This window comes from Rhinichthys klamathensis, unplaced genomic scaffold (assembly GCF_029890125.1).
Source record: "Rhinichthys klamathensis goyatoka isolate OS25496 unplaced genomic scaffold, OSU_Roscu_1.1 h1tg000011l_1, whole genome shotgun sequence".
NCBI lineage: Eukaryota > Metazoa > Chordata > Actinopteri > Cypriniformes > Leuciscidae > Rhinichthys > Rhinichthys klamathensis.
The window spans coordinates 16615727-16687815 of record NW_026606564.1 but is presented as its reverse complement, the minus strand read 5'-3'; the positions used below and the strand labels follow the sequence as shown (position 1 = coordinate 16687815).

General features: G+C 45.8%; 1 protein-coding gene across 1 annotated transcript; it reads left to right on the top strand.

Moving 5' to 3' along the window:
* Positions 1-49244: 49244 nt before the first annotated feature.
* Positions 49245-63147, top strand: LOC130096084 (uncharacterized). Its single transcript, XM_056262728.1, has 7 exons — positions 49245-50349; positions 50429-54450; positions 55807-55906; positions 57599-58714; positions 58754-59772; positions 60622-61620; positions 62977-63147. The coding sequence occupies exons 1-7, from the start codon at positions 49245-49247 to the stop codon at positions 63145-63147; spliced, it is 8532 nt and encodes a 2843-aa protein (XP_056118703.1).
* Positions 63148-72089: the final 8942 nt, after the last annotated feature.

Genomic DNA, 72089 nt, shown 5'->3' with positions numbered 1-72089 from the left:
GTTGACAGTAACAGTAGCGGCTGGGAAGATCGCTGAATCCATGTTTATCTTCTGAGTCCAATATTCTGTGGTTCATACATCCTATGAAGAAAAGAGAAACGAGTTGATTAATCGCTGTGAAGATAGAGTGAGTTTGCAGTGTCTAAAAGAGTGAATTAAACACGTGTGGAGATTTACAAGAGTGATTTATGCACGAGTGTGGTGAGATCAAACAACTGTCTTCTCTGAGTTTCTGAAGGATGAAATTGACCTATAACTTTGAAGATTCTTTCGAATTGATCTGTCCCCTCAGCTGTGTCCAGGTCCCTGAGATCATGTGCAGGGTGCAGGGGAGAAAAAGCTTAAAGGTGCTCTAAGCGATGTCACGCGTTTTTTAGGCCAAAACATTTTTTGTCACATACAGCAAACATCTCCTCACTATCCACTGGCTGCCTGTCCCCTGAACACACTGTAAAGAAACGCGATCTCTGTAGACAGCCCAGGCTCCACAAACAGCAACAAAAGCAAACTGCGGCGACCCGCTCCACGAAACATAACAAACTGTTCCAGCCAATGACCGACAAGAAGGGTTTGGGGGCAGGGTTTGGGGGGTTAGTGTGCGGATGAGGAGGAGGGAGGGTCTAGCTAGCCTCCGTTTTGTTTGACAATAGTTCGAACGTCAACAAGAAGTGATGTCACCCAGGATCGCTTAGAGAACCTTTAATACACCTTTAAAGCCACTGTCTGTCCCACGAGCGGATTCAACGAGTCTGACGACGAGAAAAGCCACTGTCTGTCCCACGAGCTGATTCAACGAGTCTGACGACGAGAAAAGCCACTGTCTGTCCCATGAGCCGATTCAACGAGTCTGACGACGAGAAAAGCCACTGTCTGTCCCACGAGCTGATTCAACGAGTCTGACGACGAGAAAAGCCACTGTCTGTCCCACGAGCTGATTCAACGAGTCTGACGACGAGAAAAGCCACTGTCTGTCCCACGAGCCGATTCAACGAGTCTGACGACGAGAAAAGCCACTGTCTGTCCCACGAGCTGATTCAACGAGTCTGACGACGAGAAAAGCCACTGTCTGTCCCACGAGCTGATTCAACGAGTCTGATGACGAGAAAAGCCACTGTCCGTCCCACAAGCTGATTCAACGAGTCTGACGACGAGAAAAGCCACTGTCCGTCCCACGAGCTGATTCAACGAGTCTGACGACGAGAAAAGCCACTGTCTGTCCCACGAGCTGATTCAACGAGTCTGACGACGAGAATAAGCCACTGTCTGTCCCACGAGCTGATTCAACGAGTCTGACGACGAGAAAAGCCACTGTCTGTCCCACGAGCTGATTCAACGAGTCTGACGACGAGAAAAGCTACTGTCTGTCCCACGAGCCGATTCAACGAGTCTGACGACGAGAAAAGCCACTGTCTGTCCCACGAGCTGATTCAACGAGTCTGACGACGAGAAAAGCCACTGTCTGTCCCACGAGCCGATTCAACGAGTCTGACGACGAAAAAAGCCACTGTCTGTCCCACGAGCTGATTCAACGAGTCTGACGACGAAAAAAGCCACTGTCTGTCCCACGAGCTGATTCAACGAGTCTGACGACGAGAAAAGCCACTGTCCGTCCCACGAGCTGATTCAACGAGTCTGACGACGAGAAAAGCCACTGTCTGTCCCACGAGCTGATTCAACGAGTCTGACGACGAGAATAAGCCACTGTCTGTCCCACGAGCTGATTCAACGAGTCTGACGACGAGAAAAGCCACTGTCTGTCCCACGAGCTGATTCAACGAGTCTGACGACGAGAAAAGCTACTGTCTGTCCCACGAGCCGATTCAACGAGTCTGACGACGAGAAAAGCCACTGTCTGTCCCACGAGCTGATTCAACGAGTCTGACGACGAGAAAAGCCACTGTCTGTCCCACGAGCCGATTCAACGAGTCTGACGACGAAAAAAGCCACTGTCTGTCCCACGAGCTGATTCAACGAGTCTGACGACGAAAAAAGCCACTGTCTGTCCCACGAGCCGATTCAACGAGTCTGACGACGAGAAAAGCCACTGTCTGTCCCACGAGCTGATTCACAAGTCTGACGACGACAAAAGCTACTGTCTGTCCCACGAGCCGATTCAACGAGTCTGACGACGAGAAAAGCCACTGTCTGTCCCACGAGCTGATTCAACGAGTCTAACGACGAGAAAAGCCACTGTCTGTCCCACGAGCTGATTCAACGAGTCTGACGACGAGAAAAGCCACTGTCTGTCCCACAAGCCGATTCAACGAGTCTGACGACGAGAAAAGCCACTGTCTGTCCCACGAGCTGATTCAACGAGTCTGACGACGAGAAAAGCCACTGTCTGTCCCACGAGCCGATTCAACGAGTCTGACGACGAAAAAAGCCACTGTCTGTCCCACGAGCTGATTCAACGAGTCTGACGACGAGAAAAGCCACTGTCTGTCCCACGAGCCGATTCAACGAGTCTGACGACGAGAAAAGCCACTGTCTGTCCCACGAGCTGATTCAACGAGTCTGACGACGAAAAAAGCCACTGTCTGTCCCACGAGCCGATTCAACGAGTCTGACGACGAGAAAAGCCACTGTCTGTCCCACGAGCCGATTCAACGAGTCTGACGACGAGAAAAGCCACTGTCTGTCCCACGAGCTGATTCAACGAGTCTGACGACGAGAAAAGCCACTGTCTGTCCCACGAGCCGATTCAACGAGTCTGACGACGAGAAAAGCCACTGTCTGTCCCACGAGCCGATTCAACGAGTCTGACGACGAGAAAAGCCACTGTCTGTCCCACGAGCTGATTCAACGAGTCTGACGACGAGAAAAGCCACTGTCTGTCCCACGAGCTGATTCAACGAGTCTGACGACGAGAAAAGCCACTGTCTGTCCCACGAGCTGATTCAACGAGTCTGACGACGAGAAAAGCCACTGTCTGTCCCACGAGCTGATTCAACGAGTCTGACGACGAGAAAAGCCACTGTCTGTCTCACGAGCTGATTCAACGAGTCTGACGACGAGAAAAGCCACTGTCTGTCTCACGAGCTGATTCAACGAGTCTGACGACGAGAAAAGCCACTGTCTGTCCCACGAGCTGATTCAACGAGTCTGACGACGAGAAAAGCCACTGTCTGTCCCACGAGCTGATTCAACGAGTCTGACGACGAGAAAAGCCACTGTCTGTCCCACGAGCTGATTCAACGAGTCTGACGACGAGAAAAGTCACTGTCTGTCCCACGAGCTGATTCAACGAGTCTGACGACGAGAAAAACCACTGTCTGTCTCACGAGCTGATTCAACGAGTCTGACGACGAGAAAAGCCACTGTCTGTCCCACGAGCCGATTCAACGAGTCTGACGACGAGAAAAGCCCATGCCTGTTCCTGCTTTTATTCTTTTATAAATTTAATAAATACTTACCTTTTTAACTTACCTTGGTTGTCTGCCTCTGGTGTCTGCTCCTCCGGAGTGTGGTAAATAACCCTTGGCCTTAACATCGGTGACAGATATCCAACATGTGTAATACCGTATGATAATTATTCACAGTAACCCATATAGATTTTTGGGTGAATTTCAGGTGATCTCAGCATGATAGTACAAGAGAGAAATTCAAATGTTAATTTCCTTCTCCTACAGTTCTTCCAGTTTCTCCAGTCTTACAGAAGATACGATTTTAATAATACTTTAAAGATTTGATTTAAAGAGTCTTTAAAAAAAAAAAAAAAAGATCTAATTTAAACTTTCAAGATTATGCTTTTAAATAAGTTAAGTAGGACTAAAACTCACTTTGCTGGAAAGCAGACTAACTTTACATACTGTATGCTGTGACACTGTGAGGCTCATCTGTCTGTAACTCTCTGTGAGGGTCTGAAGCTTCATTTCACACTGTAGTTTATCACTGAAGGGCTGCTTTGTTTATTACAACTTAAACTATTTGCTTTTGGATTGTTTTTACCATTGCATAAAAAACTAGTTCTTCAGCGCTCTGGAAATTTAAGGTGTTTTCATATTTATATTTATTTATTCATTTTAGCCAACTTATTTACTAACTAAAACTGTGTGTGTGTGTGGATAAGGTATTTTTGACCTAAGCAAAATGTGTCCCATTAGCAAAACACCTTATAAAGTCACCCGCCCAGACAGACGTGGGAGTGGGATATGGAGACACGGAAGCACCGCAACCAGAACTGTCGGTAATCAACATCTCTGATTATTCCCTCACTTCTCCTCAGTTTGATGCTTTAAGCCATGGATTGTACTTTGTCCCGACTAACAGAGTTAATGCATTCAAATTCAAAGTTGACTCTTACAAATTCTTCAGAAAACTACATTTGAAGCATTTTTTTAAATAATAGATTTGACCTGGCAGACACGGCGTATGACTCTCTCAATAAATTGAATAAAAAATCAGCCTTTTTGCCAGCTGGTGCTCCAAACCCCACAGTGGCCACATTTAGGAAATTGGTTGAGAGTGATATTGAAGCTGCTGTTAAATTAAATAAGGTCATAAAACATAACATCAGTTTATCAGAATGAAAGGGCCTTAATGAATTGAAGGCAGATCCAAATATTATAATCAAGCCAGCAGATAAAGGAGGTGCCATAGTTGTACAAAACACAGGACTACATAGCTGAGGCCTTTAAGCAGCTTGAAGATGACTCTTTCCATAAACAGTTGCCGCATAACCCTTTGGATGTTTTTGTAGAAGAGAGGGACTCTATCCTGAATGAAGCATTAGAAAACCAATGGCTGACTGAAAAACAGATTGAATTTTTAAGAGTAGAACATCCGATAACTCCAGCCTTCTACTTACTGCCCAAAATACATAAGAGGTTAGTGAATCCACCAGGCAGACATATTGTGGCGAATAAAAATTCACTTTCAGAACCTTTCAAACTCAATTTGAAAGGCAGATACTACTGATGTCCTAAACTTATTGACTGACATCTGTATGCCTGAATGCTCTTTTCTGGTGACATTTAATGTTTAAGCTTTGTATACCAACATCCCACATGAGGGGGGGTTGGAAGCTATAGACTTTTACTTGGACTCTAAAAAACATGAATTGCCTGTTGAACTGCTGATGAAAGTTCATTCTCATGTTTAACAAAAAATACTTTCTACAAACACAAGCCACAAGCAAGGGGCAAACAAAACATTTTGCTCGCGTTGGGCTTTTCGATGATGATAATTATGTATTTGTTGATGATAATTATGTATATATTGTAAGAAACGAAAAGCAGGTCCCAGGCACTCAGTCAAGTTTTCAATGAGGAGAAGGATAAAGTTAAAAAAAGCCTTTATTTAGTATGGCTTAAATCATTTTAAAAGTACACGAGCCAACATGTTTTGACCAACAAGTGGTCTTCTTCAGGGCAAAGTAACACAATTATAAATTATAAATTAAGTCCCACATATAATCAGTAAGAAGTCAATTAACCCAAAAGGCAATCAGGTCTAAAAATTGTATGTGTTGTATATATTGTGTTGATATATTTGAGGATGTATTCAATTTTCTCAACTGGGTAGTTATGGGAATGTGTTGGATATTGGCATTTAAAATATTAAGTTGCACCATAGCCATTACATATATTTAAAACAGTAATATCCTATACTAAACCTAAACTAATATTGACAAACTATATATCATTTGAAAGCTTACAATCTGTAGTTTTCATATTTGGTGATGAATCCGTAATCTATCAATTTGCAGGTAGATAGAGTGTGTTAAGACCTTTATTTTGAAGTAGTGATGAACATGAAAATCATGAAATAATGGTAGAAACCTCAGTTTGTTTTCATGCCAATAGTTCAAAAGATAACATCCATTACATTTTTTTTTTGGAAAAAAAAAGGTCTGAAAATGTTTTAAATATAAAGGAAAAATTATAGATTCACCATTTTTGATGTGGCAGCGAGCTATAACACACATGCGTGTTATTTTTATGTGATTATTGAGATTGAATTCATATCAAAATCTGCCAAACTTCCCTTACTACTTCTGAATAGGATGCCTACTTCATAAATTGTATGAAAATTGTGGAAATAATGGTTCAGATCGCTCAAAACACATATGGAAATAGAGGCGCCCTTATATGGGCAGTAATGGAGTCTGGTTGTGACCTAGTGGAAGCGTTTGGTACTGCAGACAAACAAAATCTTACTGAAAGCTCATTCAAGATATCAGCCTAAAATTTGAAACACAACTTGTTCAGTTTTAGTTTTGATTTTCTTGCAGTTTTAAGCCCCGTTCACACTACAAGCGACTTTGTCGCTGCAGGTCGCCAGTGGCTGCGCTGGAGGGCGTTCCCACTACTGGTTGCCTAGTAATTTTTGTGAGTGACATTCACGGATGTTACTCTATATTAGACAACAAATATGTTTTCTTGCCGCTACAAACAAATATTTTGGAAGGAGAAGTCTAAATATAAATGGAATCAGTACATAAAATGCATAATATTAAAGATGAACGAGAAACAGTGAGTGCTTTTGCCATCGTGGCTATTTAACTGCAGCAAATGGGCAAATACCGGTCTATCTGGGTTCCTGAAACCATTCAGGCACGGAGTCAGTACGGTGAATACCACTGTATGTACACGGAGATATATCATAAATTATTGGACAGTTTCTGACTGCTAAAATGACCTTCTCGTTCAACTTGCCTCGGTCAGACTCAGCACTGAAGAGTGACGCGCTCCACTGACTTCACTCTATATTGGTTGTCGCTCCCGAATGTCACTCTTCATTTGCATAAAGTTAAACAGATTTCAACTTTGTCGCGTCGCCAGACACGCCCCACCTGTCGCCCATGGTCGCTGTCGCTGGAAATCGCCCGCTCCCCATTGAAATGAATGGTATCGTGTCGCTTTGTCGCTTGTAGTGTGAACGGTGCTTTAGAGTCAACCAGGTTTTGAAAAAATATATTTTATATAAAATATGAATAATTCAATTTTTACATTTTACATTTTCATAAACACAAACTTCTATAACTTTTTTTGTCTGTTTCACTTTCTTAATTTATTTAACTTCTACAAAAATCGGCCAAATGTCTTCTTTAAAACAAGACCAATCTTAGATCTATATTCCAAAGCATTCTTGAATTACAACCATTTACAGTTTTTTTTATTCGCTTTGGTACTATTTTCAGAAGTAAGGTGTACATTTTCAAAACTCTTAGTACAAAAATCCAAACTGATCACACTTGTAACGCAGCTAGTCATTCTTTCAAAAACTGATATAATGCTTTTAGTCAGTTGCACATGTTTTCAGTCCACATAATCATTGTTTCAAACACAAGATTATTGTAATATGTAATGAGAACGTCTCGGGTTATGACTATAACCCTTGTTCCCTGAGAAGGGAACGAGACACTGCGTCGTTGAAAACGACTCTTTGGGGACGCTCCCTAAGCGTGCGCCTCTGAAGTATGAATGAAACTAATCCAATCCTGATTGGTGTTGCGTCGTGACGTAACATGTGACGGCATAACCGGATGTATAAAAACGGCGCTGATGCAAACACATACCAGCCTCGCGATGAAGCAAGACGCTCTAAGGCCTCTAGGGGCGTGGCAGGACGACGCAGTGTCTCGTTCCCTTCTCAGGGAACAAGGGTTATAGTCATAACCCGAGACGTTCCCTTTCGAGGGAACTCGCACTGCGTCGTTGAAAACGACTCTTTGGGGAACGAATGCCCACTATGCCACGCACCGGAACAAGGCCCGCCCTAAAGTGAAACTGAAACAGGCACAAAACTAGGACGAGAGCACTCGCGCACCAGGCGTACTAGGGAGGTGCAGACCATAAAACCTGATAAAGGTGTGCGGGGTAGCCCAACCGGCTGCCTCACAGATCTCCTGAAGAGGCACGCCCAGTTGGAGAGCCCTAGAGGAAGCCATGCCTCTAGTCGAGTGAGCCCTAACGGCCAAAGGTGAAGGCATATTGCGCACCTTGTAGGCCTCGGTAATAGCCTGAACAATCCAATTACTAATAGTTTGTTTGGACGCAGGGAGCCCCTTTTTAGGTGACCCAAAACACACCAATAGTTGGTCCGACCTCCTCCAGGAAGAGGACCTCTCAAGGTAAATGCTCAACGCTCTGACAGGACAGAGCAAATGGAGCCTCTCTTCCTCTGCCGACACATGAGGTGGAGGGTGAAAAGCCTGAAGGACTGTAGACCGTGCCACATTAGAAGGCACCTTAGGCACATAGCCCGGTCTTGGGTTCAAAATGACCTTAACTCCGCCAGGTGCAAACTCCAAGCAAGCTGGCGTTACTGCCAGGGCTTGGAGATCTCCCACCCTCTTAAGGGAAGTAATGGCTAAGAGGAATGCCATCTTGAAAGTCAGATCCTTGGGTGACGCCGACTGAAGAGGTTCGAAGGGGGCAAGGGATAACCCCTCGAGAACCACTGCCAGGTCCCAGGAGGGAACCCTGGACCTGGTTGTCGGTCTCATCCTCCATGTACCACGGAGAAAACGTACAACCAGTTGGTGCCTCCCCAAAGGCCCATCGCCCAGTGGTGCATGGAAAGCCGCAATGGCAGCTACGTACACTTTAAGCGTGGATGGGGAGAGACCCGCAGAGAAGCGATTTTGGAGAAACTCCAGAACTGAAGCCACCGGGCAGTTAACTGGATCTAGCTCATGTTCTCTACACCAAGTGGCAAAAACATTCCACTTGAGGCCATACAATCTCCTAGTAGACGGAGCCCTAGAGTTAAGTATGGTATCAACCACCCCCTCTGATAACCCAGCATTTAAGTACTGGACCCCCTCAGGGGCCAGACCCACAGCTTCCACAACTCTGGGCGAGGGTGGAAAACTGTGCCCTCCGCCTGAGACAACAGATCCCTCCTCAGAGGAATCTGCCACGGCGAGTCTATCAGGAGTGATACGATGTCTGAAAACCATACTCGGGCCGGCCACAACGGGGCTACCAGAAGAAGACTGATGCCCTCCTGACGGACCCTCTCTAGGACTCCCGGAAGCAGAGCAACGGGGGGAAAAGCATACAGGCGAAGCCTCGGCCAAGCCTGTACCATGGCATCCAACCCCAGCGGGGCTGGATGGGTGAGGGAAAACCAAAGGGGACAGTGGGACGTCTCTTGAGACGCGAATAGATCCACTTCCATAGGTCCGAACCTCTGCCATATTAGCTTCACCACCTCTGGGTGAAGTTTCCACTCCCCGGGCCTCAGCCCCTGCCTCGACAGGATGTCTGCTCCCCGATTCTGAACCCCCGGGACATATATTGCTCTGATAGACAATATTTTCCCCTGGGACCAAAGAATAATCTGATGCGCCAATCTGGATAGAGGGCGCGATCTGAGTCCCCCTTGTCGGTTCAGATAAGCTACCACTGATGTATTGTCCGATCGTACTAGGACATGGTAACCCTTGATGTCTGGAAGGAAGCTCCTCAGAGCCCTGAACACAGCCAACATCTCCAGGCAATTTATATGCCAAGAATGATGATGGTCCTGCCACAGACCCCTGGCAAAGCGGCCGTCCATGACCGCGCCCCAGCCCGTGAGGGAGGCGTCTGTCGAAACGGTTTTCCGGCGACACGACGCTCCTAACACTGGCCCTTGGGACAGGAACCAAGGTTTCTTCCATATTAATAGAGAACGAAGGCATCTGCGCGTTACTCTGATTATACGAAATGGATTCCCCTTGGGGGAAAACCCCTTGGCTTTCAACCACCACTGGAGGGGCCTCATATGTAGAAGGCCCAAAGGTATAATGTTGGATGCCGCTGCCATGAGGCCCAGCATCCTTTGAAACCTCTTCACAGTGATGGGCTGGCCTAGCTTTATCCCAGAAACCATTGTCAGGATGGACTCGATTCGTGCGGGAGACATGTGTGCCCGCATCGTAACCGAATTCCATACCACGCCCAAAAACGTTGTTTTCTGAGCTGGTTCCAACACGCTTTTTTTCGTGTTGAGTCTCAACCCCAATTCCTGAATGTGGCCAAGGACGACATCTCGATGCCGAACCGCCATTTCCCGAGACTGGGCCAATATGAGCCAGTCGTCGATATAATTCAGTATACGGATGCCCTGAAGTCTTAATGGAGCCAGAGCTGCATCCATACACTTCGTGAACGTGCGGGGAGAGAGTGCTAGGCCGAACGGAAGAACCCGATACTGATATGCTTCGCCCCCGAAAGCAAACCTTAGGAACCTCCTGTGACACGGAAGGATGGAGACATGAAAATAGGCGTCTTTTAGGTCTATCGTGACAAACCAGTCCTCGGACCTGATTTGATTCACAATGATGGGAATCGTAAGCATTTTGAACCTGAATCTCCTCAGAGACCGATTCAACTGCCTTAGATCCAAAATCGGCCTTAGCCCGCCATCCTTCTTTGGAACTATAAAGTATCGGCTGTAAAACCCGGACTCTCTGTCTGGTGGGGGAACAATTTCTATAGCCCCTTTGACCAGGAGAGCCTGTACTTCTTGTTCCATGACCCGAGCCTGTTCTGGAACCACTGTAGTCGGCACCACCCCTGCAAACCTGGGAGGTCGGTGACCAAACTGCAGTCTGTATCCTTTTTCTATTATATTCAGGACCCATAGAGAAATATTTGGAAGAAGGCGCCACCCCTCTACAAAATTTACTAAGGGAACCAGCCTCTCGAGACTGGCCTCGGGTGTTTCTCGAGCACTGTTCTCGACCCTCTGACACAGCGAACTGGCAGGAAGCGGACAAGAACGATTTTGTGACCATAGTCGGTGCTCTCTTGCAAGCTTTTGGGGCGAACGCCACGGTGTGCGTTCGCTGGAAATCGATGCGACCCGAAGCGTCCAAGACGGCGGGACAACATCTCTTTCCAGAGGGCTCCGTTGTGAAAACAACCTCGGTTGCTCCCTCACGGGGGGGACAGCCCTCAGAGGTCCTACCAGATTGGCTAGGACCTCTTTCCTGAAGCCCTCTTTGCCTGAATGACGGCCCTCAAGTCGCCCTTCTGGCCAGAGGATTTAGAGTGAGAACGTTTCCTCTGTTGCCAAGCTCCCGAGGGAGGGGCTCGAGAGGAAACGCTCTCCTTTTGCTCCAGGCGATGGGAGGAGCTAGCTGACGGCTGAGGCTGGCCACTTGGACCAGCCCTCCTAGACCCAGATCTAGATCGGCGAGGAAGATACTGCTGAAAAGCTGCTGACTGTTTTTTCGCCTCCTGAAACCTGTCGACAACGGTGTTTACTGCGTCGCCGAACAGGCCAGAAGGCGATAACGGGGCATCCAACAAAAATGATCTGTCCTTATCCTTAATACCGGACAGATTAAGCCATAGATGCCTCTCTGTGGCCACCAAAGCTGCCATGGAGCGGCCAATAGCACGGGCCGTCTCCCTAGTGGCTCGGAGAGATAAATCAGTTGCTCTTCTAAGTTCCGCAATATCTTCGGGTGTTGGGCCCTCACCCTCATCTAGGTCTTTTAGGATATCGGCCTGGTACGCCTGCAAGATTGCCATAGAGTGCAGGGACGCACCAGCCCGACCAGCCGCCATATAAGCCCTGCCCACCATCGCAGAAGTGTCCCTGCATGGTTTGCTGGGCAGCGCCGGGGCTTTAAGCGAAGATGCCGCTTCGGGAGAAAGATAGCTCGCTAAAGCTTCCTCCACCCGCGGCATCTTGCCATACCCCGACTCTCTCGCACCCACCACATTACTATAATCACATAACGTAGGTGATGAAATACGAGATGAGTGGGGCTTCTCCCAGGATCTCGAGATCTCTTTATGAAGATCCGGGAAAAAAGGCAAGCCCCGGCGCTGAGGCTGTGAGCGATGCTGCAGGAATCTCTCGTCTAACTTGCTCTGACGAGAATCATCCTGCTTATCTTGTGGCCAACTAATATTGAGTTTGGCCACAGCACGCGTCACAACCTCCACTAACTCCTCATACGCGGGAACATGAGTCGGCGAGTGTGACTCATGTTCCCCGCTCCCGATGCTGATCACATCCACTTCCTCGGAAGCGGATAGTTCAAGCACCGGGCACTCGTCATGGGCAGAAGAAGCCGCAGCGCGGGCTTCTGCATCATGAGCGAGTGTTATAGAATCCACAGATGATGAACGAGAAAGTGCCTCAGCAGTCTCGTTCTCATCTGCGAGATCCTTTTGCGATCCCCACGATCTAAGCCTCCGCGCCGCCTCAACGGACGCGGGACCTGAACCGCAAGGATCGCGAGCTTGGCCATCTTTATCAAAAACAGCCAAGCGGGAGCGCAGCACTCTCAATGGGAGTGCTTCACAATGTGTACAGGGATCACAGGCAGCTCCCTCGAGAGCTGCCTGTGCGTGCTGCACTCCCAAACAATTCACACATAGTGGATGCGTGTCCCCACCCGTGATAAATCTAGGACAGGGGTGCACACATCTAGTGAATTGCTCACTCGCCATACTTTCACTTTCAAACAGACAATACAACACCAAATAAGACAGACAGTTTGGAACAGATAGCGCTTGCTGAAGAGCGAAAGCTGATATGTGTTTGCATCAGCGCCGTTTTTATACATCCGGTTATGCCGTCACATGTTACGTCACGACGCAACACCAATCAGGATTGGATTAGTTTCATTCATACTTCAGAGGCGCACGCTTAGGGAGCGTCCCCAAAGAGTCGTTTTCAACGACGCAGTGCGAGTTCCCTCGAAAGGGAACATTTGGTTTAATCACCGAAACACAACAGTATGATCTTCTTTCAGTTTAGTACTTTTAACAATCAGTTCATCCAACAGCAAACAATGCAAGATACATGTTTCAAATTGGCCTTAGAAGTGCTAAAATTAATATGCTACACTACTATAAAAGACAGATTACACAGTTTTCACATTAGGCAATACACTTACAATACCCAACATTTACATAATCTGTCATTTCCAAAATATCCATCCTATGTGTATATCAAGTGAAGGATCAATGAAGACATCCTCTACAATCATTTGAGCAAATTAGTTTTTATTTTTCAGATATAATTGTAACACAGGTATACTTTACTATAATGAAATGTAACGAAATGAGAACAAAACATAACATTTAGTGCACACATTACGTAATTTGGATCAAGCCTGTCTTGAGCATTTGGCCATAGATTCTCGTCCACATCACAATGAATGTCATCATTGTTCATGCACCTTGGGAAAAACCTTTTGGCGTGACGAATCCATGCTTGACATTGGTCTACACTGATGTCATCACATGCTTCATCCATGGCCTGAAGGAGGGTGGCACGCTCAAGGGGTCGGCGATCATAGACCTTCCACCTCCATGCTGAAAAAAATTCCTCAATAGGGTTGAGGAAAGGAGAGTATGGAGGCAGGTAGAGGGTCATGAATCGGGGATGGGCCTGAAACCATGCTTGAACTACCTCTGCATGGTGGAACCTGACATTGTCCCACACAATTACATAGGTGACCCTTTCACCTTGACAGGCCGGCTCAATTTCATTGAGAAACTCAATAAGATGTGCAGCATTATAGGAGCCAAGTAATGGCCTACGTCCTACGACACCATCTTCAGAGATAGCTGCGCACATGGAGATGTTTCCTCCACGTTGTCCAGGCACTTGGACTGTGGCCCGTTGGCCGATGATGTTCCGTCCACGGCGACGAGTTTTGGCCAGGTTAAAGCCCGCTTCATCAACAAAAATGTACTTGTGATGGTTCACATCAGCGTCAAGCACCATAACCCTCTAAAAAATATATTTTGGTTAGTTCTTTTTACAGTGTTGTTCCATATACATATGACATAAGTGATGTGTCACCGGGTGACTAAGCCGGAACTAAAATTCGGTGCATAGTCCCCCGGGGGGAGCACTTCCGGTGTAATATCAGGCCGGTTCCGGTTTGCCGTCATGGGCGATCTAACGGGAAAACGCGGAGAAATTGTTTACAGCTGAATGAAATGGGAGTTGATTACGGTGGCGAGCGAGAGTGTATGTTTGCAGAGGATATAAATGGAGCAGTTGAAGGAAGGGTAAAGCGGTGAGGTACGGGGAGTGAAGGACTGGCCAAAAGTGAGCAGACGGGCGAGGGAGAAGATTGTCCCCGTGAGTGTGAAGACCAACATTTATGAAGAGTTAAGTACCCAATTTCAGCTTGCTGTACAAACATTGTGATTGAGTTGATGAAGGCATTGTGAAGATCGTCTTTTATGAAGAGTTGAGTGCCCAAATCCAGCTTGTCGTACAAACCTCGTAGTCGAGTTTGATGAATGCATTATGAAGATCGCCCTTTACGAAGAGTTAAGTACCCAATTCCAGCTTTCTGTACTAACATTGTGATTGAGTTTATGGAGGCCTTGTGACCTATTAGAAGATCTGTCCATGTTCGCTGTTCTATTTTCATGAGGTTGAAGCTGGTGATGGGAAGGCACGTTTGTGTTCCTTCCTCTCGGACGCCCTTTTAAACCTGTTTTAATATTTAATAAAGACAAATTACTTACTGTACCTTGTGTCCAGCCTCGTGGTGTTCTTGGTGTAGCTCCTCAGAGTGGTAGTTGGTACGGGTCGTGGTTTCTCCCCACCCCCGGCCTGTGACAGATGCATCAAATAGTAACAGTAATACAATATATAGTGCTGTACCTGAACATACTCAGCCCTTAGTTGTTTCACCCGGTCATTGTTTCTCTCAAAAGGCACCAGGTAAATTTGTTTCATTGATACCTGGTGCCTCTTCAAAAGGCGGCCTACTGTTGGTAGGCTGATGGATGCCACATTGGCAAAGGTGTCATTGTTCTCCTCAATTGCCTGCTTTATTTCTGACAGCCGTATATCATTCCTGGCCCTCACCATTTCCACCACTGCCAACTCTTGCTGATCGGTCAGCACACGGCCGCGGCCACCACTATGGGGTTTTCTGTCAATTCTAAGCATAGAACAGAGTATACTGTCAATAAATCATACTGTACCAATACTGTAACATGTCTGATGAATTTACATGCATTACAATTTACTGTAAATGTAATACTGTAGTATACGTCCTCCACACTTACCGGTTTTCTTGGCGAAAAGTTCGGATGATAGAATTGACAGTTGATCTTTTTAGATTTGGATCAACTAATCTGGCAGCCTCTGCCATAGTAAGGCCTCGGTTCACAACATGATCAACGATGATGGCCCGGACTTCATTAGAGACAACAGTTCTGCCCCCCTCTCTCTGATGACCAACCCTTTGACGGGCTCCATGCCCACCTCTCTCACCTCTCTGACCTCTCTGCCCACCTCTCTGACCTCTCTGCCCACCTCTCTCACCTCTCTGCCCACCTCTCTGCCCACCTCTCTCACCTCTCTGACCACCTCTCTGACCTCTCTGCCCACCTCTCTGCCCACCTCTCTGCCCACCTCTCTGACCTCTCTGCCCACCTCTCTGACCTCTCTGCCCACCTCTCTCACCTCTCTGCCCACCTCTCTGACCTCTTTGCCCACCTCTCTCACCTCTCTGACCTCTCTGCCCACCTCTCTGACCTCTCTGCCCACCTCTCTGACCTCTCTGCCCACCTCTCTGACCTCTCTGCCCACCTCTCTGACCTCTCTGCCCACCTCTCTGCCCACCTCTCTGACCTCTCTCAGTTTCAGTTCAGTTTCAGTTTATTGTCCCCTAAGGGAAACTTGTCTTGCAGCCAGGTAAACATACAGGTAACACAACAGGTAAACACCACATATACACATACAATTAAACAACACAAACTACTAATTAAAAACGTATACACTACTACTCATCTAGGTCAAAGAATTGTGCAAATTTAGCAACCTAATTGCACTTGGTATAAAAGAGTTCTTTGTCCTATTGGACTTAAAACAAGGGACTCTAAATCTCCGACCTGAGGGGAGGACCTCAAAAGAACAATGAAGGGGGTGATTTACACAGTCCAATATGGCATCTGCTTTCCTCATAACCTGCCTCTCATAAATATTTGTCAAGGAAACCTGTGGACAGCCTATTAACTTACCAGCCACCTTCACAATATGGCTGAGGTTATTTTTCTCCTTCAGGCTGATGCCCCCATACCAGGCAATAAAAGCAAAAGTAAGGACAGATTCAATAAAAGATTTATAAAATAAAGACATGATAACCTTATCAACATTAAAAGAGTTAAGCTTCCTTAGGAAGTACAATCGTTGTTGTCCCTTTTTGCAGATCATCTCTGTTTATGTCAAATTTGAGTTTACTGTCTATCACAGTACCCAGATATTTATACTGCTCTACCACCTCTATGCTGATTCCTTTTATATAGGTGGGTAGAGGAGAACCAAGTTGTTTTCTCCTAAAATCTATGAGCATATCCTTGGTTTTAGAGGTGTTAAGCTGGAGAAAAGACCTGTCGCACCAACTGACAAACTCTTCAACCACTGGCCCATGCTGAGATTCATGTTTCTGCAGTAAACTGACAATAACTGTATCATCAGCATATTTCAGGATGTGTCTATTGCTATAATGGCTCCTACAATCGTTAGTGTAGAGAATGTATAGTAGAGGTGAAAGTACACAACCCTGCGGAGAGCCAGTGGAAGAGACACGCCTTTCAGAGAGACAACCATTCACCTTAACTCGCTGTGTTCTATTTGTTAAAAAATCCATAATCCAGCTCACAAGATTACTCTCAATATTAAATTCTGATAATAATTTACTGACTAAAACATGTGGCTGGATAGTATTAAAAGCAGAAGAAAAATCCAAAAACAAGAGCCTGGCATGTGTACCAGGACCCTCTAAATGACTATAAAGGAGATTTAAAAGTGTAATCTGGGCATCCTCTACCCCTCTGCTAGCCCTATATGCAAATTGCCCGGGGTCCAGGGCCCCACCCACCCTGAACAGCAGAAGCCGCTTTACAATCCTTTCAAATGACTTCATGACCAGTGAAGTCAATGCCACTGGTCTGAAGTCATTTAATGTGCCTGCAGAGTTGCCCTTTGCCACTGGAACAATGATAGACTCCTTCCAAGCCATTGGGACCCTTCCCTGTTTCCAGGACATCTCAAAAATGTCAGCAAACACCCCACAGAGTTGCTCTGAACAACACTTCAATAATCTCCCAGTAATTCCATCTGGTCCTGGACTCTTATTTACCTTAATTCTCTTAAATACAGACCTAACCTCCTCCTTTGTAATTGAGAAAGGTATAGATTCTACCTGAGCCTGTTCCTCAGTTATTTTCTGTAGTTTGTCCGAGAAGTCATGAATATCAAAACGTGAAAAAAAGGTGTTCAGCGCTTCAGCTAACTCGCTATCATTTGTATACATTGGCAATTGGACTGGTTTATTATGTGTTTTTTGCAAGCCTATCATTGTTTTCACACCATCCCATGCTACCTTCAAGTTGTTACTGCCCAGTCTTTCCTCTATCTTATTTTTATATTGCAATTTAGCCTTCTTGGTTTCTGCTCTGACCACCTTAGTTGCCTCCCTAATTTCACGCTCATCCCCCTTATGAAAAGCCCTATGTTTTTTCATTAACAGTTGTTTCAGTGAGCTAGTGACCCATGGCTTATTATTTGCATACACTTTGACATGCTTTTTGGGAATAATAGAATCCACACAGAAAGAAATATAACAACATACAGCATCAACAAGCTCATCAATATCCGAAACAGAGTTAATGAAGACAGACCAATCGGTGCAATCAAAACAACCTTGTAATTTCAGAACAGACTCATCCTCCCAGATCTCAATCTCTCTAGTTTTAACTTCCCCCCTTTTAAGCATAGGTCTGTACACCGGGGTGAGATTGATAGTACAGTGATCTGAGGATCCTATGGGAGCCAGAGGGGAGGCCTTATAAGCCTCCTTAATTGAACCATAGCACTTGTCCAAAGTCTTATTTTTCCTAGTTGGACATGTGACGTATTGATAAAAGTTGAGGGTTTTACTCAGTTTGCAGTTATTAAAATCCCCCATAAGCAGACACGGGGCATCCGGGGAAAGAGATTGAAGTCTTTGAGTCACTTTGCGAATGATATCGGCAGCAGTTTGTGTGTTTGCTTTGGGGTGAATATATATTACAGTCACAAATATCTGGGGAAATTCTCTCGGGAGATAGAACGGGCGAACGGAGATGGAAAGCAGTTCGATGTCAGGAGTGCATATCTTTTCCCTGACAGTGATGTTGCTGCACCACCGCTGGTTTATGTATACACACACACCACCACCCTGAGATTTCCCTGTGACTTCTGCGTCTCTATCCAACCTAATTGGCGCCCCAAAGCCGCTGATCGATAAATCCGTGTCGGTGTCTTTAGACGACAGCCACGTCTCACTGAAGGCCATAATACAGGCGTTCCTGTATTCCTGTAAATAGTTCGAGTTTGCTTGCAGCTCATCAATCTTGTTTCTGAGCGACTGAGCATTTGCGAGTATTATTGAAGGGAGCGGAATACGGCGTATTTTTTGTCGTTTTAACCGAAGTCGGACGCCACCTCTCCTTCCTCGCTTCCTCTCTTTGCGAGAGTATTTGCGATCATTTCCAGGAGACCTACGCCTAGAGATCTCAGCTAGAATGTCTTCAGATACAAGCGGGTCCAAATATATATTTCCCATACACGGATTGTCCCATCGCATCAAACATTCTCGAGAATATGTCCTTACCGGCTCACGTTGCTGGCTGCGTTCGCCTTGGACATAGTAAATCCAAAAAGTCCATAAGATGACAGCGTAGTATATCTCCATGGCGACTGCTTGAATGAACAATAGTATCTAGTCCATTTTCATCAAACAGCGAATCAAAACAGGGAAACTTAAAGCACTTCTGACAAACAAAACGCAGTCAAACAAACACACCTGCTGCTTGTCGCTACAGCTAGAGTAGCGCCATCGCTAGAGTAGCTATAGCTATATACCATAACTAGCTATATCTCTGCCCACCTCTCTGACCTCTCTGCCCACCTCTCTGACCTCTCTGCCCACCTCTCTCACCTCTCTGCCCACCTCTCTGACCTCTTTGCCCACCTCTCACCTCTCTGACCTCTTTCACCTCTCTGACCTCTCTGCCCACCTCTCTCACCTCTCTGCCCACCTCTCTCACCTCTCTGACCTCTTTGCCCACCTCTCTGACCTCTCTCACCTCTCTGACCTCTCTCACCTCTCTGACCTCTCTGACCACCTCTCTGACGGATTCCTTGTCCACGAGCTCTTCCAATTCCTTGCGGTCTATCCTGCTCCATGTTGAAAGAAATTGCCAGTGTTTACACCCCCACTTTTATATAGTGACCAATTGTGGTTACCACGGTGTGAAATCAATTAGCAATAACGAGTATTCATCATGTGTGGTTACACGTAATTTATATGTTTGTACAAACACACATTTTATTTCTGTAGTTCTCAAAATCCATATACTGTATATTGCTGAAATGAAAATCTATAGGTGTACCAAATGATTAATTGATTAACCATTAAGATCAGTTGGATTATATAATAGACAAATGTATTAAACTGAACAAAAAGAGATGCAAATTAAAAGTTTGATAATAAGAGCTTTATGACAGGCAGTTACTGTGAATGAAACAGTTATGTAGATGAAACACTTATTTTGTGTTGTGAAAAGGATACTTTGTGATTTTGTGAATTGTACTAACACAATTGAAAACATGATAAAATGTTTAAAAAAAGTGCACTTTTGATGATCTGTTGTGATATTAACACTAAGAGTTTTGAAAATGTACACCTTACTAGTGAAAATAGTACCAAAGCGAATAAAAAAAACTGTAAGTTCGGATTGTGCATTTTCATGTTTATTCAAAAAAGGGGGCATGACACTTAAGAGGATAAGAACAACTGATCATGTGACTCAAGGTAATTAAGATACACCTGAGAGCTCAGACCATAACTGAACCTGAGGACGCTATATGCGAAACGCATTGTTCGCTCTGAATAAAGTCAACAGTGTGCGGTAGAGTGTTCTTCTTATTATTGTCATTCAAGTTCGTTCCTGCTATCTACCTACACCTAACCAGCCTGTGCATGGACCTTGGGTTGAATTGTATGGAAGTGTTTTGCATTCACTTGAGGAAAAAAATCTACTCTGTTTTTCTGAATTAACGAGTTAATTATCTCAGAATTACGAGATCATTTTTCATGGAAAAAAAGTTTTTGCTCTGTTTTTCTGAATTAACGAGTTAATATCTCAGAGTTAAGAGTAACTCGTTAATTCAGAAAAACAGAGAAAAAACTTTTTTCCATGAAAAATTATTTCATAATTCTGAGATAATTAACTCGTTAATTCAGAAAAAAACAGAGCAAAAACTTTTTTTCATGAAAAAATATCTCGTAATTCTGAGATAATTAACTCGTTAATTCAGAAAAACAGAGAAAAAACTTTTTTCCATGAAAAATTATCTCGTAATTCTGAGATAATTAACTCGTTAATTCAGAAAAACAGAGTCGATTTTTTTCCTCAAGTGAATGAAATACGCTTCCGTAGAATTGGAACCTTATAAATTACATTTATTTATATTTATGAAAATGTAAAAATGCAGAAAGTTTTATGTCTATGAAAACCCCCATAAACATGCTGGTCTCTACGCCACTGCTGCGACTGTCACACCATTCTGGCTAAAAACTCACACCTTTGTCTCTAAGAAACACTCAAGAGAATTGATATATCTACTTATTGTATTTTGTAAATCATTTCAAACATGGTTTGGTCATTTCTGTGTAAGGAGATATTTTCCTGCTCTCTGAAAAATGTAAGGTGCTTTTTATATATTCATTTAGCTAAAAAATATAATAATTGGTTCAGAAAATTTTAGTAAGATGTTTATTTTTATATTATATATTTGATTTATAATCATTTCATTTGAAATATATTTTATATGATAATTTACTCAACCGTTTGAAATATTGTGTTTCATATATCACCTTATGTTGATTTAGTTTGAATATGTAGAATATATATTCACATTGGTTTTACTGCACAATAGTCTGATAATTTTTCTAACTTATGGAGAAAAACAAAACTTAACTTTGACTCATTAGTAAATGGCAAAAATGTAGACCATCAAAAATGTAAAGATTTTTGCTTGTTGATCAATTTATGGCTATTACGCTCTCTGTCATGTAAAATACACTACAACAACACAGCGAGGAAGGGGGTCTTGGGGCTCCATATCATGATGTTCACAATCTTCATTTTACAATTAAGCGGCCGCACTGCACACAACTCTTCTGCTCAGAAACATGTAAGGATCTGTGGACTTTAGCTAGAGACAAAAAAAGACAGCCTCATAGTGGTAAGTACACTTCAACACATGTTTAAAAGATTAAAACTAACTTTAAAATACGTATGCTTAATAAAACGTAATCTTATTTCATATAATATGAACTATGATTCACTATTTTATATGCAGTATGTATCACTGTAAGGCAGTGTATTGTGTTGTCCACAAGATGTCCTTATAACACTGTTGTATTAGGACAGATTTAAGTGCTGTTAGCGCTGTTTGAGCCTCTTGATGTACCGTAGTGTTGATACGTGAGTACTAGTGCGTCAGCTTTCCTTCAGTTCATGTTATCAACTCTATAACTCCTCTGTGTCTGAGTCCACTTTCTACCACCACCCTCGAACATACACAACACAACGCAGAGTAGCCGCGGCGGAGAGAGAGAGAAAGAGGGGTACATCAGCAATACTATCACTTCTTAAAAACTCATGTGCCCCGTTTCATTCTCACACAGACATTATGGGTTGTCATAATGGCCATAAATCATAGTCATATATCAAGTGACACAAGCTACCATATATAAACTACTACTTAGAACAATAACCAATACATAGTTAGACACTTTTACATATGAAAAAAAGGGAAAAAGACAAAAAGATATAAATAAATATGAATACAAATTAAACATTCACATATTTATATCAAACTCTTAAAATGACCCTTATAATGATAATTCATAATAAGTTATTCAAGTAATATTGAAATATCAAATAATAACAATATTAAAAAAGTAAATAAACTAAATAACAAATAACTAGAATTAAAAGGGAGGGAGGGTTATATAACCAAAGTAATTAATATAGGCTAATATTTATTCCTTTATTTTATGGAATATTCTTTGATTTTAGAGTTGCCAGTATCTTTTCAAAATGTATACTTTTGCTCTTAATTTCACGTTATCCTCTCCATACTTTACTTCAGAAACTAAATCTAAACAATCATTTAAAACTGGGGATTCTTGCTTTCTCCAAAAAAAATGTATTGCTTTAAAAGCTGTAATGCTCAGCATTCTAAATAAGTATAAGTCATCTTTATTAAGTAGCATAGATCCTATACCCAAAACTATATTTATCTATCTACAGGTGAAACTCGAAAAATTAGAATATCGTGCAAAAGTTCATTTATTTCAGTAATTCAACTTAAAGGTGAAACTAATATATTATATAGACTCATTACATGCAAAGTGAGATATTTCAAGCCTTTATTTGTTATAATTTTAATGATTATGGCTCACAGCTTATTAAAACCACAAATTTAAAATTAGAATATTGTGAAAAGTTTCCGCGCCCGCTGAACCCCCTCCAAGTCGGCCGGATGGCTGGTTTCTGCCGGGGCATCAACAGGCCCCTCGTCACAAGCCAGCGCCATTTTTTCCTGAAGTACACGAGGAGCTCACCAAGGCCTGGCGCACTCCGTATTCTACACGAGGCCCCGCAGTTTCCGCGACGCTCTCCTCCGTGGACGGAGCAGTGGAAAAGGGCTATGAGTCGTTGCCGCCCCTCGAAGAGGCGTTGGCCGCTCATCTCTGCCCGAACACAGCCGCTAGCTGGCGAGCTAGGGCTGTTCATCCCAACAAGCTGTGCCGTAGCACTTCAGCCCTCGCTGGACCCACGTATTCTGCCTCCGATCAGGCTGCATCGGCACTGCACACGATGTCCGCGCTGCAGGTCTACCAGGCCAAACTCCTCCGGTCTATGGACGAGGCTGGCCCGGACCCTGAGGCCTTTCGGGACCTGCGAAGCGCCACGGACTTGGCCTTGAGAGCTACCAAGGCCACAGCACAGGCTATCGGGAGGAATATGGCGAGTTTGGTCGTGCTTGAGCGCCACCTCTGGCTTACCCTCACTGACATCAAGGACGCGGAGAGAACAAGGTTCCTCGTTCAGTAACCAGTATCCAGCACCGGCCTCTTCGGCCCGGCGGTGAAGGGGTTCTCGGAGAGATACACCGAGGCACAGAAAGCGTCCCAGGCCATGCGTCACTTCTTGCCTAAACGCTCTAGCTCGGCGTCGAGTGCTCACAAGCCAGCCCCGTCGACGCCTCGGCCAGCAAAGCCCGCGAAACAGGCCTCTCAGCCCCGCCCTGCGGCTGATGCCCAGCGCCAGCCGAGAGCAACCAAGCGCTTCCCGCTTCCCCGACGCCAAGGCCCGAGACCAAGCGTCGCGCCCCACTCAGCGTCGCCAAAGTCGTCCTAGCACGCAGAGGAAAGAGAGAGGGCACGGGTCCCGCGCTCGCCGGACCACCCTCGAAGAAGCCGAGAAAACTTCCCACAGCCCCCTGTTCAGTTCAGGCGGCTGGGGATTTTATTACTGCAAAAAGGCCCGCAACAGTAAGCGCGCTCTTGCAAACAAACGCCGTTTTCACGGCGACCCAAATAAAGCACAAAAAGAGCATGTTTCACATACACAACACATGGGTTCACGGTCCCCCTCCATCAGGTGGCCCCTCCCCCGTTGTAATACTGACTTCCCCACACGCAAATGCTTGTACAGTCAGTCCAATACTCAATGTGTGCACAAATCACAATATAAGGGTATCAGGTCCCCCTTCACTAGGCGGCCCCTCCCCTGTTGTAACACTGACTTCCCCACACGCAAATGCTTGTATAGTCAGTCCAATACTCAATATGTACAAAAATCACAATATAAGGGTGCCAGGCCCCCCTTCATTAGGCGACCAGCCCCAATCTGTGTGTCAAGCCCTAGCCACACGGGTGCTAGCCTGGCAAGCTATCCCCGGTGTGTCGAGTTGAGTCATAAACACTATAAAACGAGGTTACTCGCTCCAATTCGCTCGCAGACCCCCAAAGTTTCAGGCGGTTCTCGAGACTTCGGTGAGAAGCAACGTGGGTCACGTGCTTCGCACCGAAGTACAGAATCTTTTAGCAAAAGGGGCGATAGAATTAGTCCCCCCCGCGCTGAAACATATGGGTTTATACAGCCGCTATTTTCTGATTCCGAAAAAAGACGGCGGTCTCAGACCCATTCTAGATTTGAGACATTTGAACAAAGCTCTCATGAGGCGGCCGTTCAAAATGTTAACTATCAAACATATCCTCGCGCAAGTGCGCCAGGGGGATTGGTTTGTCACAATAGATCTGAAAGATGCTTACTTTCACATTCAAAAAAATCCTCGCCACAGGCCATTCTTGAGATTCGCCTTCGAGGGCCAGGCTTATCAATACACCGTTCTGCCGTTCGGTCTATCTCTGGCACCCCGCACATTCACGAAGTGTGTGGATGCAGCGCTTTCTCCTCTGAGACATCAAGGAGTGCGCGTATTAAATTATCTCGACGACTGGCTGGTGCTGGCACAGTCGAGAACCGAGCTATTAGCTCACAGGGATTTGATTCTCGGCCATCTAAAATGCCTGGGTTTCACAATCAATGTTTCAAAAAGCAAACTAACCCCCAGCCAGAGCGTGATCTTTCTGGGCACAGTTTTAGACTCGAGAGCTATGACAGCGCGACTCACACCAGAGCGCACGCTCTCGGTGCGAGCGCTTGAAGGCACTTTCAGAGCGCGCGAGCGCGTGCCACTGAAGAGATTTCAGAAACTGCTTGGTTTCATGGCAGCTGCATCGCTAGTACTCCACTTGGGATTACTGCGCATGCGCCCGCTGCAGCATTGGCTGTAACGCTGCGTGCCAACTCACGCATGGCAGTCAGGCAGCTTGCGTATTATGGTGAATCACGGTTGTTTAAGAACCCTGATTCCCTGGCGGGCTCAGAACTGGTACCACAAGGGGGTGACAATGGGAACATTTTCCAGGAGGAAAGTGGTTCTTACAGACGCGTCCAACCTGGGTTGGGGAGCGCTGCACGAGGGCATGCCTGCATCCGGCCTCTGGTCGAGCACGGAGCAGAGCTTACATATCAACTGTCTGGAGATGAAAGCAGTTGGGTTGGCCCTGAAGGCATTTCTGTCAAACCTCAGAGGCCACCATGTGTTAGTCCGCACAGACAATATGTCAGTGGTGGCCTACATAAATCGCCAGGGGGGCATCAGGTCTGGAAACCTGCATGCGATGGCGAGAGACCTCCTCTTATGGGCACAAACCAACCTGAGCTCTCTGAGGGCAGCGCATATCCCAGGCGTCCAGAATGTGGGCGCGGATATGCTCTCACGGGGCAACACTCCCCTCGGCGAGTGGTCCTTGAACCCACAGACGGTCAGTCTGATATGGAAGGTGTTTGGAGAGGCCGAAATAGACCTTTTCGCCTCGAAAATCAACACCCACTGCAAATTGTTCTTCTCGAAGAACAGGGATGCGCTGGCCCGTGTCTGGCCCAACCGCCCCCTTTATGCCTTTCCCCCCGTTTCAATGATTCCACAAGTCATCAAACGGGTCAGAGAGAGCGGATGCCCAGTTCTTCTAGTGGCCCCTCTCTGGAAAACCAGACCCTGGTTCCCGGAACTGGTTCAGTTATCGGACACAGTCCCATGGCCTGTCCCACTGAGGAAAGACCTCCTCACACAGGCGAACGGGACATTATGGCATCCGAGACCCGATTTATGGGCCCTCCATGTTTGGCGCCTCAACGGGTACCAAAGGTCCTTCCTGAGAAGGTCCTAAGCACCATATCTGAAGCCAGGGCCCCTTCGACTCGGCGCCTTTATGCTTCAAATTGGGCGGGTTTTTCCAGCTGGTGCTCGAAAAACCAGGCTGACCCAGAGTCATGTGAGATATCTGTGGTTCTCTCATTCTTACAGGAGCTGCTGGATGCGGGTTGCTCCCCGTCCACGCTCAAAGTGTATGTGGCAGCCATAGCAGCACATCATGTTCTGGTGGCTGGCCAGTCACTGGGAAGAAACGACCTGGTCGTGAGATTCCTTAAAGGTGCTAGGAGAATGAACCCCTCCAGACCTCCGTCTGTGCCATCTTGGGACCTCTCCACGGTCCTGGGGGCGCTGAAAGGTCCGCCTTTTGAACCGCTCCAATCGGTTGATCTAAAACCTCTCTCGCTGAAGACCGCTCTCCTTATGGCATTGGCATCTATCAAGCGAGTGGGAGATCTGCAGGCGCTCTCTGTGAGCCCTGCATGTTTGGAGTTGGGTCCAGATGGCTCCAGAGTCATCCTCAAGCCCAGACATGGTTACGTTCCTAAAGTGCTCTCAACACCATTCAGAGCACAGGTGGTGACGTTATCAGCCCTCCCTCCTTCTGCAGAGGATGGAGAGGTGAATCTTCTCTGCCCTGTCAGAGCGCTGAGAATCTATCTGGAGCGTTCTGCGTCTTTTAGACAATCAGAACAGCTTTTTGTCTGCTTTGGTGGTAGATCCAAGGGGGATCCAGTCACTAAGCAAAGACTGTCTAGATGGATAGTGGATGCTATTTCTATGGCTTATACCGCAGCGGGTCAAGTTGCCCTATAGGTATCAGGGCCCATTCGACTAGAGGTATGGCCTCGTCATGGGCTTGGTCATCTGGCATTCCCATCAGGGATATTTGTGATGCGGCCGGCTGGTCCTCGCCTTCCACATTTATGAATTTCTATAATATGGAAGTGCCTTCCCTGCAGGCGAAGGTGCTTTCGGTATGATTAAGACCCGTCGGTGGCTGGTCTTGTCATATATTACTGTGCACAATCACACTCACATAGAGATATAAACCCGCTTTGGCCGGTTATATTCCATACATATATAAACCCGCTTAGGCTGGTTATGTTATATATATAAACCCACTAGACTGGTGGTATGTTCATATACTAATAACCCCGACAGGGTCTGGGTTCATTGGTGTAGTAGGTTAAGTTATTACTAACTGAGGTGTACTATTTAGACCTGACGGTGTCTGGTCTATTTATACATAATTATGTGGTTATGGCTTGTTCTGTATGCTCAGGGGTCCTGAGTTGCAGTAGCAGCCAGTTATCCAGTGCGGCGTTTTGCATGGCGTCCCCACTGCATATAGCTACGCAATACGAAGTGACCGTTCGAAAGGGAACTACTCGGTTACTCACGTAACCTCAGTTCCCTGAGTTAGGGAACGAGTATTGCGTAGCCAGCCGCACTATAGTAACATGGCAAGTTGTCGCTTCAGTCGTTAAACCTGCTATAATGGCGAATTCGGGGACTAATATAGTCTGAGGACACGCCCCCTAGGCGGGCTCTGACGTGTATGACGCAGAGTGATCTCATTGGTTGCACGTCAGAGGCGCCCGCGCCATTGGATATGCAGTTGCCGCAGCACAGCCTATGAGCGAGCCAGACGCTCATGTTCGGCTGTGCAGCTGCAAATGCGCTTTACATAAAGGCTTCAGTAAATCGAGGAAAAGGAGTTTCCCCACTGCGTATAGCTACGCAATACTCGTTCCCTAACTCAGGGAACTGATGTTACGTGAGTGATCGAGTAGTTATCCAGACTAAATAAACCTGGATCGAATTAGTTGGATTGCGTGAACTTTAATTACCTTTTATGAAACCGCTTTAGCCTAAACTTATTTGTTAGGTTAATTCAAGTCAGGTTTTGGAGTTTATTCCCCGCTTTTCTTAGCGTCTTTTAAGCAGCCCTCTTGGGTGCTTCTCAATTCTTATTTGTGCATCCTCGTTGTTCTTTCCTCGCGTCTCAGCTCCACCCCCTGTAGGATACGAGGGGAGGCTGCAAGGAAAAAGCTTATTTGTATATTGGAATATTCTTGATCACTCAAGCTTCACTTCACTGCGTCATCAGCAGCGCTCAAAGGATCTGCAATTATGTTGTTAAAGTTTGGTTATTTAAGATATTAATCAATAATAAAGATCAAGCAAGATGCCCTATTGATATATGTGTGATATATGATTTATTTAAACTGCAAAGGTAAAGCATAAATTAAAATTATTGTGACAGATGTGAATGGGAAGGAGAATTTATGCGTGGGTCAGATATCTCGACAAGCAAACTTCCTAATAGGAAACACCTGTGCATCCTCGATCCTCTGGAAGCTTCCTCGTTCCTCCTCAAATAGGCTTTATGCCGAGCGTCACGTGACGAAGCCGGAAAACAGATCACATCGCTTCCGATTCAGGTCTTTTGTATGTGCTTTGAATTTTTTTGCGGTTTTACTCAAGATAACTTAAAAGGAGCAAGCAAAAATGAGCATAACCAATGTCCCTCGCATGTGCAGATTGATATTTAAAAGTTTTTAAATTTTTCTTCTTCATACTAACGTTTAGATATTTAAATAGCATAAAACACCAATAACAAAGTGAACTTAGTAGGTTAGCTGATTACCTTAAAAATCCATTGATATCGTTATTAGTTCTTACGGCCGTTAACACTTTCTCTGACAAGCGGATGCAATGAGACCCGTTTTCCGGTTTGGTCCCGTGACGCTCGGCATAAAGCCTATTAGAGAATTGACCGTTCGCAAAAGCCACGCCCCCTAGTTATTGTTACTACGCCCGTCAAACAAATGGTCAAACACGACCAGCGCGACAGATTGCCATGACGGGAAGAGGTATACCCGTTCGTGTCAGTGACCTTTTTTGGAGCAATACCTCAGCGATATCCTCCAGATCGAGGCAAAAGGGGTTACAGTATGCAATGGAGGTATATGTTAAAAATATAAAAATACGCAATGAGGGAGACACGACTACTATCGAGGCTAATGCTTACCGGTCTCAAGCGAAATCTAAAACCCCATGACCTGTACCTCAAATGCAACCAGCACAGCCTTGAAGAAGATTTTATAAGCTGGTTCAGTGGCTAATGTTTGGAGTTAGAAATATATAACTCACGCTGCATATTTAGTAATTTTGCCTCAGATACAGGATTATACATTCGCTTTAACAAGCAGGTTGTTCATTACCACGGCAACCTCTTGCGTGTCATACTGAATTCGATTTTCGTGTTTAAAAAGTAACTATACATAAGAGACAGAAAGATGCAGATAACCATACATTATTTAAGGTTATTTCTATTCGTAACGATATTGACATATGAACTGATGTTGTAAAGTAAGCTTCATGATTTCCCCATTGCGAACGTGCACTCCTCTAAACTGTAACCTTAGTCTACGGGTGCTGCACTGCTGCTCATTTTCCCCAAGAATATCATGTTAACAACAACCCTTTAGAAAACGTAATTCCTTTGTGGATCCTCTTGATCTGCTTTCTCCATGTTTCTTTGACTAATCTCAGTGTCTCAGTCTCACGCACGCTGCACGCGAGTTAACCATGTTCGACACATTTAACTGGGAGTGGGGCCGTCCACACTGTTTTATCCATTGTAGATGGCTCACGTTGTGTTTTCGGCTTTGGAAACGTAAAGAACACAACTCCTCCAGACAATCTCTCGGGGTACCTAGTGTCCGATTTACAAACGCCGTGGGCACACCGCTTCACCATCTTGCTTGGAGTCAATGTTTGATGGACCTGCTCACATAGTAACGGTTGCTATAATGTGTGATTGGACAATGGCCGTTTTGTGGGAGGGGCCTGCGAACGGTCAATTGAGATGTACTTAAAGTAGGCTGAGCTCGATCGATCAGAGATAAGCGACCGGTGCAGAGCGCATCATCAATGTCATCTTTATAAAGTATGTACAGAAATCTTTTAACATTTAACATTTTGTTAAATGTTCTTTGCTTCTTATGTTATATTTATTATACTTAAAAGAAATGTGTATATTTGTTTATTTAATTTTTTTTCTTTGTTTCACAAATGACTTTTGGAAGTGCAATTTGATCACCATATGCAGTTTTAATAAAGTTGAGTTAACATAACCTTCTGTCATTTTTCTCTTCAAAGTGTACACTTGCAGGTGTTGATTATAATTAATTTACTGTTAGGCCCATTAAATACTAATAAGGATAAACAATATTTAAAAAGTATTAGGGGTGTAACGATACACGTATTCGTATTGAACCGTTCGGTACGAGGCTTTCGGTTCGGTTTTCGGTACGCATTTTTGAACCGAACGGTTCGTTGGACCATTTTTCCTGCCGACCAAAATTTCGTTATTTCAAATGAAGGCGCGTCACGCGTGGCAAGCGCGCTCATAATGTGCGTGACCACAACATTGCCCAACATCAAATGGCAAATGTAATGTAAGCGGAACGAAACCACTCGTTATTGTGTGGTTGAAGGACCGTTTATCAGTTTGGACAAATACAGCGCAAGCCGATCTTAATCATCAGCACTGTTACTACACAGCCAAATCCAGTAAAGAAAGCATTTGAATTCGCCACTGAAGTAATAACATCGCTGCAAGATCTAGTGAGAAACATTCGCATTTCTCCGTTATTAACGGATCAAACAGCGCTGACGTGGAAACCAGGAAGAAACATTGTGCCATGAATGAACTATCCAGTGTCCACAGATCAGCAACATTCACCATGGGTTTACTGTAGTAACACTACTAACTGTAACCATGGAAGTTTGGCAGGAATAGTAGGCTATAATGCTTTCAAGTAACATCACGTCGGTTTTATTTTGACATTATGAATACAATTGCTGCCCTCAAATGTTAATCTGAACTAAAATAAACCTTTGTTTATAACTACTACAATATTACATTTAATTTTGTCCAAGGAGCTGTTTTGTTTTATAAGCTCCTAAGAAAAGTCAAGTATAGCTCCATCATTGCTCAAAGTTAAAAAATATCATACTTTATGATGTTAGTTTTAATACAAATATAATTAAAAAGATTAAATCAAGGAAATTTCTCTGGCATTTCTTTCTTTTTGCTGTATCGGAAACGTACCGAATCGTACCGAACCGAACCGTGACACAAGTGTATCGTATCGAACCGAACCGTGAATTTTGTGAACCGTTACACCCCTAAAAAGTATATATCTAACATATGACTAATTAGAAAAAATTAACCTCAAAACATGCTGAATGGTGGATATATCGAGCACAGCGTTAGTTCAGACAGGCCACGTAGGCATAGTCAAATCGCTCCAACCACTACCATTCTCCTATTAGACCGGAAGGATATATACGTGGCACTTCCGCCTGGGATATATGCTTAAACTGCTCGCAAGCACCTGCTTTACAGCTAACCTCAGCATGAAATTTAAAGATATTTCTATCACTTTTTACCTGCTGGTTCCTGGCGATGGACACTTCAGACACCCTAGGACAAATATCTGATGATTCTCCGGACGAGAGTCAGGATCGTCTCATCGAGGACCTCAATCCAGCTCAGTTAGTGAGGTGCAGTTCTAGGATAGCAGCAAGGAATCCCTCCTCTTTTAGCGATTGGCCCAAAGATAGGATCCTGTCCACCCTGTACTCCCTCAACATACAAGCTCCTCCGAATCTGAGTCACTATCAGCTCTGGAACTTTTTACAAGAAGTCCACGACCAGCAGCCCATTTCTACCAACGAAGCGTCGTCTCTCCCCCGAGCCACCAGCCGTAAAGCCACAGAGAAAAGAAGGAATACTTCCACTGACCAGACGAATCTAACTCCAAAAAAGGCAAAATCATCTCACCCCTCCCAGGCGGCAGCAGAGCAAGGAGATGACAGGATCTTCTCAGCGCTGCTCGCAATCCAAGGATCCCTCTCCAGCATGGACAACAGGATCCAAGCGCTGGAATCACAACGCTCAGCTTCCGCACATCGGGCGATCTTCGACAGGCAGACTTCCAGCTCGGCTCCAGATTGCGCCTTCACTCCCGACCCGGCTGCTAATCTTCCTAGGAGAACTCTCGGATCAGCGTTACCAGCAGCTTCCACAGGTGCACCTTTCTTTTCCCCAGCAGCTGCTATCTCTCCTCACCTACGCGCTCAAATTCTGTCAGGTAACGACATCAATCTAGTGAAAATTTTGTTATGTGCAGAAACTAACGAACGAAGGATTGTGGGGAGGTATCAGTTGTTCTAAAAGATAGTGACCTAAGACTCACCAAGAGCTTAACCATGGCTGAGTTTAACGTCGCTTTCAGCGTGTTCAGAGATATCATCTGTGAAGCGTATCCAGAAAGAAGAAAGGAACTAGATCTTGCCATGTCCTACGGAGGAACACTTTTTTACGAATACCACAAATCGTTTTCATCTAAAGCAGCAATGTACATACAATGCTTTAACCAGCAACTGGACTGGTCCGTAGTCGATCTTGCTCTCATTAGCAGGCACTTTACAGGCCACCGAGCGCTGTCATGCTCACTTTGCGGCTCGTTTTCCCACACCGCATCTCTCTGCCCTAAGACTGCTTCAACTCACGACACCAGCGCCTCCCCTTTGTTCTAATTTCAATGAGAATGTCTGTACTCGTAATAATTGTAAATTCTTTCATGCTTGCAGCTATTGCGGGAACAGTCACCTGAAGTTTTCATGTCCACGCCGTGCAAAATTCCAAAAAAAAGAAATAAACACCCCGGTGAACACTAAAGAGCTAGGGGAAGCTCTGTCAAAGCATCCAAACCGTTGTCTCGTATCTTACCTTATTTTAGGGCTCATGCACGGTTTTCTAGCTGGTCTTTCCTATCTGCCCACATTTTCCTTCACCTGTCAAAACCTTCAGTCGGCTATCAAAGACCCACAGGCCGTAGACGAACTGCTGGGGAAAGAAATCGAAAAGGGATATATGATTGGACCTTTCGATCAACCTCCTTTCAAACTTTTCCGTATTAACCCTTTAGGAATTGCAGTCAGGAAATACTCAGGGAAAAAACGTCTAATCATCGATTTATCCGCTCCCCACTCCACCGAAGGGGTTCCAAGCATCAACAGTTTAATTCCCTCAGAACCTTTTTCCCTGTGTTATTCCACCGTGGACAACGCAATTAAACTCATTAAATTAGCCGGCAGAGGAGCGTGGCTCAGTAAAGCGGATATCACCGACGCATTCAAAATAATGCCCTTACACCCGTCCCAATGGCATCTTTTCGGCGTTAGTTGGCGAAAGAAATGTTATTTTTCAGTCAGACTCACATTCGGGTGTAAAAGCAACTTGGGGTAAATGTACAACTTGTAACGACTGGAAATAAGGTGTGGCCCCTTTAAGAGCTGTGCGCTCCCTGTTGAACTGTCGGCAGTATTGTATTGTATGTGCCTTGGGCCTCGAACACCCCTTTTACTGTCTATGCGAACACCCCATGTATGCGGGTAATTTCTGTTTGATGCTAATTTTTATCTTATTTTGTTTATTAAGTAACGATGTGGACGGTAGAACGTGTGACAGACAGTTAGGCTACTACACGAGTTTAATTTGGGAATAAAGTACGAGTTGTGAGATGCCAATCGTCTCCGTGTGTCTGTCTGGCCTCTGCATGCAATAACTTCAGTTGTGAGCTATCCCTAATCTTCCTGAAGCAACGCGTTACAAACTGTACTTCAGTTTCATTGCGGGGATACCACCTTCACCTGCCATCATGTCTATCGGCTCGCTTTCGGGTTAAACTTTCCGCGACTGCGCAACTGGGTTATAGGTTGCCAGGTTGAGGTGACAAACGGGTTGAAATTGTAAATGGTCTGTGGATTGTGTGAATATAATGCTTTTAATACAATCTGGCAACTGGTCAACATTAGACAAACATATTGGTCCGATTATTCATAAAGGAGTTTGGGCCATGCAAATTACGGGAGTTTCCCGGGAAAAATAACAAACCGGGAGGGGTCCGGGAGATAGGGCTAAAAAATGGGAGAAACCCGGGAAAAACGGGAGTGTTGACAGGTATGCCGGACGCTAACCCATCGCTCAGCATAAATCTCCTGGTTAAAGCATTTAATAAATTCGGTATCCCCCTAGCAGAAGAGAAAACAAAAGGTCCTTCTCTCCTTGATTTCCTGGGGATTACGTTAGATTCTATCAAAATGCAAGCATCTCTTCCGCTAGATAAACTAGTAAGGATTAGAGGTTTTATTAAATCGTATTCTCTATTAACTACCCTAACAAAAAGGGATATTCTTTCTCTGCTGGGGCATCTCAATTTCGCGATGAGGATCATTCCCCAAGGTCGTTCTTTTATTTCCAGACTCTTGGATCTTTCAAAAACGGTCGAGAAAATGCACAACATAGTCACGCTAGACGAGGGCTGCAGGTCAGATTTAATATTCTGGTCACATCTATGCGATAACTGGAGCGGCATTTCCTTCTTCTACGAAGAAAATATAGAGACCTCAGTCAAACTAAATTTATTCACCGACTCAGCTCCTTCCGTAGGGTTCAGAGGGATATTTAATAATCAATGGTTCGCAGAAAGATGGCCAAAAGAACTTCAGGAACTAGCTCCCTCAATCCAATCGACAGCACTCATGGAATTATGTCCTATAGTGATGGCTAGCTTGTTATGGGCAGATAAATGGACCAGGAAAAATATTCTCGTTTTTTGCGACAACGAAGCTACGGTAAACATTATTACAGTATTTCTGAATTGCTAAAACACTAAAATCCATTTGCAAAACCAAAGTTGCAAGTGTACAAACCACTTTATTGATTGAATCACACAGTTTGCAGAACTTTAAACACTTCTCATGTGGTTAGACACAACTAGCAAATCGGAATCACTCTTTGTGCGAAACTGTAAACACATTGTCATTCACAAAGCACATGTAGCATTGTGGTGCACTTCAACTCAGAATGGCACAACACAGGCCCAGAAGTGAAACACAAGCAACACACTGTTGTCATCGGTAACACACAAGCACTCAAAATTGAACACATCTGTTTCAAATCAGTAATGCACCTAATCAGTAATCAGGATATAAAGCCACGTCAAATCCAAATGGCATGTGTGATTTTCACAATGGAGGGCAGGAGAGAAGGAGGAAGTGGAAGTGGAAGAGGACGAGGACGAGGACGAGGAGGAGACGGAGGAGACAGAGGAGGAGGAGGAGAAAGAGACGGAGGAGACAGAGGAGGAGGAAGAGGAGGAGGAAGAAGAGACGGAGGAGGAGGAGACGGAGGAGGAGGAGGAAGAGACAGAAGAGGAGGAGGAGGAGACAGAGGAGGAGGAGGAGGAAGAGACAGAAGAGGAGGAGGAGGAGGAGGAGAAAGAGACGGAGGAAGAAGAGACGGAGGAGGAAGAGGAAGAGGAGGAGGAAGAAGAGACGGAGGAGGAGGAGGAAGAGACAGAGGAGGAAGAGGAGGAAGAACAAGAGCCATCATTTCCAATGAAATTAGAGCAACAATCATACACCATGTTCTGGTTCATTGGATGAGTATGAGGGAAGCAGGACTACGTGTTTAATCAAATATAAGCAGGTTCTCTGTGGCCTCCATTGTCAGGACATTCAGAGAAGAGAACAGGTAAGTGTACTATCATTTATGGTCCTTCAAACTTACAGTACAGTATGTACAGTTGTGGAACGTCTCAGTAAATTACTGTAACATATCTAATAATTGGCCATTTTCTTGTAGTATTACAGTAAAACTAATAGTAGTATTAAAAATAATAGTATTTTATGTATTGTACATATTTGGTGACATTTCAATGCATTAGGCCTGTCTGTACAATTCTAACAAGAGGTTTTATTTGCTAGAATTGAAAGACTGCCACATGCCGGTGGAAGGAGAGGTATGTTCTCACAACAGCAGGAGACCATTATTGTCAATATGGTCCTTCAAAATAATCTCATTCGTCTGCGTGAAATACAACAGCGAGTTGAGGAAGACAACATGAACTTTGAAGGAATCAACAGTGTGAGTCTCTCCACAATTGACCGTGTCCTGAAACGCAACCTGATAAGTCTCAAACAAGCCTACAGAGTACCATTTGAGAGAAATTCTGAAAGGGTAAAAGAGCTACGATATCAATATGTGCAAGTAAGTAATCATGTCCAGAGATTATACAGGACTATTGAGTTACTGTACATCTTCACTGTGTTGAATGTAATGCAGCACCTGTATACAGAGGCATGAAGCCTGGAATGCTAGGTCATTTACATTACCGTATTTTCCGCACTAAAAGGCGCACTTAAAAAACCTTTAATTTTCTCAAAACACGACAGTGCGCCTTATAATCCGGAGCGCCTTATATATGGATGGTGAACACACGTTCACCAAGACGGGGAGACAGCGCCGGGCGACTTACGCCACTATCGTGGATGCCTGGGCTGATATATCAGTCTTAACTGTGATCCGAGCTTTCACGAAGGCAGGAATAATCTCTTTATTCAGCCGGTTCACATACCCGTATTTACTTCCTGTTTTCGGCCGAAGTCCACAGTAGTCGATTGTCGAGTTCGCACGCGCGCGATCAAACCTCCTCCGTGTGTTCAACATATAGTATACCACTGTTGAATCAGATCGAATGCATTAATATTATGAACAGCAGCTACGCTAATTATTTCCCATCTGCTTTTCTGCTGTTATCTCGGGACGCTAGTCCCGAGGTAAATAGCGTTCGTCAGCTCCAGTTTGTATCCAGCCTCTCACGGAGACTTCAGATGCCCCAACGCCCGCGATGAGACGACTCGACGCCTGTGAAGAGACGACTCAACGCCGGCGATATGTTATGCCCTAAATTAATACATGATGATTAACTAACTATATTCTTCTATGTACATTTCTGAAATGCACTTTCTGTAAAGCTGCTTTGAAACAATATGTATTGTGAAAAGCGCTATACAAATAAATTTGAATTGAATTGAATTGAACATCTGATTCGGATGAATTATCCATTTGAGCTGATATTCTCACATAGAGAACACCACACAGCACCGTCATCGGCTGACAGCTGACAGTCTGAGTCTCCACTGTTGCTTAGTTACCAATGATCGCGCGCGCGCACTCGACAATCGCCTACTGTCGACTTCGACCGAAAACAGGAAGAAAACACGGGTATGTGAGCTGGCTGAATGAACATAATTTGTATTCATATCTTTCACATTTACTGCAGTCAGATTCACCCTGTTCACTCACATGGCTGTGCACTTGTAATGACACATTAAGGTTGTTAAGAGGCTAAAAGCAGGTTTAAAACTTGTCCCGTTTAAGTCAACAGGGTGCAAATTTTAAAAAGAGGATAACACGGTGTAGGCAACACCGATTTTTGTTGTTGTTATCTGTACTGACAGCACTCCAAATTTACAAAAAAATGTAGTTCTCCTTTAACGTTTGAACAACGTTACCATGGGAGTGAACGGAGTTGTCAGAACGCTTAATAAAGTTTGACTTTATCTGACTGTTTTGTTGACATGCCCTTTAGCACATCTAGTGGATGCATAACGCAAACCCAGTCAAACGTTTGACTGCAGTATTTTATGCGCCTTATAATCCGGTGCGCCCTATATATGAAAAATGTTCTAAAATAGGTCAATCATTGAAGGTGCGCCTTATAATACGGTGCGCCTTATAGTGCGGAAAATACGGTACTTCAAAAAATTATTTTTGTTCATTTCTATAGAGAATGTTTCAACTGGATTCTATGGAGAGGCCTCATGAGTGCATCTTCTTGGATGAAGCTGGCTTCAATCTCACCAAGAGGAGAAGGAGAGGCCGCAACATTATTGGTCAACGTGCCATTGTAGAATTGCCAGGGCAGCGTGGTGGCAATGTGACCATATGTGCTGCCATCAGCAGCTACGGGGTTATTCACCGCCATGTGACTTTAGGGCCTTACAACACTGCCCATCTTATAACGTTTCTGGATGCTCTACAGCAGGGGTTCTCAAAGTTTTGATAGGTGAGGGCCAATTTAGGAACCCAACATTGAACTGAGGGCCGCCAAAGTGGCGGGGGAGAAAATGAAGAAAAAAAAACTGAAAAGAAAATCCCATTTGAAATTATTTTAATGACCAGGTTGCATCTCTACAGTTTACATTAGTTGCAATAAACACATTTTAATTCATAACTGAGGCTAAATCTGGCAAAACTTGTGAAAATTTTGGGGGGGAGAGAAAGAAACTTTTAAAATAGAAGCTTACCAAACAAGTCATCATCATCTTTCATTTCTATCATTGCTTGTCAGTCGCGTTTCCATTATTGCAGATTTGCATATTATTATCTATCTTTTTTAACCTGTAACTGAAAAACGAAAAATGAACGGTTGTTGTCTTTTTAAAACGCAAAGTTGAACAAAACTTTAATTTGAACTGGCTTCACCAACTGCTGCGCAAAAAAGTAAATATCGACAGACTTTTTCAGATTTTTGTTTAAATGACTTTTTGCCCATTTATTAAACATTTTAAATATTCACAAATTAATATGGAAAACATGTCGATTTTACTGGTTTTCTAAGGCCAAATTAGAACCTGGAATTTATATTTTTCCCGCAGTGATGAATGAGAAGAGCCATAGCCTATAGCCTGTACGTGTCTGATCTAGCCTGATTTATAGGTGAGTTATAGGCTAATGATAATAAATGCGTCTGAAAAAACAGCGAGGCATTTTAATTGTTTATTAATAAACTATTGTTTTCTAAGTGTCGGCTAAAAACATATCTCCATCTCCGCTGTTAAGATGCGCTTTTAGAGAGAAATCCACCTTTCATACGAATTACATAATCAGGTATTTGCTTTCGATTCGAGTTTGTTTGTTTAAAAGTGCACATTTTAAGCTTTAGCCTACATAGGCTATATTTTGTTTCAGTTCTCGCGCTCCAGTTCACGGAGATCATGAAAGCGCGTACTAGGCTACTGATTGTTTTATTTTATTTTACAAAAGCACGTTTTCTTGTTATGAGTTTACACAAATAAAAGTAGTTGCGAATAATGCATTATTATTTTCTGTATGACCAGAAATGATAGACTAGTTTAAGTTGTTTCCACTGTTGGTAGGAAAATGCAAGTGTTCGCGCCCGCGAATATTGATATTGAATATTGAATATTGATTACTTGGTCAACATACCCTTTTAAATTGCAATGGTGGTGCTGGTTTCGGTTGGCCACGATTCCTATTCCTGTGTAGACAACCACTGTTCCTGGTGGCCTTGGGAGTGAGGTCAAGTGCGATCGCTCGGTCGGACCATGTAATTACCGCTTATGCCTATGGATGCCGCTAAACACCACTAAACGGAGATATTCATTTTTTCAAAGCAATAGTTTTAACAGTTTTACAGATGTTATCGCGGGCCGCCAGAAATGTTTCGGCGGGCCGCAATTGGCCCGCGGGCCGCACTTTGAGAACCTATGCTCTACAGGAAGCACTACTGAGACGTGAACAGAGAGGTGATGAGCAGGCAGAGCATCCCATGTATGTGGTAATCTGGGACAATGTGAACTTTCACCGTGGTCCTAGAATTCGTGAGTGGTTTGAAAATAACCCACGTTTTATAAATGTGTGCCTCCCACCATACTCGCCCTTCCTTAATCCCATTGAAGAATTTTTTTCTGCATGGAGGTGGAAGGTCTATGACAGAAATCCTTATGCACAGGAAAATCTCATTCAGTAAATGCATGCAGCATGTGACAACATTGGAGTGGAAGCAATTCAAGGTTGGATTCGGCATGCTAAAGGATTCTTTCCCCGTTGTTTAGCCAGGGACAGGATTGCCTGTGACGTTGATGAGGTCCTGTGGCCTGACCATGCCCAGAGGCATGATGCTGAGGCAGAATGATTCCAAGACATCTGCTGCATACTTTGTTTGTGACTACATTTGTATGTGTGCAGGATTGTGCAAGTACTTTATAATAAATATAATTTCCCCCCTGCTCTACCCTGAGTGCAGTGTTTTGCATTTATCTCTGTAGTGTGTAATGACTGCTGTGTAGTGTTTATGCATTAGCTGGATGTGTGTGTTATCTGAAAACAGTGTTTGGTTTTGGGTAAAGATAACATAGTTCTGAAGCAATTGTTTGATATAGCAAGACAAGTCAAAGGTTTTGACAGTGTAGCTTAAGTTTGGTGATTTGTGTTTAAGGTTTTGAGAAAGCGAGAGAAACATTCAAAAAATGTGTTTTAGCAATTCAGAAATACTGTAACAAAGGTCGTTCCTCGGTGCCGTTCATTAACCGTTTCATTAGGCGACTAACCTGGATCTCGGTCATGAACAATTTTACCATTAAAGCCACTCACATACCCGGGCTGGATAATAAAATAGCTGACTCTCTGTCTCGGTTTAATTTTCAGGAATTCAGACGCCTGTGTCCGGGAGCTGCTTCATCACGACTGGGCTGCCCGGACTTCAGCCAAACAGTCCTAGATTAAATGACTTACTACAAAAATATCTCAAATCAGCCGCTCATTACATGAGATCAGGGCGAGCAAAGACGACACTTAAAACATATGACTCAGCGTGGTTTTTTTTTTAAATTTCTGCAACGCGTTCTCGGTGCCTAAAATTCCAGCTAATATCTCCATCATATGCGCTTGTATTACGCACTGCTTCGATTCTAGGACGCTTCAGCCTTCCACCATCAAGATTATGATTTCAGGCATCCAATTTCACATTAGATGTTTAGATCCATCCTCTCAAAGCCTTTTACAAAATCCCTCCATACACCTTCTCAACGGTCTTAAAAAGGAAAATCCCGCAGCTCCAGTTAAACGATTGCCGCTGTCCCTCTCCCAGGTACACGCAATGGTAAATCAACTAAGATCAGGGCTTTTTAACTGCACGCAAACTCTCTCCTAGAAGCAGTATTCCTCACCGCCTTTTACGGATTCCTCAGAGGAGGAGAATTCACCATTAACCATAAAAAATTTGACCCCTCACACGATCTCTCATTTAAAGATGTATCATTTCACGCCGATTACTTTTCCATATACCTGAAACATTCTAAAAAGGACAGAGATGATAACGGAACCACAATCAACATTTCTAGAACCAACGACGGGTTTTGTCCCTTCTCAGCCATGAACCGGCTTTTAAACTCACGCAGCAAATCCGATCTCACAGAACCCCTCTTCATCACAGAGAAAAGAGAAGCTATGTCGAAGTATTGGTTCGCCTCACGTCTCCGGACTGTATGCATTCAGTGCGGCATGGACCCCGCGCTTTACACCAGCCATTCATTTCGCATAGGCGCGGCAACCACCGCAGCTTCAACAGTCTCCATACCCATGCTAAAAGCCATGGGTCGGTGGTCATCATCAGCGTACCAACGTTATATTAGGCCTAGATCTCAGGATTTAATATTAGCCCAAAAAGCCTTAAGCGGATCCTTTCAAAATTGAAAAAAAAAAAAAGCGCACGGATTTAGTAGTATTCCACGACAGCACAGGGGTACACCCTTAAAACATATATATATATTTTTTCCCTTCTCTAAGGGGACTCGCTGTTCTTCTCCCGCTGGAGAGAACACCCCTCTTGCTGCCATACATGCAGGGGCCTGCTGTTCAATCCCTCAGCGAGGGATGATCACCCCAGTAAAAACAAATAAAAAAATAAATATAAAAAAAATAAATAAAAAATATATACATATATATATATATATTACACATATTTTTTAAGGGGACCTGCTGTTCTTCTCCCGCTGGAGAGAACACCCCTCTTGCTGCTACACGCAGGGGCCTGCTGTTCAATCCCTCAGCGAGGGACGAACACCCCTCGCTGCTTAATAATATAAAAAATAAAATACAATTTTTTTTATATATATATATTTAAGGGGATCCGCTGTTCTTCTCCCACTGGAGAGAACACCCCTCTCACTGCTATACACGCAGGGGCCTGCTGTTCAATCCCTCAGCGAGGGACGAACACCCCTCGCTGCTTAATAAAAAAAAGAAAAGAAAAAAGGGGCCTGCTATTCTCCCCCTCTCCCTCTACCAGCCATTAGCACATACTTCAATAATTTGTCTTTTCTCTCTTGCGGGATCGGAACACTGATATAGTTGGGGGGGGGGGGGGGGGGGGGGGGGGGGGGGGGGGGTTCTTCTTCGAGCCATAATACCTCCTCATGTTTGGGGGGGGGGGGGTTAATGCTAAAGCTACTAGAGATGCGCGGATGGGCTATTATTTCATCCGCAACCGCATCACAAAACTCATCATCCGTCCGTCATCCATCCGCACCAACGTTTTTGACCAATTTTCAAAACCGCACCTGCCCGCCATCCGCTGATACAAGGCGCTGCTGATGACAGCCGCGAGACTAGAAAACGCCCGCCACCCGCCCGAATTTAATTCAATTTTTTTTTTCGTCACGTCATCCGCCCGATCCGCGGTTTATCCTACCGCAAACCGCGCATCTCTAAAAGCTATGTATGTCATTAATTATGGAGCAAGAACCCCCATAAGGAACCATGCCGCCAAAGATAAATTGTGTTCAATAAACTCAAGTAAACTTGCCAAAGTGGTCTCGTCTGAAATCGAGCACAGCGTTAGTTCAGACAGGCCACGTAGGCATAGGCTGCGATCAGCTGACGCGGTCAGCTGTCAAATCGCTCCAACCACTACCGTTCTCCTATTAGACCGGAAGGATATATACACGCGGCACTTCCGTCTGGGATGTATGCTTAAACTGCTCGCAACCCTCCCCCCACCCTGACCACTAAGTATCAAGCATTTTTCTGTACACATTTTGGCTGTTGTCTTCTTTGTTTCAGATCACCAAGGCTTCCAAGTCCTAGAGTCACGGACATCATCATGAGAAACACACCCTCCCTCATAGCAAGCTACAGCATAGACGTCCCGGACTTCACTGATACATCTAAACCACAGCTAAAGACATTACTAACTGTCTTAATCATCTGTGTATTGCCAAGCCGATGGTTCTATAGGGGGGTTAATGCTAAAGCTACGTATGTCATTAATTATGGAGCAAGAACCCTCATAAGGAACCATACCGCCAAAGATAAATTGTGTTCAATAAACTCAAGTAAACTTGCCAAAGTGGTCTCGTCTGAACTATATCTAGACTAAAAAAATAGTCAGAATGTCATCTCTCAGTTGCTGAATGTCGCTACAGCCCTGTCGCATCTTCTTGTCGCAATTCTACAGTACGCTGTTACAATATTGTGAGCACATAGACTATGGAATTATTTTTGTGCCGATAAAAATGAACGTAACTTTTCAAGAAATCAATGAAAATGTAAATTGAAACTGAATAAAATACCTTTGAAACTGAAAAAGAATGAATCGCAGGCAATTTTTTTTACTTTGTTTTTAATACACTGCATGTTTTGCTAACTATTCCTCATATTTCTTTTACTGATCTAAACTACAAATGCGCTTCAAGAGTTTTCATTTACGCTTCTGAAGTTTTCGTTTGCTTCTGAAGTTTTCATTTACGCTTCTGAAGTTTTCGTTTACGCTCCCTGAGTTTTTCGTTCGCTGTTCTGACACAATTCTCTCGTGGGGGCGGGGCTAGTAGCAGTGTGTTCTCATTGGCTACTGAGTTTTTGATTGACAGCTTTCTTGACCTGGAAGTGAAGACGTCAGTGTTGTGTTTACATGTGTGGATCTATTTTTTACAGTCTATGGTGTGGATGTGAGCGTCTGTAAGCGCAGCTTTCTATTTCATTTAGGTGATATTAAAGGGATACTCCACCGTTTTTTCATATTAAACTATGTTATTCTCTTATCTAAGACGAGTTGATACATACCCCTCTCGTCTCAGTGCGTGCACTGAATCGCTCTGTCGGGCGGAGAACTTTGAGAGCAGTTAGCTTAGCCCCATTCATTGCATATGGGCCAAACAGAGATGAAGTTAGAAGCGACCAAACACATCCACGTTTTCTCTATTTAAATATAGTTACACGAGTAGTTACACGACCAAGTATGGTGACACTAAATAAAATGTGGCGCTTTTTATAAGCGGGTAAAATGGATAACTATAATGTATGGCGGAATAGCACTTATTGGGAGCACTTCGACTCGGCGCTGTAATATCTTCACTCGCGAAAAGTCCTCTCCCCCTCTCCCTCTCCCTCTCCCTGTCATTTCCGTCAATAGAACCAACGTGACCTGCACGCCTGCAGTAGTAGTAGTTTTTTGTGCAGAGTTGACGAAGTATCAAGGAGAGGGAGAGGGAGAGGGAGAGGGGGGAGAGGACTTTTCACGAGTGAAGACATTACAGCGCCGAGTCGAAGTGCTCCCAATAAGTACTATTCCGCCATACATTATAGTTATTCATTTTACCCGCTTATAAAAAGCGCCACATTTTATTTAGTGTCACCATACTTGGTCGTGTAACTACTCGTGTAACTATATTTAAATAGAGAAAACGTGGATGTGTTTGGTCGCTTCTAACTTCATCTCTGTTTGGCCCATATGCAATGAATGGGGCTAAGCTAACTGCTCTCAAAGTTCTCCGCCCGACAGAGCGATTCACTGAGACGAGAGAGGTATGTATCAACTCGTCTTAGATAAGAGAATAACATAGTTTAATATGAAAAAACGGTGGAGTATCCCTTTAAGTTTATATCTGTATTTATTTACTGCTACACTATATTGTTGAGATGATTTGTTATAGAAGGAATAGTACAGACAAATGATATAATTTATCATCGTCCACATTAGAATACTGGATAGCCTACTCGTGGTAAGTCAGATTTTTTTTTGTTTTTTTTATTAATTAATACTAAACTAATACTATTTATAATACAGCACTTGCTTTTTCAGGTGGAGAGGCATATTAGAGCTCAGTGAGAGCCCATAACATTATACAGCAGTGTCGTCTTGATTTAATTGGTAAGTATTAGCCCAATCATTACATGACTTGTTGAACTAACGTTACATACGGTTACATTACAGTCTTCGATTAGATCATATTTCCCCCCTGCCACCCCAAACAACATTGGGCTAGAGTACTGTACAGTATCTGTACTGTAGCCTACAGTACAAAAAGTACTGTATCAGACAATGATCGATGCCATTGGACCAGAGCGCTGTCAATCACTGCCCGATTCAACTTTGGCAATGTAAAACCAATTGCTGATTAATTTGCGATGCAGAGTTTTTAAAAGAGGAGAGACAGGACTTGACCACATTCCACGTCTCTATTCATAATATGTAAACAATCAATTTTTTTGAAGTATCACCCTGGGCACAATATTTATTCTGCAAAATGCAACAAAATGATTTTTCTGTGTCCATATTTGAGCAATAATAATGCAAAAAAAAAAAAAAAACATTTCGGAGAAAATTGTTGAATTTTTAATAGTCTTTAATAATAAATATATGTCCAAATGCAAAACCTAATACATGCAAGTAATTATGACTGAAAACATCCAGCAACTAGGGAATACACAGCCATGGATAAATGTGTATAGGGCTATACAGCCATCTACTGGTTACACAACCAGATCTGACGAGGGAGCTTTGCCTGGACCTGATGACAATGCAGTGCTGAAGTATCCACTATCCTCTCCCTATGGAGGATCCCTTTCCCACTCTACAGATAAAGCGCTGTGAATTCCGGCTCGCGTACCCCGAAGTGATAAAATAAAACAAAATTCTGTATCAAAATTTATAGGCAAGAAAAGTAGTTTGTTTAGGCTGGGTTGTATGAATTACAAACCTGCGCACATATTTTAAAAAGCACATAACTATAGAATTCTGAATGAGCATGTGAGCGCCGTCAGCGTTAATCACAGGTTCGCGTTTAAAGTCTGATCATTTCGACGGAGGTGAATCAATCAAAGTTAACTTTAGCTGGAAGTAACATTATTCAAGAACCGCTATAACGCCAAAACAATCTGTTACCTTAAATGATATGTTTATCTCTGTAAAGCTGCTTTGAAACAATCCATTGTTAAAAGCGCTATATAAATGAAGATGACTTGACTTGACAACAGTATTACAGATGATAAATGGTGCATGACTCGGAGGTAAATATTTAGTACTGTAAAATCCCTTAAAACATTTATATAATTTGTTTGAAATAATTATTTTAAGTCTGCAACTTGTTACTGCATGTGGAAGTTCAAAGCAGTTTGTATTGTTAGATTATAATACATTTCCTTTCTCATTTTCCAGGGAGTTGAGCAACTTTTCCATAAACACAATTCTGATGCTGACACAGAGGATGGAGTGATAATACCATAGACAGTATAAGAAGTGGACAGAGCCATCTCATTGAAACTCAGTTGAGACAGTTGAAGCCCATTTTAAGCGATTTCTGAGCACTTCCGTTCCTGACGCGCAGACTCAAACCGACTCAAACTAAGCTTGATGACGTGAGCAACCTGTCTGACAGACGTTACTCTTCTAGTAGATGTGCGTGAAAATTGCCAACGTTAATCTTGCAGAGACGGGGAACTTGAGCAAAGAGTTCTTTGGCGTGAGTGAGCAGGAGTAAGTATTCCGTTGCTTTTATGGACTCATTATCTATGGGCTTCTCCCTTGACGGGACGTCCCCCCGATTGCCTGCGAGCTTCTCCTCCTGTCTGTACGGTAATTTCTGTACAGCGCGACAGAGAGTCGAGTGGTTATGACGCAATCGTTAGCCTATTTTTACTAAATCTGTTTCTACGGGGCCATAATGTAACATAGAAGGTAATGGAGCCCTTTATACATTGTCGTGTTTCTTTAGAAATAAATAATGGACAAATGGAGTCTTTAAACGACTCAGATGTAAAGTTATTCGCTGTCAAAGTGACGCCAAAATGAATGGGAGTCAATGGAAATGCTAACGCAAGTGAAGTTCTGCTACAACATGGCGGCACCCGGCCGGCTTCAACTTCCGGTCGATGGATTACACCCTTGGATAATACCAGAGATCAACTGTCTCCATCAGACAATAATGTTACTTTGTTCAGACATATCACCTTTGAATGACTGGGATCCTGATCTTCAGACACCTGATGTATTTTATTTTAATATTATAAAATAGCAAATATTTTTATTTCTTTGAAGCTCTAGATTAAAACAAACACAGTTTACAAGTACACAAGAGGTTGCAGTTTATCCTTATTAGTCTCTATGCTGATCATGGATTAGCATACCAACAGCATATGAATCGGATAGTTCACCCAAAAATAAAATTCTTACTTATTTTACTCACCCTCATGCAGGGGCGGACTGGCCATCTGTGTGATCTGGAGTATCACAGAACGGCTGGTACTCCAGGACGGCCGGCGGGCCGGCCCACCACCCGCCACACACGCAGTCATCACCTGTTTTTCCCCCCCCACTAATCTGTTTCACACTCCAGTACTGTAGGTGGCAGCAATGCACCTTTAAGTTGGATGCCAGCGCGGAGCATTATCAGCCCGGCCCAAAAAAACTGCGATCGCGGCCGAAGCAGCTGTGCGGACTGATTTCGATCACGCGAACATTATTACACAGAGTTGCGCGATCCACTGAGAAGCATTTCAATTCAGCGCAGAATTCTCTATCTCTATTATAAACCCACAGATGGCTGTGATTTAAGCTAGTTAAAAGCCAGATTAAACAGCGCTGATATTCTCAACATCTTGACGCAAAAAAACAGGCGAAACATTGTTCCAAGTGTAGCAGTTGTTAGTAATTGCCGTTGGCATAACGACGGGGCGGGTCTATTTCGCATGATTTAGTGGACTATAAAAGCAGCGCGCTAGTGCCTTTGGGATGTGCGTCCCATCGTCACGAGTGACGTGATCCATTTCCGGCGTGTCACGGAATTGTCTGTCTGGTAAGGAGCTGCAGTTGTGGCTGTACTTCTACGTGTTGATCTTGAGTAAAGATTGTATTTACTTATCTGGCTCCTTTCCCTATAGTGTGGACTGAGGACTCCGGTGATACATTATAGCGACGTGCGTTGCAATAGGATGTTTTAGTGCCACAAGTTCAAACCGGTAGGTTGTTTTATTATTAGTCGTGTTGTTGTGGGGTGGGTTACTTAATCTTTTCCTTATCTTTCCGTGAAATGACAGAGTGCGGGACGTTGCAGTGGGCTTTCTGTTGGCCGCTCTCTTTTGCCAGCGTGTTTTCTTTGTTGCTATTCGTATGGTTAAATCCTCACGACGACTCTTGAAGTTTGCTGAATCTCCCTCAGCGGGGTGCTGCAGTATAGACCGGCAGATCGATTGCACCTTGCCAGCGATCAGTGCTCACGTGCTGTTGCTGGGCGTTTTGCCGATATTCTGTGTGAGTTCCGAAGCTGGACACTTTAACGTCTGCTGGAGTGGCCGCCTGGTGTGTCGCAGATTCGGCAACGTAACTCGCCTTCTCTTCCTCCACAACCCCTCGAAACGGTTTGACCATCCACTAGCCATTCACTAGCCAATATCGAGATGGAAAGCGCTTTTGTGTTTTAATGTTTCTCTTTAGTTGGTTTATTTCTTTATTTTGTTCTTTATGATGGTTGTGAATAAGATCTGGTATAATTTAAATGATTGGTTTCTCCTTGTGATTTATTTTTCTTTATTTGTACCAGCCAAGTTTTTGTGAATTTTCGTTTTCTTTGGTCAACATGTTTGTGTATTTATCTTCTTTTTGATTATTATTATTTTCTTGTGGGATTGTGAGTTTTCTGTGATCTGGTTGATTGCTTACCCAGTATTCTAAATCAGCTATTAAGCAATCTCTCTTCGACCAGTTTGTGAATTTACTTAATTGTGCATTTATTTAATTTTGTTTGTTAAGGTTTTGTGTAGGTTGTTTATATTGCATTTTCTTTTTTTGAGTACCAAGTTTTAGGAAAATAAGTGTGTATGTGTAATTGGAACTTTTGCTCTCTCTCCAGGGGGGTCGGGGACCCAGACCCGTGTGTGTGGACGAGCCTTCCTCTCTGTTTGGTGGTGGGTTCCTCTTCCGTGTGCGGTGGTTCACATTTGAGGTGCAGTGTGAGTGCACGTGTGGTTGCCGTGGTTCCTTGAGGATAAGCGAGTGGTTCTCAGCCCTGGAGCAGGTGTAGCAGTGTGTGTGTGTGTGTGCGATATTTTCTTTTACTCGACTATTGGTACATGCTGTTTAATGGTTGTTAATAAAATTATATTTTTGTACTTCACCTCTGTTTCTGATCTTGACTCAGCCGTGACCGAACTTGTGTGCTTTAAATCATTCTGAAAGGCGATTCCCTGGAAATGTTGCCTCTGGGGTGGCGTAGTCGAGCATTTTAGAGGTGTAAATTTGTTTTTTTTTTCAGTTTACACTCCCCCTATCGAATCATAGAGACGCCACATTTGGCGTAGTCGGCAGGATCACGGCTGTTGTTTAGGAGATTGAGACATTGGTGTTCTTTTCTCTCTTTTTTTTTTTTTTTTTTTTTTTTCTCCCCCTCTCTTCAGAACAGTGGTGGCTGTTTTATTGGTCATTCCGTTTGGGTAAGTGATTTTTTTTTGTGTGTATTTTATCATGGAGGAGGAGCTGCGGGAAATGCAAGATTTAGTGGCTCAATTACGGGCAGATAATGAGAGGCTGCGGCAGGAGCAAGTTTCGGTTGACTCCCGTGACCCTGGCGCTGCCTCTACTAGTGCGACACAACCGGTTACACCTCAGTTGGCTGATAGGAGTGACGGCGCATCGGAACGATTCGTGTTCGTCCCAAGAGAACGACGCTGTCCAAGATTTAATGGTAGGACTAGTGTTAACCTCGATGAGTGGGTCGAAGAGGCCCAAGCGTGTATGCGCACACGTAATATGTCACGTACCGAACGGGCCTTCTTCCTATATGATAATCTGGAAGGAGAAGCCCGTGACGAAATTAAGTATCGTTCGCTTGCGGACAGGAGTGATCCTGACAAGATAATTTCTGCTCTTCGCGAAGTGTATGGGTGTGCGGATTCATACGTTGCGCTGCTGGAGGCATTCTTTTCTCGCAGACAACGTGAGGGAGAAACATTACTAGAGTTCTCCCTGGGCCTGATGAGCTTGTTGGATAAAGTGAAAAGTCAAGCTCCACATGCCATTCCCAATGCTGATATCGTCGTACGTGATCAATTTGTCGAATATGTGTCTGATAATACACTCCGTCGGGAACTGAAACAAATGGTTCGACGACAGCCCACTGCAACGTTATTGGAGATGCGAGCGGAGGCCATTCGCTGGGAAAGGGAGGGGACGCCGGGTGGTTCGAGGGGTAGGAGTCAATCGGTACCGTTGGTAAGTGGCATTCAATATGGTGTTCGGGGAGGGTCCGATTTGGATCATGGGGTTCGGTCGGGTGAGTTTGCCGAACTGCGGGAGTTGCTGCGTCAGCAGCAACGTCAGATTGATCAGCTCACTCAAGTTGTGTCCCGTAATCAAAATGTGCCCTTACGCGATCGCTCGCCTCGTTCAAATACCATAATTTGTAGGAGATGCCAACGACCCGTCATATTGCCCGAAATTGTGATGGTGAACGACATCTCCCTCGCCCTCTGCCACCAGCGTTTGCTTCCGATCCTGGTGGATGTAGGCCGGCGTCCAGCACTCAACCGCCGGAAAACTAATTCCCACCGGGCTGCGAAGCCACAGTCCGGTAGGGGAAACTCGTGGCTTGCAAGTTTTTAATGATAACCAACTTGTGTCCCGTTTGGTGTCCTCATGTCCACACTTAGTTGTTAAGATGGGGGGGATTCCTGTGCCTTGTCTGATCGATACTGGGTCCATGGTGTCAACCATTACCGAGAGTTGTTTTCGGCTTAGGTTTGAACCATGGGGCCAGGATCGTTTACAGTCGTGCCATTGGCTGCAGCTCAAAGCGGCGAATGGACTGGAGATTCCCTATATTGGCTACTGGGAGGTGGATATTGAACTCTGCGGTAATCTTGTCCAGGGATGTGGCGTACTAGTGGTCCGAGATCCCCCCGGGGGTAGCTCCGATACCCCGGGTATTCTAGGAATGAATGTGCTCAGTCGTTGTTACCAGGGCCTTTTCGGACACCATGGGTCGATGTTATATACCCTCCCGTCAGTAAAAAAGGATGCTAAGATTATCCAGGCCTTCCAAGAATGCCAACGGGTCATTCGCACTGCTGAACAGGGCAGTAAGGTGAGAGTACGAGGATGTAGTACATGCCGTGTTACAGCTGGCACTATCAAATTTGTAGCAGCTACGTGTTCTACCCAGTATACGGGTGGTATACTGGGTAGAACTTTTACAGTACTTTTTGAGCCCCCAGAGATAGGCTTGCCTGCAGGTTTATTGGCCTTTTCTTCACTGGTGCGAGTAACTGGGGGTACCGTTTATGTACCGGTGGTGAATGTGGGGACTGTTGATGTAGTGCTTTACCCCACTACGATAGTAGGTACACTGCGAGAGGTGTATTTGGTGGACCTACCCGACGGGTTAACGGAGGTTCCTATAGCGAGCACCCAGGCAGCATCGTGCAGTGTCTCAGCCACAGGTATACCAGAACAGATTGGATCTGTTGAGTTGGGTGCATTAACTGCAGAGGAACGAGAGCAGGTCAGAGCGTTACTCCGGGAGTTTAAAGATGTGTTTTCTACCCATGAAGGAGATGTAGGTTGCACTAATCTCTTGTCACATGAGATCCCTCTTAGCGATGATATTCCGGTCCGACAGCGGTACAGGCGTATTCCACCATCAGAATATGACCTGGTAAAAACTCATATTAGTCAGTTGCTCGACGCACAGATTATTCGGGAGAGTTGCAGCCCCTACGCCTCTCCCATAGTACTAGTGAGGAAAAAGGACGGCAGCCTCCGTATGTGTGTTGACTACCGCCAACTTAATGCCAAGACCCGCAAAGATGCTTTCCCGTTACCGCGAATCGAAGAAACGTTGGACTCCTTAGCCGGTGCCCGTTGGTTTTCCACGTTAGACCTGACCAGCGGTTACAACCAGGTTCCAGTGTCCGAGGTTGACCGTCCTAAGACTGCCTTTTGTACGCCATTCGGGCTCTTTGAATGGAATCGAATGCCGTTTGGCCTATGCAATGCGCCCAGTACGTTCCAGCGCTTGATGGAACGACTTTTTGGGGACCAAAGACATCAGTCGGTTTTGTTATATCTCGACGACATTATCGTATTCTCATCATCCGTGCAGCAACATCTGCAGCGACTCAGGGTAGTGTTGGGTCGGTTAAAAGCAGAGGGACTTAAGGTAAAGTTGGAGAAATGTGCGTTCTTTCAAGAGGAAGTGAGTTACTTAGGTCATGTGATTTCTTCTCATGGGGTGGCAACGGACCCAAAGAAGATTGAAGCTGTAGCCCAGTGGCCTCATCCTACGACCGTGTTAGAGCTACGAACGTTTTTGGGTTTTGTCAGCTATTACAGGCGTTTCGTAGAGGGGTTTGCCAAGTTGGCAGCCCCGTTACACAAAGTGGTGGCTATGTTAACGGGAGGTAAGTCCAGTAAGCGAGGTCAGGAAATAACTACAGCGTGGTCAGAGCAGTGCGAGGAAGCGTTCCAAGCATTGAAACAGGTTCTCACTACAGCGCCAGTGTTGGCTTATGCGGATTTTACCCGGCCCTTTATCTTGGAGGTCGATGCCAGTCACGTGGGACTGGGAGCAGTACTCTCACAGGAATTTGATGGTAAAGTTAGACCCGTCGCTTATGCGAGCCGAAGCCTCAGGCCAGCTGAGCGTAATTCCGCTACTTACAGTTCCATGCGTTTGGAGTTTCTGGCCCTTAAGTGGGCTATGGGTGAGAAATTCAGGGAGTATTTGCTCGGCCATAAGTGCCTGGTACGTACTGATAACAACCCGCTTAGTCACCTGGCGACAGCTAAGCTTGGGGCCACCGAGCAAAGGTGGGCCGCTGAGTTAGCAGCATTCGATTTTCAGATTCACTACCGCTCAGGTAAGACCAACCAGAATGCCGATGCTCTTTCTCGGTTACGTGGGGTTGGATCGGAAGGAAACGGTGGCTGCTCATTGGGGTCTGACGTTCCAGAGCTGTTAAGGCGAGTGGCGGTCTTAGAGTCAGGAGGGGCCGCAACCCAGGGGGCTATACAGGCGTGGCCTAGCCGTTCCCTATCCGATCTTATTGCTCTGCAAGTGGCAGACCCAGTTATAGGAGAAGTGAGGAGGTTCTGGCAGCGAGGGCAATGTCCAGAGCCTAGAGAGTGGCGACAGTTGGCTAAACCTGTAATGATGCTGCTTCGACAATGGGACCGACTGAGTGAGCAGGAGGGTCTATTACATCGTAAAATCTTCCGGCCAGATGGAGGAGAAGTAATATTCCAACTGGTGTTGCCGGTGGCACTGCAATCAGAAGTGCTGGTTCAGTTGCACCAACACCATGGTCATCAGGGGACGGAACGCACCCTCGAGTTGGTGCGGCAGCGGTGCTATTGGCCCAGTATGTCGGCCGATGTAGCTCGTTGGGTGCAAGAGTGTGAGCGGTGTCAACTGGCCAAAGATGTGGCACCGATTGCAAGGAGTTACATGGGACATCTGTTGGCTTCTCGCCCGAACGAGATTGTGGCTATTGATTTTACCATCTTAGAGCCGTCTCGTTCAGGACAAGAGAACGTGATGGTGATGACTGACGTGTTCAGTAAATTCACTGTGGCTGTGCCCACTAAGGACCAGCAGGCTGAGACCGTGGCCCGTGTTCTGGTAAATGAGTGGTTTTTCAGATTTGGTGTCCCTGGCCGGATTCATTCCGACCAGGGCCGCAACTTTGAATCTCAGTTAATACAGCAGTTGTGTAGTCTCTATCAGGTGGGTAAGTCTCGCAGCACTCCCTATCATCCGGCCGGCAACGGTCAATGTGAGAGGTTCAATCGAACATTACACAACTTGCTGCGAACTTTGTCCCCTGAGAGAAAGAGAGATTGGGCCTCCTGTTTACTGCAAGTTCTGTTTTGTTATAATACTACCCCGCATCAGACCACAGGAGAGTCCCCATATTTTCTCATGTTTGGGCAGGAGCCCAGGTTGCCCATTGACTTTCTGCTCGGTAGAGTACAAGAGCCAGTTGCAGGTAGAGTGCATCAGTGGGTTGAGGAGCACCAGGCACGGTTAAGGGTTGCTTTTGAGGGTGCACGAGATAGGCTGCAGGTGGCCGCAAACCGGCGTAAGGTTAAACATGATCGACGGGTCAAGGAACTGCCGTTGTATGAAGGTCAGTTGGTTTACCTGCGTGATCACGGGGTCCGGGGTCGTCATAAGATACATGATCTGTGGAGTTCAACTTTATATCGGTTTGTTAAGGCCCCACCGGTGGGTGGATCTGTGTATACGATAGCTCCAGAGCAGGATCGGGAGAAGGTACGGCACGTCCATCGTTCTTCGTTGAAACCCAGAGCCCAGGGAGAGGTGGCACTCGACCTCCCTGAGGTTCGGGTTGAATCGCCAGTTGCGGTTGCAATTGAGGCGGAGGAACCAATAGAAGGTGACCTGGTTTATGTGGTATCAAGAGTTCCCACAGTAGATCAGAGGGTTACTTTGAGTAGGTCTCCTTTGAGGCAGGTCGATGTTCCCGTTTCCAGTACAGTTGATTCCGCAGAGGTTGAGGTTAGTGATGGTGGCACGAGTCCTTTACCGGTACCTGGACCTACCGAAGGTGGTCCAGATGTCCAGCCTGAGGTAACCCTGCGTAGAACAAGACGAATTGGGGCAGGACAACATTCTAATGTGCACCACTTGCCACAAGCGGTAGGAGGGGAGGTAAGACCTAGTAATCCTCTTGCATCAGCATCCAACTCCATCAGAGCCGTATTTAGACCTTGGTGTTAGATTTGTCATCAGATGGTACACTTGGAAGGATGGATCCTCGTCGGGACGACGACGACAAAAGGGGGGGTAGATTGTAGCAGTTGTTAGTAATTGCCGTTGGCATAACGACGGGGCGGGTCTATTTCGCATGATTTAGTGGACTATAAAAGCAGCGCGGTAGTGCCTTTGGGATGTGCGTCCCATCGTCACGAGTGACGTGATCCATTTCCGGCGTGTCACGGAATTGTCTGTCTGGTAAGGAGCTGCAGTTGTGGCTGTACTTCTACGTGTTGATCTTGAGTAAAGATTGTATTTACTTATCTGGCTCCTTTCCCTATAGTGTGGACTGAGGACTCCGGTGATACATTATAGCGACGTGCGTTGCAATAGGATGTTTTAGTGCCACAAGTTCAAACCGGTAGGTTGTTTTATTATTAGTCGTGTTGTTGTGGGGTGGGTTACTTAATCTTTTCCTTATCTTTCCGTGATATGACAGAGTGCGGGACGTTGCAGTGGGCTTTCTGTTGGCCGCTCTCTTTTGCCAGCGTGTTTTCTTTGTTGCTATTCGTATGGTTAAATCCTCACGACGACTCTTGAAGTTTGCTGAATCTCCCTCAGCGGGGTGCTGCAGTATAGACCGGCAGATCGATTGCACCTTGCCAGCGATCAGTGCTCACGTGCTGTTGCTGGGCGTTTTGCCGATATTCTGTGTGAGTTCCGAAGCTGGACACTTTAACGTCTGCTGGAGTGGCCGCCTGGTGTGTCGCAGATTCGGCAACGTAACTCGCCTTCTCTTCCTCCACAACCCCTCGAAACGGTTTGACCATCCACTAGCCATTCACTAGCCAATATCGAGATGGAAAGCGCTTTTGTGTTTTAATGTTTCTCTTTAGTTGGTTTATTTCTTTATTTTGTTCTTTATGATGGTTGTGAATAAGATCTGGTATAATTTAAATGATTGGTTTCTCCTTGTGATTTATTTTTCTTTATTTGTACCAGCCAAGTTTTTGTGAATTTTCGTTTTCTTTGGTCAACATGTTTGTGTATTTATCTTCTTTTTGATTATTATTATTTTCTTGTGGGATTGTGAGTTTTCTGTGATCTGGTTGATTGCTTACCCAGTATTCTAAATCAGCTATTAAGCAATCTCTCTTCGACCAGTTTGTGAATTTACTTAATTGTGCATTTATTTAATTTTGTTTGTTAAGGTTTTGTGTAGGTTGTTTATATTGCATTTTCTTTTTTTGAGTACCAAGTTTTAGGAAAATAAGTGTGTATGTGTAATTGGAACTTTTGCTCTCTCTCCAGGGGGGTCGGGGACCCAGACCCGTGTGTGTGGACGAGCCTTCCTCTCTGTTTGGTGGTGGGTTCCTCTTCCGTGTGCGGTGGTTCACATTTGAGGTGCAGTGTGAGTGCACGTGTGGTTGCCGTGGTTCCTTGAGGATAAGCGAGTGGTTCTCAGCCCTGGAGCAGGTGTAGCAGTGTGTGTGTGTGTGTGCGATATTTTCTTTTACTCGACTATTGGTACATGCTGTTTAATGGTTGTTAATAAAATTATATTTTTGTACTACACCTCTGTTTCTGATCTTGACTCAGCCGTGACCGAACTTGTGTGCTTTAAATCATTCTGAAAGGCGATTCCCTGGAAATGTTGCCTCTGGGGTGGCGTAGTCGAGCATTTTAGAGGTGTAAATTTGTTTTTTTTTTCAGTTTACACTCCCCCTATCGAATCATAGAGACGCCACATTTGGCGTAGTCGGCAGGATCACGGCTGTTGTTTAGGAGATTGAGACATTGGTGTTCTTTTCTCTCTTTTTTTTTTTTTTTTTTTTTCTCCCCCTCTCTTCAGAACAGTGGTGGCTGTTTTATTGGTCATTCCGTTTGGGTAAGTGATTTTTTTTTGTGTGTATTTTATCATGGAGGAGGAGCTGCGGGAAATGCAAGATTTAGTGGCTCAATTACGGGCAGATAATGAGAGGCTGCGGCAGGAGCAAGTTTCGGTTGACTCCCGTGACCCTGGCGCTGCCTCTACTAGTGCGACACAACCGGTTACACCTCAGTTGGCTGATAGGAGTGACGGCGCATCGGAACGATTCGTGTTCGTCCCAAGAGAACGACGCTGTCCAAGATTTAATGGTAGGACTAGTGTTAACCTCGATGAGTGGGTCGAAGAGGCCCAAGCGTGTATGCGCACACGTAATATGTCACGTACCGAACGGGCCTTCTTCCTATATGATAATCTGGAAGGAGAAGCCCGTGACGAAATTAAGTATCGTTCGCTTGCGGACAGGAGTGATCCTGACAAGATAATTTCTGCTCTTCGCGAAGTGTATGGGTGTGCGGATTCATACGTTGCGCTGCTGGAGGCATTCTTTTCTCGCAGACAACGTGAGGGAGAAACATTACTAGAGTTCTCCCTGGGCCTGATGAGCTTGTTGGATAAAGTGAAAAGTCAAGCTCCACATGCCATTCCCAATGCTGATATCGTCGTACGTGATCAATTTGTCGAATATGTGTCTGATAATACACTCCGTCGGGAACTGAAACAAATGGTTCGACGACAGCCCACTGCAACGTTATTGGAGATGCGAGCGGAGGCCATTCGCTGGGAAAGGGAGGGGACGCCGGGTGGTTCGAGGGGTAGGAGTCAATCGGTACCGTTGGTAAGTGGCATTCAATATGGTGTTCGGGGAGGGTCCGATTTGGATCATGGGGTTCGGTCGGGTGAGTTTGCCGAACTGCGGGAGTTGCTGCGTCAGCAGCAACGTCAGATTGATCAGCTCACTCAAGTTGTGTCCCGTAATCAAAATGTGCCCTTACGCGATCGCTCGCCTCGTTCAAATACCATAATTTGTAGGAGATGCCAACGACCCGTCATATTGCCCGAAATTGTGATGGTGAACGACATCTCCCTCGCCCTCTGCCACCAGCGTTTGCTTCCGATCCTGGTGGATGTAGGCCGGCGTCCAGCACTCAACCGCCGGAAAACTAATTCCCACCGGGCTGCGAAGCCACAGTCCGGTAGGGGAAACTCGTGGCTTGCAAGTTTTTAATGATAACCAACTTGTGTCCCGTTTGGTGTCCTCATGTCCACACTTAGTTGTTAAGATGGGGGGGATTCCTGTGCCTTGTCTGATCGATACTGGGTCCATGGTGTCAACCATTACCGAGAGTTGTTTTCGGCTTAGGTTTGAACCATGGGGCCAGGATCGTTTACAGTCGTGCCATTGGCTGCAGCTCAAAGCGGCGAATGGACTGGAGATTCCCTATATTGGCTACTGGGAGGTGGATATTGAACTCTGCGGTAATCTTGTCCAGGGATGTGGCGTACTAGTGGTCCGAGATCCCCCCGGGGGTAGCTCCGATACCCCGGGTATTCTAGGAATGAATGTGCTCAGTCGTTGTTACCAGGGCCTTTTCGGACACCATGGGTCGATGTTATATACCCTCCCGTCAGTAAAAAAGGATGCTAAGATTATCCAGGCCTTCCAAGAATGCCAACGGGTCATTCGCACTGCTGAACAGGGCAGTAAGGTGAGAGTACGAGGATGTAGTACATGCCGTGTTACAGCTGGCACTATCAAATTTGTAGCAGCTACGTGTTCTACCCAGTATACGGGTGGTATACTGGGTAGAACTTTTACAGTACTTTTTGAGCCCCCAGAGATAGGCTTGCCTGCAGGTTTATTGGCCTTTTCTTCACTGGTGCGAGTAACTGGGGGTACCGTTTATGTACCGGTGGTGAATGTGGGGACTGTTGATGTAGTGCTTTACCCCACTACGATAGTAGGTACACTGCGAGAGGTGTATTTGGTGGACCTACCCGACGGGTTAACGGAGGTTCCTATAGCGAGCACCCAGGCAGCATCGTGCAGTGTCTCAGCCACAGGTATACCAGAACAGATTGGATCTGTTGAGTTGGGTGCATTAACTGCAGAGGAACGAGAGCAGGTCAGAGCGTTACTCCGGGAGTTTAAAGATGTGTTTTCTACCCATGAAGGAGATGTAGGTTGCACTAATCTCTTGTCACATGAGATCCCTCTTAGCGATGATATTCCGGTCCGACAGCGGTACAGGCGTATTCCACCATCAGAATATGACCTGGTAAAAACTCATATTAGTCAGTTGCTCGACGCACAGATTATTCGGGAGAGTTGCAGCCCCTACGCCTCTCCCATAGTACTAGTGAGGAAAAAGGACGGCAGCCTCCGTATGTGTGTTGACTACCGCCAACTTAATGCCAAGACCCGCAAAGATGCTTTCCCGTTACCGCGAATCGAAGAAACGTTGGACTCCTTAGCCGGTGCCCGTTGGTTTTCCACGTTAGACCTGACCAGCGGTTACAACCAGGTTCCAGTGTCCGAGGTTGACCGTCCTAAGACTGCCTTTTGTACGCCATTCGGGCTCTTTGAATGGAATCGAATGCCGTTTGGCCTATGCAATGCGCCCAGTACGTTCCAGCGCTTGATGGAACGACTTTTTGGGGACCAAAGACATCAGTCGGTTTTGTTATATCTCGACGACATTATCGTATTCTCATCATCCGTGCAGCAACATCTGCAGCGACTCAGGGTAGTGTTGGGTCGGTTAAAAGCAGAGGGACTTAAGGTAAAGTTGGAGAAATGTGCGTTCTTTCAAGAGGAAGTGAGTTACTTAGGTCATGTGATTTCTTCTCATGGGGTGGCAACGGACCCAAAGAAGATTGAAGCTGTAGCCCAGTGGCCTCATCCTACGACCGTGTTAGAGCTACGAACGTTTTTGGGTTTTGTCAGCTATTACAGGCGTTTCGTAGAGGGGTTTGCCAAGTTGGCAGCCCCGTTACACAAAGTGGTGGCTATGTTAACGGGAGGTAAGTCCAGTAAGCGAGGTCAGGAAATAACTACAGCGTGGTCAGAGCAGTGCGAGGAAGCGTTCCAAGCATTGAAACAGGTTCTCACTACAGCGCCAGTGTTGGCTTATGCGGATTTTACCCGGCCCTTTATCTTGGAGGTCGATGCCAGTCACGTGGGACTGGGAGCAGTACTCTCACAGGAATTTGATGGTAAAGTTAGACCCGTCGCTTATGCGAGCCGAAGCCTCAGGCCAGCTGAGCGTAATTCCGCTACTTACAGTTCCATGCGTTTGGAGTTTCTGGCCCTTAAGTGGGCTATGGGTGAGAAATTCAGGGAGTATTTGCTCGGCCATAAGTGCCTGGTACGTACTGATAACAACCCGCTTAGTCACCTGGCGACAGCTAAGCTTGGGGCCACCGAGCAAAGGTGGGCCGCTGAGTTAGCAGCATTCGATTTTGAGATTCACTACCGCTCAGGTAAGACCAACCAGAATGCCGATGCTCTTTCTCGGTTACGTGGGGTTGGATCGGAAGGAAACGGTGGCTGCTCATTGGGGTCTGACGTTCCAGAGCTGTTAAGGCGAGTGGCGGTCTTAGAGTCAGGAGGGGCCGCAACCCAGGGGGCTATACAGGCGTGGCCTAGCCGTTCCCTATCCGATCTTATTGCTCTGCAAGTGGCAGACCCAGTTATAGGAGAAGTGAGGAGGTTCTGGCAGCGAGGGCAATGTCCAGAGCCTAGAGAGTGGCGACAGTTGGCTAAACCTGTAATGATGCTGCTTCGACAATGGGACCGACTGAGTGAGCAGGAGGGTCTATTACATCGTAAAATCTTCCGGCCAGATGGAGGAGAAGTAATATTCCAACTGGTGTTGCCGGTGGCACTGCAATCAGAAGTGCTGGTTCAGTTGCACCAACACCATGGTCATCAGGGGACGGAACGCACCCTCGAGTTGGTGCGGCAGCGGTGCTATTGGCCCAGTATGTCGGCCGATGTAGCTCGTTGGGTGCAAGAGTGTGAGCGGTGTCAACTGGCCAAAGATGTGGCACCGATTGCAAGGAGTTACATGGGACATCTGTTGGCTTCTCGCCCGAACGAGATTGTGGCTATTGATTTTACCATCTTAGAGCCGTCTCGTTCAGGACAAGAGAACGTGATGGTGATGACTGACGTGTTCAGTAAATTCACTGTGGCTGTGCCCACTAAGGACCAGCAGGCTGAGACCGTGGCCCGTGTTCTGGTAAATGAGTGGTTTTTCAGATTTGGTGTCCCTGGCCGGATTCATTCCGACCAGGGCCGCAACTTTGAATCTCAGTTAATACAGCAGTTGTGTAGTCTCTATCAGGTGGGTAAGTCTCGCAGCACTCCCTATCATCCGGCCGGCAACGGTCAATGTGAGAGGTTCAATCGAACATTACACAACTTGCTGCGAACTTTGTCCCCTGAGAGAAAGAGAGATTGGGCCTCCTGTTTACTGCAAGTTCTGTTTTGTTATAATACTACCCCGCATCAGACCACAGGAGAGTCCCCATATTTTCTCATGTTTGGGCAGGAGCCCAGGTTGCCCATTGACTTTCTGCTCGGTAGAGTACAAGAGCCAGTTGCAGGTAGAGTGCATCAGTGGGTTGAGGAGCACCAGGCACGGTTAAGGGTTGCTTTTGAGGGTGCACGAGATAGGCTGCAGGTGGCCGCAAACCGGCGTAAGGTTAAACATGATCGACGGGTCAAGGAACTGCCGTTGTATGAAGGTCAGTTGGTTTACCTGCGTGATCACGGGGTCCGGGGTCGTCATAAGATACATGATCTGTGGAGTTCAACTTTATATCGGTTTGTTAAGGCCCCACCGGTGGGTGGATCTGTGTATACGATAGCTCCAGAGCAGGATCGGGAGAAGGTACGGCACGTCCATCGTTCTTCGTTGAAACCCAGAGCCCAGGGAGAGGTGGCACTCGACCTCCCTGAGGTTCGGGTTGAATCGCCAGTTGCGGTTGCAATTGAGGCGGAGGAACCAATAGAAGGTGACCTGGTTTATGTGGTATCAAGAGTTCCCACAGTAGATCAGAGGGTTACTTTGAGTAGGTCTCCTTTGAGGCAGGTCGATGTTCCCGTTTCCAGTACAGTTGATTCCGCAGAGGTTGAGGTTAGTGATGGTGGCACGAGTCCTTTACCGGTACCTGGACCTACCGAAGGTGGTCCAGATGTCCAGCCTGAGGTAACCCTGCGTAGAACAAGACGAATTGGGGCAGGACAACATTCTAATGTGCACCACTTGCCACAAGCGGTAGGAGGGGAGGTAAGACCTAGTAATCCTCTTGCATCAGCATCCAACTCCATCAGAGCCGTATTTAGACCTTGGTGTTAGATTTGTCATCAGATGGTACACTTGGAAGGATGGATCCTCGTCGGGACGACGACGACAAAAGGGGGGGTAGATTGTAGCAGTTGTTAGTAATTGCCGTTGGCATAACGACGGGGCGGGTCTATTTCGCATGATTTAGTGGACTATAAAAGCAGCGCGGTAGTGCCTTTGGGATGTGCGTCCCATCGTCACGAGTGACGTGATCCATTTCCGGCGTGTCACGGAATTGTCTGTCTGGTAAGGAGCTGCAGTTGTGGCTGTACTTCTACGTGTTGATCTTGAGTAAAGATTGTATTTACTTATCTGGCTCCTTTCCCTATAGTGTGGACTGAGGACTCCGGTGATACATTATAGCGACGTGCGTTGCAATAGGATGTTTTAGTGCCACAAGTTCAAACCGGTAGGTTGTTTTATTATTAGTCGTGTTGTTGTGGGGTGGGTTACTTAATCTTTTCCTTATCTTTCCGTGATATGACAGAGTGCGGGACGTTGCAGTGGGCTTTCTGTTGGCCGCTCTCTTTTGCCAGCGTGTTTTCTTTGTTGCTATTCGTATGGTTAAATCCTCACGACGACTCTTGAAGTTTGCTGAATCTCCCTCAGCGGGGTGCTGCAGTATAGACCGGCAGATCGATTGCACCTTGCCAGCGATCAGTGCTCACGTGCTGTTGCTGGGCGTTTTGCCGATATTCTGTGTGAGTTCCGAAGCTGGACACTTTAACGTCTGCTGGAGTGGCCGCCTGGTGTGTCGCAGATTCGGCAACGTAACTCGCCTTCTCTTCCTCCACAACCCCTCGAAACGGTTTGACCATCCACTAGCCATTCACTAGCCAATATCGAGATGGAAAGCGCTTTTGTGTTTTAATGTTTCTCTTTAGTTGGTTTATTTCTTTATTTTGTTCTTTATGATGGTTGTGAATAAGATCTGGTATAATTTAAATGATTGGTTTCTCCTTGTGATTTATTTTTCTTTATTTGTACCAGCCAAGTTTTTGTGAATTTTCGTTTTCTTTGGTCAACATGTTTGTGTATTTATCTTCTTTTTGATTATTATTATTTTCTTGTGGGATTGTGAGTTTTCTGTGATCTGGTTGATTGCTTACCCAGTATTCTAAATCAGCTATTAAGCAATCTCTCTTCGACCAGTTTGTGAATTTACTTAATTGTGCATTTATTTAATTTTGTTTGTTAAGGTTTTGTGTAGGTTGTTTATATTGCATTTTCTTTTTTTGAGTACCAAGTTTTAGGAAAATAAGTGTGTATGTGTAATTGGAACTTTTGCTCTCTCTCCAGGGGGGTCGGGGACCCAGACCCGTGTGTGTGGACGAGCCTTCCTCTCTGTTTGGTGGTGGGTTCCTCTTCCGTGTGCGGTGGTTCACATTTGAGGTGCAGTGTGAGTGCACGTGTGGTTGCCGTGGTTCCTTGAGGATAAGCGAGTGGTTCTCAGCCCTGGAGCAGGTGTAGCAGTGTGTGTGTGTGTGTGCGATATTTTCTTTTACTCGACTATTGGTACATGCTGTTTAATGGTTGTTAATAAAATTATATTTTTGTACTACACCTCTGTTTCTGATCTTGACTCAGCCGTGACCGAACTTGTGTGCTTTAAATCATTCTGAAAGGCGATTCCCTGGAAATGTTGCCTCTGGGGTGGCGTAGTCGAGCATTTTAGAGGTGTAAATTTGTTTTTTTTTTCAGTTTACACTCCCCCTATCGAATCATAGAGACGCCACATTTGGCGTAGTCGGCAGGATCACGGCTGTTGTTTAGGAGATTGAGACATTGGTGTTCTTTTCTCTCTTTTTTTTTTTTTTTTTTTTTCTCCCCCTCTCTTCAGAACAGTGGTGGCTGTTTTATTGGTCATTCCGTTTGGGTAAGTGATTTTTTTTTGTGTGTATTTTATCATGGAGGAGGAGCTGCGGGAAATGCAAGATTTAGTGGCTCAATTACGGGCAGATAATGAGAGGCTGCGGCAGGAGCAAGTTTCGGTTGACTCCCGTGACCCTGGCGCTGCCTCTACTAGTGCGACACAACCGGTTACACCTCAGTTGGCTGATAGGAGTGACGGCGCATCGGAACGATTCGTGTTCGTCCCAAGAGAACGACGCTGTCCAAGATTTAATGGTAGGACTAGTGTTAACCTCGATGAGTGGGTCGAAGAGGCCCAAGCGTGTATGCGCACACGTAATATGTCACGTACCGAACGGGCCTTCTTCCTATATGATAATCTGGAAGGAGAAGCCCGTGACGAAATTAAGTATCGTTCGCTTGCGGACAGGAGTGATCCTGACAAGATAATTTCTGCTCTTCGCGAAGTGTATGGGTGTGCGGATTCATACGTTGCGCTGCTGGAGGCATTCTTTTCTCGCAGACAACGTGAGGGAGAAACATTACTAGAGTTCTCCCTGGGCCTGATGAGCTTGTTGGATAAAGTGAAAAGTCAAGCTCCACATGCCATTCCCAATGCTGATATCGTCGTACGTGATCAATTTGTCGAATATGTGTCTGATAATACACTCCGTCGGGAACTGAAACAAATGGTTCGACGACAGCCCACTGCAACGTTATTGGAGATGCGAGCGGAGGCCATTCGCTGGGAAAGGGAGGGGACGCCGGGTGGTTCGAGGGGTAGGAGTCAATCGGTACCGTTGGTAAGTGGCATTCAATATGGTGTTCGGGGAGGGTCCGATTTGGATCATGGGGTTCGGTCGGGTGAGTTTGCCGAACTGCGGGAGTTGCTGCGTCAGCAGCAACGTCAGATTGATCAGCTCACTCAAGTTGTGTCCCGTAATCAAAATGTGCCCTTACGCGATCGCTCGCCTCGTTCAAATACCATAATTTGTAGGAGATGCCAACGACCCGTCATATTGCCCGAAATTGTGATGGTGAACGACATCTCCCTCGCCCTCTGCCACCAGCGTTTGCTTCCGATCCTGGTGGATGTAGGCCGGCGTCCAGCACTCAACCGCCGGAAAACTAATTCCCACCGGGCTGCGAAGCCACAGTCCGGTAGGGGAAACTCGTGGCTTGCAAGTTTTTAATGATAACCAACTTGTGTCCCGTTTGGTGTCCTCATGTCCACACTTAGTTGTTAAGATGGGGGGGATTCCTGTGCCTTGTCTGATCGATACTGGGTCCATGGTGTCAACCATTACCGAGAGTTGTTTTCGGCTTAGGTTTGAACCATGGGGCCAGGATCGTTTACAGTCGTGCCATTGGCTGCAGCTCAAAGCGGCGAATGGACTGGAGATTCCCTATATTGGCTACTGGGAGGTGGATATTGAACTCTGCGGTAATCTTGTCCAGGGATGTGGCGTACTAGTGGTCCGAGATCCCCCCGGGGGTAGCTCCGATACCCCGGGTATTCTAGGAATGAATGTGCTCAGTCGTTGTTACCAGGGCCTTTTCGGACACCATGGGTCGATGTTATATACCCTCCCGTCAGTAAAAAAGGATGCTAAGATTATCCAGGCCTTCCAAGAATGCCAACGGGTCATTCGCACTGCTGAACAGGGCAGTAAGGTGAGAGTACGAGGATGTAGTACATGCCGTGTTACAGCTGGCACTATCAAATTTGTAGCAGCTACGTGTTCTACCCAGTATACGGGTGGTATACTGGGTAGAACTTTTACAGTACTTTTTGAGCCCCCAGAGATAGGCTTGCCTGCAGGTTTATTGGCCTTTTCTTCACTGGTGCGAGTAACTGGGGGTACCGTTTATGTACCGGTGGTGAATGTGGGGACTGTTGATGTAGTGCTTTACCCCACTACGATAGTAGGTACACTGCGAGAGGTGTATTTGGTGGACCTACCCGACGGGTTAACGGAGGTTCCTATAGCGAGCACCCAGGCAGCATCGTGCAGTGTCTCAGCCACAGGTATACCAGAACAGATTGGATCTGTTGAGTTGGGTGCATTAACTGCAGAGGAACGAGAGCAGGTCAGAGCGTTACTCCGGGAGTTTAAAGATGTGTTTTCTACCCATGAAGGAGATGTAGGTTGCACTAATCTCTTGTCACATGAGATCCCTCTTAGCGATGATATTCCGGTCCGACAGCGGTACAGGCGTATTCCACCATCAGAATATGACCTGGTAAAAACTCATATTAGTCAGTTGCTCGACGCACAGATTATTCGGGAGAGTTGCAGCCCCTACGCCTCTCCCATAGTACTAGTGAGGAAAAAGGACGGCAGCCTCCGTATGTGTGTTGACTACCGCCAACTTAATGCCAAGACCCGCAAAGATGCTTTCCCGTTACCGCGAATCGAAGAAACGTTGGACTCCTTAGCCGGTGCCCGTTGGTTTTCCACGTTAGACCTGACCAGCGGTTACAACCAGGTTCCAGTGTCCGAGGTTGACCGTCCTAAGACTGCCTTTTGTACGCCATTCGGGCTCTTTGAATGGAATCGAATGCCGTTTGGCCTATGCAATGCGCCCAGTACGTTCCAGCGCTTGATGGAACGACTTTTTGGGGACCAAAGACATCAGTCGGTTTTGTTATATCTCGACGACATTATCGTATTCTCATCATCCGTGCAGCAACATCTGCAGCGACTCAGGGTAGTGTTGGGTCGGTTAAAAGCAGAGGGACTTAAGGTAAAGTTGGAGAAATGTGCGTTCTTTCAAGAGGAAGTGAGTTACTTAGGTCATGTGATTTCTTCTCATGGGGTGGCAACGGACCCAAAGAAGATTGAAGCTGTAGCCCAGTGGCCTCATCCTACGACCGTGTTAGAGCTACGAACGTTTTTGGGTTTTGTCAGCTATTACAGGCGTTTCGTAGAGGGGTTTGCCAAGTTGGCAGCCCCGTTACACAAAGTGGTGGCTATGTTAACGGGAGGTAAGTCCAGTAAGCGAGGTCAGGAAATAACTACAGCGTGGTCAGAGCAGTGCGAGGAAGCGTTCCAAGCATTGAAACAGGTTCTCACTACAGCGCCAGTGTTGGCTTATGCGGATTTTACCCGGCCCTTTATCTTGGAGGTCGATGCCAGTCACGTGGGACTGGGAGCAGTACTCTCACAGGAATTTGATGGTAAAGTTAGACCCGTCGCTTATGCGAGCCGAAGCCTCAGGCCAGCTGAGCGTAATTCCGCTACTTACAGTTCCATGCGTTTGGAGTTTCTGGCCCTTAAGTGGGCTATGGGTGAGAAATTCAGGGAGTATTTGCTCGGCCATAAGTGCCTGGTACGTACTGATAACAACCCGCTTAGTCACCTGGCGACAGCTAAGCTTGGGGCCACCGAGCAAAGGTGGGCCGCTGAGTTAGCAGCATTCGATTTTGAGATTCACTACCGCTCAGGTAAGACCAACCAGAATGCCGATGCTCTTTCTCGGTTACGTGGGGTTGGATCGGAAGGAAACGGTGGCTGCTCATTGGGGTCTGACGTTCCAGAGCTGTTAAGGCGAGTGGCGGTCTTAGAGTCAGGAGGGGCCGCAACCCAGGGGGCTATACAGGCGTGGCCTAGCCGTTCCCTATCCGATCTTATTGCTCTGCAAGTGGCAGACCCAGTTATAGGAGAAGTGAGGAGGTTCTGGCAGCGAGGGCAATGTCCAGAGCCTAGAGAGTGGCGACAGTTGGCTAAACCTGTAATGATGCTGCTTCGACAATGGGACCGACTGAGTGAGCAGGAGGGTCTATTACATCGTAAAATCTTCCGGCCAGATGGAGGAGAAGTAATATTCCAACTGGTGTTGCCGGTGGCACTGCAATCAGAAGTGCTGGTTCAGTTGCACCAACACCATGGTCATCAGGGGACGGAACGCACCCTCGAGTTGGTGCGGCAGCGGTGCTATTGGCCCAGTATGTCGGCCGATGTAGCTCGTTGGGTGCAAGAGTGTGAGCGGTGTCAACTGGCCAAAGATGTGGCACCGATTGCAAGGAGTTACATGGGACATCTGTTGGCTTCTCGCCCGAACGAGATTGTGGCTATTGATTTTACCATCTTAGAGCCGTCTCGTTCAGGACAAGAGAACGTGATGGTGATGACTGACGTGTTCAGTAAATTCACTGTGGCTGTGCCCACTAAGGACCAGCAGGCTGAGACCGTGGCCCGTGTTCTGGTAAATGAGTGGTTTTTCAGATTTGGTGTCCCTGGCCGGATTCATTCCGACCAGGGCCGCAACTTTGAATCTCAGTTAATACAGCAGTTGTGTAGTCTCTATCAGGTGGGTAAGTCTCGCAGCACTCCCTATCATCCGGCCGGCAACGGTCAATGTGAGAGGTTCAATCGAACATTACACAACTTGCTGCGAACTTTGTCCCCTGAGAGAAAGAGAGATTGGGCCTCCTGTTTACTGCAAGTTCTGTTTTGTTATAATACTACCCCGCATCAGACCACAGGAGAGTCCCCATATTTTCTCATGTTTGGGCAGGAGCCCAGGTTGCCCATTGACTTTCTGCTCGGTAGAGTACAAGAGCCAGTTGCAGGTAGAGTGCATCAGTGGGTTGAGGAGCACCAGGCACGGTTAAGGGTTGCTTTTGAGGGTGCACGAGATAGGCTGCAGGTGGCCGCAAACCGGCGTAAGGTTAAACATGATCGACGGGTCAAGGAACTGCCGTTGTATGAAGGTCAGTTGGTTTACCTGCGTGATCACGGGGTCCGGGGTCGTCATAAGATACATGATCTGTGGAGTTCAACTTTATATCGGTTTGTTAAGGCCCCACCGGTGGGTGGATCTGTGTATACGATAGCTCCAGAGCAGGATCGGGAGAAGGTACGGCACGTCCATCGTTCTTCGTTGAAACCCAGAGCCCAGGGAGAGGTGGCACTCGACCTCCCTGAGGTTCGGGTTGAATCGCCAGTTGCGGTTGCAATTGAGGCGGAGGAACCAATAGAAGGTGACCTGGTTTATGTGGTATCAAGAGTTCCCACAGTAGATCAGAGGGTTACTTTGAGTAGGTCTCCTTTGAGGCAGGTCGATGTTCCCGTTTCCAGTACAGTTGATTCCGCAGAGGTTGAGGTTAGTGATGGTGGCACGAGTCCTTTACCGGTACCTGGACCTACCGAAGGTGGTCCAGATGTCCAGCCTGAGGTAACCCTGCGTAGAACAAGACGAATTGGGGCAGGACAACATTCTAATGTGCACCACTTGCCACAAGCGGTAGGAGGGGAGGTAAGACCTAGTAATCCTCTTGCATCAGCATCCAACTCCATCAGAGCCGTATTTAGACCTTGGTGTTAGATTTGTCATCAGATGGTACACTTGGAAGGATGGATCCTCGTCGGGACGACGACGACAAAAGGGGGGGTAGATTGTAGCAGTTGTTAGTAATTGCCGTTGGCATAACGACGGGGCGGGTCTATTTCGCATGATTTAGTGGACTATAAAAGCAGCGCGGTAGTGCCTTTGGGATGTGCGTCCCATCGTCACGAGTGACGTGATCCATTTCCGGCGTGTCACGGAATTGTCTGTCTGGTAAGGAGCTGCAGTTGTGGCTGTACTTCTACGTGTTGATCTTGAGTAAAGATTGTATTTACTTATCTGGCTCCTTTCCCTATAGTGTGGACTGAGGACTCCGGTGATACATTATAGCGACGTGCGTTGCAATAGGATGTTTTAGTGCCACAAGTTCAAACCGGTAGGTTGTTTTATTATTAGTCGTGTTGTTGTGGGGTGGGTTACTTAATCTTTTCCTTATCTTTCCGTGATATGACAGAGTGCGGGACGTTGCAGTGGGCTTTCTGTTGGCCGCTCTCTTTTGCCAGCGTGTTTTCTTTGTTGCTATTCGTATGGTTAAATCCTCACGACGACTCTTGAAGTTTGCTGAATCTCCCTCAGCGGGGTGCTGCAGTATAGACCGGCAGATCGATTGCACCTTGCCAGCGATCAGTGCTCACGTGCTGTTGCTGGGCGTTTTGCCGATATTCTGTGTGAGTTCCGAAGCTGGACACTTTAACGTCTGCTGGAGTGGCCGCCTGGTGTGTCGCAGATTCGGCAACGTAACTCGCCTTCTCTTCCTCCACAACCCCTCGAAACGGTTTGACCATCCACTAGCCATTCACTAGCCAATATCGAGATGGAAAGCGCTTTTGTGTTTTAATGTTTCTCTTTAGTTGGTTTATTTCTTTATTTTGTTCTTTATGATGGTTGTGAATAAGATCTGGTATAATTTAAATGATTGGTTTCTCCTTGTGATTTATTTTTCTTTATTTGTACCAGCCAAGTTTTTGTGAATTTTCGTTTTCTTTGGTCAACATGTTTGTGTATTTATCTTCTTTTTGATTATTATTATTTTCTTGTGGGATTGTGAGTTTTCTGTGATCTGGTTGATTGCTTACCCAGTATTCTAAATCAGCTATTAAGCAATCTCTCTTCGACCAGTTTGTGAATTTACTTAATTGTGCATTTATTTAATTTTGTTTGTTAAGGTTTTGTGTAGGTTGTTTATATTGCATTTTCTTTTTTTGAGTACCAAGTTTTAGGAAAATAAGTGTGTATGTGTAATTGGAACTTTTGCTCTCTCTCCAGGGGGGTCGGGGACCCAGACCCGTGTGTGTGGACGAGCCTTCCTCTCTGTTTGGTGGTGGGTTCCTCTTCCGTGTGCGGTGGTTCACATTTGAGGTGCAGTGTGAGTGCACGTGTGGTTGCCGTGGTTCCTTGAGGATAAGCGAGTGGTTCTCAGCCCTGGAGCAGGTGTAGCAGTGTGTGTGTGTGTGTGCGATATTTTCTTTTACTCGACTATTGGTACATGCTGTTTAATGGTTGTTAATAAAATTATATTTTTGTACTACACCTCTGTTTCTGATCTTGACTCAGCCGTGACCGAACTTGTGTGCTTTAAATCATTCTGAAAGGCGATTCCCTGGAAATGTTGCCTCTGGGGTGGCGTAGTCGAGCATTTTAGAGGTGTAAATTTGTTTTTTTTTTCAGTTTACACTCCCCCTATCGAATCATAGAGACGCCACATTTGGCGTAGTCGGCAGGATCACGGCTGTTGTTTAGGAGATTGAGACATTGGTGTTCTTTTCTCTCTTTTTTTTTTTTTTTTTTTTTCTCCCCCTCTCTTCAGAACAGTGGTGGCTGTTTTATTGGTCATTCCGTTTGGGTAAGTGATTTTTTTTTGTGTGTATTTTATCATGGAGGAGGAGCTGCGGGAAATGCAAGATTTAGTGGCTCAATTACGGGCAGATAATGAGAGGCTGCGGCAGGAGCAAGTTTCGGTTGACTCCCGTGACCCTGGCGCTGCCTCTACTAGTGCGACACAACCGGTTACACCTCAGTTGGCTGATAGGAGTGACGGCGCATCGGAACGATTCGTGTTCGTCCCAAGAGAACGACGCTGTCCAAGATTTAATGGTAGGACTAGTGTTAACCTCGATGAGTGGGTCGAAGAGGCCCAAGCGTGTATGCGCACACGTAATATGTCACGTACCGAACGGGCCTTCTTCCTATATGATAATCTGGAAGGAGAAGCCCGTGACGAAATTAAGTATCGTTCGCTTGCGGACAGGAGTGATCCTGACAAGATAATTTCTGCTCTTCGCGAAGTGTATGGGTGTGCGGATTCATACGTTGCGCTGCTGGAGGCATTCTTTTCTCGCAGACAACGTGAGGGAGAAACATTACTAGAGTTCTCCCTGGGCCTGATGAGCTTGTTGGATAAAGTGAAAAGTCAAGCTCCACATGCCATTCCCAATGCTGATATCGTCGTACGTGATCAATTTGTCGAATATGTGTCTGATAATACACTCCGTCGGGAACTGAAACAAATGGTTCGACGACAGCCCACTGCAACGTTATTGGAGATGCGAGCGGAGGCCATTCGCTGGGAAAGGGAGGGGACGCCGGGTGGTTCGAGGGGTAGGAGTCAATCGGTACCGTTGGTAAGTGGCATTCAATATGGTGTTCGGGGAGGGTCCGATTTGGATCATGGGGTTCGGTCGGGTGAGTTTGCCGAACTGCGGGAGTTGCTGCGTCAGCAGCAACGTCAGATTGATCAGCTCACTCAAGTTGTGTCCCGTAATCAAAATGTGCCCTTACGCGATCGCTCGCCTCGTTCAAATACCATAATTTGTAGGAGATGCCAACGACCCGGTCATATTGCCCGAAATTGTGATGGTGAACGACATCTCCCTCGCCCTCTGCCACCAGCGTTTGCTTCCGATCCTGGTGGATGTAGGCCGGCGTCCAGCACTCAACCGCCGGAAAACTAATTCCCACCGGGCTGCGAAGCCACAGTCCGGTAGGGGAAACTCGTGGCTTGCAAGTTTTTAATGATAACCAACTTGTGTCCCGTTTGGTGTCCTCATGTCCACACTTAGTTGTTAAGATGGGGGGGATTCCTGTGCCTTGTCTGATCGATACTGGGTCCATGGTGTCAACCATTACCGAGAGTTGTTTTCGGCTTAGGTTTGAACCATGGGGCCAGGATCGTTTACAGTCGTGCCATTGGCTGCAGCTCAAAGCGGCGA

What these genes read in the sequence shown, in the direction of transcription:
- LOC130096084 (XM_056262728.1), top strand. Translation starts at nt 49,245, where the DNA reads ATGGAGGAGGAGCTGCGGGAAATGCAAGATTTAGTGGCTCAATTACGG. An exon ending in AAAGGTGGGCCGCTGAGTTA is followed by an intron (nt 59,773 to 60,621) that starts GCAGCATTCGAT and finishes CATTCCGACCAG; the next exon opens with GGCCGCAACTTTGAATCTCA. An exon ending in CACAAGCGGTAGGAGGGGAG is followed by an intron (nt 61,621 to 62,976) that starts GTAAGACCTAGT and finishes CTCTCTCTCCAG; the next exon opens with GGGGGTCGGGGACCCAGACC.